This window comes from Perissodus microlepis, chromosome 20, assembly GCF_051167445.1.
Source record: "Perissodus microlepis isolate ML-2025 ecotype Zambia chromosome 20, ASM5116744v1, whole genome shotgun sequence".
Classification (NCBI taxonomy): domain Eukaryota; kingdom Metazoa; phylum Chordata; class Actinopteri; order Cichliformes; family Cichlidae; genus Perissodus; species Perissodus microlepis.
Window position 1 is genome coordinate 26,634,175 of NC_140480.1, and position 69,096 is coordinate 26,703,270.

Sequence of the window (69,096 nt, forward strand, 5' to 3'; positions counted from 1 at the left end):
AGGTGGTGATGTGCAAGAAGATGTAGTCCATTACTCATGCTGGAGGGTCAGACAACACACACTCAGGACTTCTCCGACAGGAAAAAAGAAGTTAAATGGATCAAGAGAAAATGTCATTTTCCATCAAATGCCACAAAGATCTATAAACAGAAAAGAACAGAAAAGGTGCTTAAAAATGCATCGTAACTGAAGATACAGCAGCAACAACCCAGAAGAACGTGATAATAACACATAAAATTCTCTCATACTAACAAAATCAAAGCCTGACTCCTGCTAGGACGGATGATCACATAAACGCTGAACCCCTGCTTGTGTATTCCACATTTTGTTATTACAATTTTACATTTTACTTATTCGTGTTGCACTCAGTGTTTTGAGTCTCTTAAAATTAGTTTTATGCTGTAAATACAGAACATGTATTACTCACACAAACGTACAATGCAGATCCACGCTAAGTGTCGGCAGTTACACAGCTGATTCCAGGACGGGACAGCGTGACAAAACTTGAACAAGGACCGCTATACTAGCCCTGCCCGGCTGTTTGATATCGGCTATAAGTGTCCTGCACCTCGGCCACACGCTAACGACAGAAACGTGGGGAGTAGCATAACAGAGCACAGTACCTTTGCTGTCGTCTTCTGGCAGACGGCTGGAAGTGAATGAATGTGTGATGCGGACTACACTGAAGATGAATGGATGGTGCGCTGCCTAGCAACCAAACGACCAATGGGCTATTTGGTGCAAGAAAATTTGTAGGAGAAAATACACTCACGGCACACTTTACCTACAAGTACACCTTGTAGGTACTGCCTTAATTCACTCCTCAGAGATTTTGGTGCACACTGAATCTCTTCCAGAGTTTCACCACATGCCAAAGGTGCTTTGTTGGATTGAGATCCGGTCATTTGAGCACATCGAACAACTTAACCCGATTTTAGTTGATTGAGTTTTGTGGCATAGTGTGTTTGTCCTGCTGGAAGCAGCCATCAAAGAATGGGTACACTTTGTCATCGTTAAAATCACATCTAAACCCTTTCCACCTTCATGACACCAGCATACAGCATGTATCCTGCTCCTTGTCGGTCTGTAGGACACACCCCGAAGTCTATATAACTCCACCTCTTTAGCCTGGCAGACCTCTTACCTCGTTACCACAAGGCTGAGAAGAAAGAGCCTGTAAGTTAAGGAGACTCTGCTGAACCTTTTAAGTGATTACCGTGCAATGTAAAGAGATAGTTTCTCACTTGAATGCATGGTTGTGTTACACTGGATCACCGTACTGTTAATTAAAAAAAATTGAATGCATTTGTGGCATAAATGTTCCTCATTTACTGAATCACTTCAGTAGCAGGATAGCACTTCTTAGTTGTCATTTTCTGTTTCATTCTTGTTTGAATCAATAGAAAGAATCCATCTATTTGTTAAATCTACCAAATTATAATCTTTGGAACTGCCGTCTGTGTTTAAATGGGCACACTACATTGAATGTTTTCTGTGCCAGCACAACCAACTTCAATGTTTTTTCATTCATAAAGGGGTGGACATGCTCAGCAGCTGCACTCAGGTAGGCTGTGTAATTCAAATGACACACAGGGCACAAAAAATGTGCAAAAAAAAATAAATAAATAATCCCCCACACCACTAGCACCAGCTTGAACTTTTACAAGGGAGGATTGAGCCAAGTTTCATGTTTGTGTGGTTTTTTTTATACCAAATTCTGATCCTAGCATCTAAATATTGCAGCAATTTCTTCACACCACACAACATTTTTTTTTAATCTTCTATTGTCCAATTTTGGTGAGCAGCTATAGCCTATTTTCTTCAAGGCTGGATACTTTAAGTGTTCAGAAATGCTTCTCTGCATACTTTGAGTGGAGTAAGTTGTTATCTGAGTTACTGTTACCTTTCGCAGTTTAGGATTTCTTCTCTGACGTCTGACATCAAAAAGCCTTCTTCTGTCAGAGACCTGCCGCTCACTGGATATTTTCCTCTATCATTCTCTGCAAACCCTGGACATGGTTGTGTGGGAAAATCCTAGTAACAGTTTCTAAAATAATCAAACTTTTCTTTTCTGGCACCAACAATCATTCAACAGTCACTTAAATCATTTTTCTTCCTTCTTCTGATGCTTGGTTTGAACTTCAGCGAGTCATCTCTTTTTAATAGCTATGCATTATTATTACAATATACAAATTGCACAAAAAGTTCAAAATCAGTAGTTCATTTTCCATGTCTACCTATTAAAAAAAGTAAATTCATGCAGTTGCAATAGAGTGGAATTTATGCGAGCATGATACATCAAAGGCGCAATGACGAGCTTAATAGAGAAAGAACTGTTACTTTCATATAGAGCCAACCACCACCGGGCAACCCAACACCTTAATAAAACAGTAAAGAGTGCTGAACCTGCATCGGACACAGCAGGAGCATTTGTTGGATTATAGGAAAGTATCTGACAAAGTGAAAGCAACAAGGAGCTTTTAAGTCCACACATGGTAAATGTGCTGTCAAAAGTGTTTTGTATGACAAAAGAGTGAAGAACAAGTCACATGACAGAGTGCTTTGTGTAGAGATAAATACAGGAGTGCTTTGAACTTCTGATTTGCCCCTTTATGTCCGAAACAAAGCTCGAAACCCACTGGTAGAGAATACAAAGAGCTTAATAAAATAACACCATCAATAAAACTTGTAGTTCTTTATTTGTTTAAATTGTGCGGCGTAGCATTGTATTGAAAGACTTCCACAGTTAGCTACAGGAAGAAACCACAGTGTCTGTTGATCTTTTAACGCAAGGTATTTAAATGCTCTCTGGACATGAGCTACATACACGGCACCCTCCAGGGGATTTACGGGGAAAGTGCTCACTATTTTGAACAAAAGAACTGCGCCCTTCGGGGTGAGCTGTGCAGCCTCTCCTTACATTAAAAGGAAACCCTGCTAGGTAAGACATCCTCAGGCTATCAAGTGTTTGCCAGGCTTTAAAAAACATAAAATCTTATCAGTCACTTATGAGATTCTGGCTCTCATCGGATGTGAGACATCTCCTCTAGGAAAGGGGTTTTCATGCAGCCTGTGCACAGCTGGTCCATCCACAGAGGAGCTTCATGCTGCAGAGGGGTGCGGCGGGGGTAGAAAGTGTACGAGAGGTCATAATTCAAAAGACAGCTCAGAGACGTCATGTAGAGGTCTGAGAAACGACACAGGCGTCTGGAGAAGTAGGTGGGGTTGTGACACGTTCTGAAGATGCTGCCAAACTGAGGGTTGAACAGGTTCTTCGTCATCACCCTAGCATGTAAAAAAAAGTGGGATAAAAGTTATGACATTGTACATGTATGAATATGTAGTCAAAGTTATGAAATAACAAGAAGTGGTAGAAGCAAGGAGAAGTGAAAAGTCCTCAAAAAAGTAACTCTAGCTCAAGCGCTGTCATATCAAATGTTATTATCATATCTGTTCACATTTAAGGTAGGTAGAACTAATATACTTGGATGCTTTAACTGAGATATATAGTACAGCAAAAACTGAAATTTTCCATTTGAGCCAGTGTTTGTACTGTACAGACTTGTTAAACAACATCACTGGGAACACTGGGAGGTGCTTTTAAAGATTAAGACCGGGATTACGATGATAACACTCACCTGAGTTCCTCTCTTTCCTTCTGCCATTCCAGAAAAACTTGTTTAGACACGGGATCTCTGTGTGTCTAGGACATTAAAGAACAATATGAATAAATTTAGCTCTTCAAAAACATAAATATGGAGAAGAAACAATAAATTTTGTCCCTTAGATAAGTTGAGTCTGAGTTCAACAGTAGGGACAAACAACAACTAAAGTTCCAAAGTTGCCTTAACTGCAGTTTTTTGCCTCGTTTAAGCTCTTACAAACAATCCAATAACACGTTAATGGGATTGTAAGCACGTGGACTCTCACGCTGGAATCTGAACAGTTTGTTTTTTTTTTCCTTTTAACATTGTGTTCTGTCAACATGTTATCATGTGTTATCATTTCAGGTATGTGAGTGTTTGCCATGCGTGAGTGCAAGCAGAATATAATGTCCCAACAGCTCAAGGATTAACTCTCACCTGCAGGCGCTCCATCAAGCCAGTTAAAGCCTGCATCCAGGTGAGGTTCATTCCATACCGGTCTGTGCTCACCACTTTGGTTTCCTGCTCCAGTTCAGGTACGATGGCTGCTGTGCGCCAGCCATGTCTCAACATGAGGTCCTGCAACAAAAGATAAAAGCATATTGAGAAAATATGCAGCAATTTATTCTTTTTTTTTCTGCCCCTTAGAAAAACATTTGATATTTAGCGGGATGCACAACAACTGTGAGCCAACACCAACATAATTAAAGGACTTTATAACTGAAACAACAACAGCGTTTTAAAGTGCCCTGAGCATGGCAGCGCCACCCACCCACTGTTAAAACCTGCTGTTTGTGAGAGGCTGCCTATCAAAAAGACAACTGGCCAAAAGAAAAAAGCTAAAATTGCTCATTTCAAATAGAAAAGGGAACAAGAGCTGCAGTAAAGCCCCAGATATTATAAATAAGCATTGTTGTAAACTATGAACAAGCAGAATAAATGTGTGGAGCTGGAAATGAGCACAATAACTCTCTTTTAATCACTTTGACTGTCTTCTGTTTGGAAGATCCAGCAAATGTTGCCATGTTTTACTCTCTTATTTATTAGATACATGATTACAGACATATTCGCTGTTAATATGTTTATACAGTGTGCCTTTACTTTGCACAGTAACACAAAACAGTCCTCAGTTTCTGACGAAATATTGTGGTGCTCATACTGCCATCTAGTGTTTCAGATTTTCACTGCACAGTCTGCTCTGACCCCACCCAAATGCTCTCAGGACTTTCAGAGTTGTGCAATACGTGGAGACAGATGGCATCTGGCACCGTGCGCATCTCTGCACATACTCTGTACTTGTGTATCTTTCAAATGATGTGAACCATCAAAGCTAAAAAAAAAAAAAAATCTCACTTTGCTAAATCGCACACCAAGGACGTCAAATGAAGCCACACAGGAAAATTCCTGCTGATCCCTATATCACAAAAGGTTAGTCACCATGCAGAACACTGACTCGGCAATTCATCATGATGAGATCACCGTGCTCGGATACTCACAGCCAAGTCGCTATAAAGATGATCTCCAAAGTACAGAACTTTTGATCCTCGCCACCCTGTCAGTCTGAGGAAGTCAAATAGGTTTCCCTGAAACAATAAAATCAACCACATACTCATTAGACACTCAGAACACAACAAGTAAAAACATACAGACTTTTCAACGTGTAAAAACCACAGCAGTTAAATAAATCAAATGCCACAAAGGCAAATGAACAATTTTTTCATTACAGACCTGTTTGTAAATCTGTCCTTTGTCCAAACTCTTGATTTTTTCCCACCGAAGGTCACCGTTACCATCCAAGCGCCTGAAAGGTCTGTAAGAGCAACGGTTTTGGAGATTGTTAAACAGGAGCACTGAAATGACTGCGCCTTATCTCATGAGAGGGATGCCGGCGCACATTCACCACACTGAAAAACTACAAGGAGTTACTCACTTGATACAGTCGGTGAAGAAGTGAGGTTTGTCTGCCTGCACGATGACCACATCAAAAAAGTCTCTCCAGTTTTTCCCCACCATGTGCGTCATTCCTCTATCGCTGCACACAGACAAGAAGCAGAAATGTAACAGCGCCGAGGTGTTTATCTTTGTATTAGGACAGAGTGCACTACTGCAGACGTGGACTCCATCAAGTCGCTCACACTTACACAAAGCTGAAGGGACTGTTGGTTATGAGGAAAAGTTTCTTTCCGTTGCTGGCCAATTGATGCAAAACAGCATCCGTCTCGTCCCCTCTGAGAATGAATTTATCTGTAAAGCGAAGAAAAACAAAAATTAATTGAACTGCCGGTGTTTGTGTAGCAGGGCGCAGACAAAATCGAAAGACATGAAAGGAGTTCTTACCGAGATCGTCCATAATCCATTTGTACATGTATCCTTTGAGGTGAACCATGCCGACTGCTTCCTGTGGATTAAACGCCAATGAATGTTTTTCACAATATGTTCAGAACATTTCTTTGATCCCTACTATGAGATAAGTTTGAATTACAGTCACTTGGGAAGAAAGACCCCAATTATTTGGAAATGATTAATGACCTGTCAGTTTGCTTATTTTCAGAGGAGAAATTATGATGAAGTAGTGGGCGTGCTGTATAATTGAAAACCTTCCACCCCAGAACCAAGAGGAAAAGCTGTTATTGTTCTTCGCTCTACCAGAGAGAGTCCATTGCAAACTTTTCCGGAGCTCAGCAAATTCCTGAGCGTGCAGCTGATGAAGCACGCAACACGGATATAGTCAAAAATCCAATCTCCCAATGCTCCCTTGGTATGAGCTACAGAGTGAGGCCAGACTTTGAAACGGACATTAAAACATATCATAACTCACAGAGACGTCTTTGAAGAGGTGAACTGGATCATACTCGATGTCGTTTGTGATGAAGAAGTCATTTGCTACAGCCAAGAGAGTCATCTCAGGAATGGAGAAGATATCCATGAACTGCTTTACCTTTGGTCCCTGTGCGGAAAAAAAAATGCAAGTTAATGTTTGATTCTCACAAGATCACATTTTACCTTTATTTTGTTTAAAACAAAGCAAACAAACATTTCATGTGCCTTTTAAAGTATTTTGAACAACTTAAAAATTAAATTAAGAGCAGTTTTCAATACGAGCACTACCCAATGATGCAAAATTTATCGTCCTGTGTTTGTGTCCATTTGCGCAAGAGTTTGGCAATGCAGCAGAGTCACACAGCCAGCAGCAAGAAGCCCACCAGCAATGACAATGCAGGGAGAATACTGATTGTTGAGAAGCTGGCTTACACAGGAAAGGGAAGAACAGCAGAGTCTCTCAAAAAGAGGAAGACACACACACAAAAAAGTATGCGTAAGAAGAACACAATGTCTGTACAGGACAATTTGCACTGTTTAATGCTCTGTTTCACTTCATTGCAGAGTTCTTCCCTCATTATGACGTCTGTCCTAAGCTATTGTACAATTAACATAACAAATGAGTACAGCCATGTTACTGGTTGTCCCACATTTTTGACACTGTCCCCAAGTGACAAACATCTACTCATTTCAATCAATCTATAAATCTCATAAACGCACATTTTATTCACAGGAGAACGCAGAAAACAGCCAAAAATTGCCATTTAAAGAAAGCAGAAGATTTAGTTCATTTTGAATTTGATGGCACCAAACGTCTCAAAAATGTCAAGACAGGGCTGTGTTTACTTCTGCGTAACATCCCCTCTTCTTTTAAACAGTTTGGGAACTGACAAGACCAGTTGCTGGATTTTTGCTGTCTTATTCTTGTCTGATATATGAGTCTAGCTGCTCAAAAGTCCTGCTTCTGTGGTGTTTTATTTTTCTTACGATGGTAAGTCAAATGTTTTCAGATGGTAAAAAGTCTGGACTGCAGGTAGGCCGGTTCAGCTCCCAGAGTCTTCTACTACAAAGCCATGCTGGTAAATCGATGCAGTATACATCTTGCTGAATAATGCAAGAATTCTAAATTTTGATTCATCTGACCCCAGAACAGTTTGGCCCGAAAAGGACAGCAATGATTCTGAATCATGTTCGCATATGGCTTCTTTTAACCTGCATTTGTGGATGGTACAGTGAACTGAGTTCACCGACAATGATTTCTGGAAGTGTTCGTGAGTCCATGCACTGATTTCCAATTGTAGAATCATGCCTGTTTTTAATGCAGTGCGGCCTGAGGCTCTGAACATCATGGGCATCCGATATTGATTTTTAGCCTCGTCCCTCACGCACAAAGACGTATCCATATTCTTTGAATCTTTTGTTATCATGCACTGTAGATGAAATTGTTACCGACCTGTTGAAAGTTAACCTAATTAACTGCAAAACACTCCTCTAGCTGTTCCTCCTCTAGTTTTTCAGCTTTTTGAGATGTGGTGCTGCTATTAAATTCAAAAGGAGACAATTTTTATTTCTTAAAATGGTACATTTTATCAGTTTAAACATTGGATATCATTCTATATTGAAACAAATATGGGTTTAAAAGTCCTGTGTAGGACCAACTAACTTAGTACCAAGCTGGTACCTTAAGAGAGTCCAACTGCACCAAATGAGATTAGAGACCTATTTTGGACAGGATTGTTACAGATGGAAAGAGGCACTGTTCCTGCTGCAGGAGACCACTTAAAAGGTTCAATCGGGCGAAAATGATTGGAGTCTGATTCAAAACATTCAGAGCCCAAATTGCTCCTAATGGGCAAACATTTAGTCAGTTTAAAGCTTGGTGACTCCCAGACCCAGCAGAGCTTTCTAATTTCCCTGCCTTAACGAGTACAGAACTAAAAAAACAATAAAGTGCAGACACAGAGTTCTCATAATCAGCTCTTTTGGGACTGGAACATTGCCTTCCAACCGATTCATGACAACAATGGAAGAAATGAGATTACAAAATTCACCATTTGGTTCTTATGTAATGCTAAAGCCGTACAAAACCCCAACATTTGGTAAATCTGTGTACAGCAACAGATTAAATCCCAAATTCCTTGTTTGAGGAGGTCCAAATAAAACTGTAATATTTTGCTGATCCGGCAGTACTTAGGCTTTCACGTCTGTGCCAAAACAAACCCATGTTCCACAGAGAGTAAATGTACAAAAACAAATCTGGAGGCAAAGTGCAAGAACTGTGGTAAATGTAAAACAGTTCTCCACTAAACTCTGATTTAAAGTTATTGGACTACTGAACTAATGTGATTAATAGGGAGTGTCTAGTTGGAGTGTTTTAACTTTAAAATCAATATATATTCCTTAATCTCCTGAAACCTAAGCTGTTGTTTTGAGTGCTTTTTAAATTCTCCTAGCTATTTGGGATTAGTTTGACATGATAAGGATCAAAAATAAACATCAACTTTGAACAGAAAGTCACCAAAAACAAAAAACAAACATGCCCTGATTTGGCTTCATTTTACATCATAACACAGCAAAAGTCAAAGCCAGACTGTAATGTCCCCCATATGAGGACGGGGGTCTCAGGAGGTTAAATTATTTTTTTAGGTTTCTTCTGCAAAATAAAATAAAAAAAAAAAAAAAAGAAGAAGAAATTTTTACCTTTCCATAGAAGCCACTGTCCTGCTGCAGGGGGACATGATAGGTCCCACCAAAGAGCTGAAGGACCTCCTCATCTGGCACTGGGCTCAGACCCCTGGGAACATCAAACACAAATGAATGTACTGGGGTCTAATAACACTATCCCCCAATTCACTTAAACCATCTTTCATTTCGTACCGGTACACTGTCCCCGGCTCAATGTAATGGAAGGCGTCTATCTTCATTAAAAGACCCTACAGAGGAGCAAAAATAACAGAGTTTCACTTCATGAGCTGCACAGAGAAAATGCACAATTGTGCTCCTGCAATGGTTAAAGTGTAGTTTAAAAGATTTTACCTTTTGGATGTCATAGTGAAGGCCCCGAACAGCAAAGTTAGAAAGGTAGTCATACTTGCGAATGCCCTCGGGGTACTGTCAAACAGGACAACCAGCAGATTAAATAAGCCTGTGTTTAAAAATCAGTTTCAAAGCACACATGTTTGACACAACTGATGCAAAGCACACCTTGAAGTGTTCAATTAGGAATTCTCTGGCTTTGTTGTAGATCATTGCGTTGAGCGCATTGGAATACTGCGCCAGAGTGTAGTCATAATCGAAGCCATAGATGTCCACTTCAGCCAAGTCGACCTCGTTGTTCGCGTAAATGGTGGAGGAGTTGAGGAGGTTGCACGCACCCGGCGGGATCAGGTCTGGTGCAGGAAAGACAAACGGGGAAAGACTCATTTAAATTTGAGAATCACAGATCAAATTAACCAAACAACAATGAATAAGCAAGATTTAAGAGCGCGATATGACAGCTCATTACAGCTGACTCGTGTTTTAATTTAAAGGGAATGTGTAAACGACCCTTTCTGTAATGAAACTTGATGATTGTGCGCTTCTGCAGAGGAGAAAGAAGTAACTGCTGTTTTCGGTCCAGTTTAGCTGGCAAGCTCACGAGGTTGTGCAACGTGCATTTCGAAGATGTCAACTAGCCCTTTACTTGACTGAGCTCAGGCCGTCCCAAAAGAACATTTTGTACAATTATACCTTCTACCAACTTAACCTGGAAAAACATAACGGGCAGCACAGCATTCACTGCGCCTTTGAAAATATTCCCATATTTTATCTGCACACTATCTCGAGTACGGTCACACAGCTAACACAGGCGCACAGATTAAACACACAGTTTACATTTTGTTGCAGAGACGGACTCCAGCGCTGGCTGCAGCAGGAGCACAGGACTGAGTCACACATGACCTAAAAGTGGGGCATGGCCCCTCTGTAGTGACAGAGTTCAATGAGGGCTGCTGCTGGGAGCAGACAAAATACCTTTCTTTCTATGCCGAGTCACATTTCAAAAGACTGCATCTGACAAATTGCATTTCCAATTGAGAATGCGTGACCAGCTTTAATTAAAACCCACCATGTGGAGAACAAAAAATGTGGTTTAAACAGAGTATGTTAGTAAAAAAAACTTATATATACACACACACGTATATAAAAAGGCTTCTGGTCTTAAACACTTTTGAGTGTTTTCATTTTACACTACTTCATGTTTCTACTCCAGAACACTTAAGAGGGAGATGCTGTGTTTTGTTATTACACTACAGTTATTTGGCAGCTATACTTACTTTGTAAATCAAGATAACATTTGCAGTTAAATCGTGACGCATATTTATAGAATAAACACTCGAGAAATATATAAAAGTACTTTAAATAAACCAAACTGTGCCCACATGCAGCATTACATTGCTGTTTACATCGCTATAACAAGGCTGCATAAGAGTTCCTTTACTTTTAATACTTTATTTTGCTCATGTACTCTCCCTTCAAATGCACAGCTTACAGGTCTGCCGCAGACTGACAGTTATTCTGATTATTATTATTATTATTATTATTATTATTTTCTGCACATGCAAAGCAGGGCTGGCCCACGTGAACTAAATAAACAAAAACCAAAAAGCAAATATTATGGAGCTAACGTGCATGTCAGTGCATTTGATAACAACACAGACAACTTGTACCGACCCTAAATCCCCAAGTTCGTTTTCTCTTTTTCTTTCTTTCTTTTTTTCCATACAGTATTTTTCCATGCCTCATTTGCAGGGACCTGCTTAAACGCCCACTTGTGCCTCCTGCATGCCAAAACCGCTAATATAAATAGGACATAGATCATTTACAGAATGCATCCGATGACATACAATCAAGCTAAGAATTGTGGTTAACCGGCCCTAACCCTAAATAATGGTGAGTGCACATTTGGCTGGATAGCGGAATGCTTAGCGCAAACACATGTTTCAGAAGGACACACAAACGCACAGTGTACGTGCAGCGTTCACCAACAGCCGCTTGGGTTGTTTTCAAGAACAAATCTTGCCAAAGAGAGGAACTGACGCGTGAGCACAAATGCATCTTAAACAGGTTGCTGTGCAAAACTTTATCCTGCATGCGTGTTACACATGGCATTAATGTGCCATCTGTGGCTAAATTAGAAAGAGGATGAACGAAATCCCTAAAAGAACAAAATGTCTTCGGCGTCAACAGAGAACCATAGCGGCTGCCACGGTGACGTGCGGGATAACCGCGATATGGGGGGCCCCAGTTAGGACAAAAAAAGGGAGGGGTGGTGGGCTGGGGGGGGCCCCTCTGCTTACCGTGAACCAGCCGTTTAATGTCATTGTAGCGAGTCCAAAGGTACGAGATCTGATCCATTGGAGCTGCGGTGGATGTGAAAGAGCGTCTCCTCACACCACAGACACCAGGAGCACCCAGCGGCTCCTTGGCTCGCTTCTTGTCCCCAGCCGTGCATCTGTGAAGTGGATCGCTGGGTGACGGAGCGTCGCCAGTTGGTCTGTCCGAATCTGAGCCGCAACTTTCCTCTTTTGTCCCGTCGCGGCCCTGCTTTTTTCCTCCAGAGATCCTGCATGTGGTACAAAGTCTGTTCACTCTGGGGGATCTGGCCAGAGGAGGGGTCTTGTTTCCTCTTGCCCATAATGTACGTGTTAATGTGCCCACTGTTTTAAAAGACATTTTTACGACGCGTTATAATTACCATTCCTAAAAACCTCTGCCAGCTTGCCACTGGAAGCTGAAGCTAGCAAACAGATAAACATATACCCTCGTTTTCACTGTGGCCACGCCCCGGGGCGAGAGGCCCTCCATTTAAAGGGGAGGTACTCCGATTCCTGCAGCCAATCAGAAACGCGGAACTCTCTGTATCTGTGATCAAATTCTCATGAGAAAACATGTCAGCGTGACTTCTGTGTGTTTTCTTTAAGTTGCAGTCACATCTTGTTCTTTCGTTTGTGCTTTGCATATATGAGGTAAATGGGTGTTCTGCCACATCCTCCCTGAGAGCTGGGTATTGTTTTGGACAGTGTGCATTTTAAACTAAACGAGGTTTTGTTGTCTTGGCGGAAATTTTTACAAAAAAACAACAAAAAACAACTAAGTAAAAACCCTGCAGGAAAACGTTTTTCCGCACAAACGTGCAGCTCTATGAGTATTTTGTGTATTTTAGTTTCGTGGTGTGCGGGGATATGCCTCAATTGCATGTGCAAATGCTTCATTTATGCTCTTCCAGGGGAAAAAATGTGAGAAACTTTAGTAAAACAAACACAAAAAAGTTGCAATACATAGTATTGGATAAATGCGGCATTTATATGTGTTCTTGAAGTTTCCCCCGGACAGTTAACTGCAAAAACAAAATGCATATTTGATTTTTAAACAAACTTAGCAAACTTTCTCTTCAAAACCAGAGCATTATGACTAATCTTTTCCAAAGTCTTACATTTTAAAGAAACTTGCAACTGAAGCAATAGGATAAACATGGATACGTGTGAATATTTCCTTCTGTTCTGTTCTGGAGTTTGCAGAGACTTTTAGTGGAGCACAACAAAGGGGGGAAAAAAGGGGGAGGCCCCTCTTGTGCTTGGACTATGATGAGTCACTCTTGGACAAGTATACAGAGGCCTGCTGTAGCTTCTGTAAAGAGTGCTGTAGACCAAAAGGCCCAAACGTGAGTTAAACAGTGATGCATGGTGGTTCAGAGCTAGAGAAAAAAAAAAAAGGTTGGTGAGGAGCCTTAAGGAAAATTACAGGTTTAGCAAGATAGCGAGAGAGGTTTAGTGAATGTAGATGACAGCTTCTGTCATCGACTTCAAACATAAAGACCTCAAGTCCACTGACAACTTGCCAAATGACCTTAATGTGTTGTGTTATTGGTTTGAAAAACTAAAAAGGCAGTCTTGGCACCACCCTCTGTGACACCCACCATTCTCTCAAGCCCGGCTGCCGTTAATCTGCGCAACTCAGAGGCCCTTCCTCCCCTATCACGATAAAGACTTTATTCATTCTTATGAGTGATAAGAGCCAGTTCAAAAGGTTGGAACCCCTGTAAATACCATAAAGAGACAAGCAGTCTCTGCCTCCAGCTTATGTTGACCTGAACACTACGGTGTAGAGAGTCATGTGCAATACCTCACCAGCGCAAGGCCTCTACTATCACCCCCATCCCCAAAAAACAAAGATCACAAGACTACATCCTGACATCTGGATCAGGGTGTAACTGGAGACCTGCATATCCTTGGCTGCGTTGAGAAGGTGATTGGCTGCAATCTGCCACCGCTGCTTGACCTGTGAGCGCCCAGGACCCCGAGGCAAACAGGAAGGATTGCTGTTTTCCACTCCCACCTTAACATACACTTTCTGAAGACTTCTGCATTCCATCCAGATAAAAACGCCACACTGTTCACACATAAGCTGATTAACTGTGCTTATTACTTTTTACTTTAATGCAAAATGGTAACTGAACACCACAAAAACCAGAACGCAACGCAAAAAACAGTTCATGTGTGGTTTAAAGACACTGTTGCTCCAAAACCAGAGGAATTCAAAAAAGGGCCACAAAAATGAAGAGAAGAAAAAGCCATATTGACAACAAGAGAAATCTTGGGAAGCACTTGGATTAAGCAAGTGCAGAAAGTGACAGGATTAAATTTGCGTTCTCTCATTCCTCTATTACATAACCTCTGTGTGTGAGCTTAAGTACTGACATCCTGGACCCTGTTTATCATTTAATCTCTATATTTATTTGCCTTATTTCTCTCTCAGAACACATGCGCTGCTTGCTTTCCTGTATAGATTTTCTATATAAACAGCCTCTTTATTTGTCCTAACTTCTCACACACAGTTCTGGAAACTTGTTCTGCGGGTGGGCCTTGAATACACACTCCAGCTGAAAATACTGGAAAGTCTGCTGCCAAATATGCGTCTCCATCCTTGAGGAAATCATCTGTAAGAGATTAGGAAACTTGATTGTCTGTTGTTTCTAATTAGTTCTGATGAGTTCTCGATTTAAATCTGACTTACGTAACTACAGGACTACAGGTTATCCGAGTCCAAGATACATATAGTTAACTAAAAGTAAACTAAAATAAGAGGTGAACTTTAGAACTTGAGGAAAAGAAACAATATTGTATACTTACAAAACTAATCAAAATATAATGGAAGTATAAATGGAAAATGTGTTCAGGTTTTGTCTTTTTCAGTTTGGTCAAATTTGTCAATATGACAAATATATTTGTGCTGTAATTTCTCTTCAGAACCTCTTAAATCTTACCCTATATATTATGATTAACAAAAGGCTAAAACTAAAAGTGAGGTTTAGAAAACCATTTCTAAACATCCATGCATTCCTCTGTTTCCCCCCCCACTTATCTACTTTACAGTCTAAGGGGCGCTGGAGCCTATCGTAGATCTCACAGGGTGAGAGGAAGGGTAGGCACAGAGTGAACAAATCGCCAGTCTGTTGCAGGGCTAACACAGAAAGGCAATCATTTACACCTACTGAAGAATCACCAATTAATCTAACATGCATGCCCTCATGCCTTTGGGAGAAATCCTGAGTACCTGAAGGGATGGGTTCTCTCCAGGTGCAGGTACACGGAGAACACGCAAACTCCACACATGAAGGTACCTCATATATGCAAAGCTTGCCGATGGATTGAAACTCACGGCTTTCTCTCTGTGAGGAAACCGTGCAAACCACTAGATAATCAAACCTATAGAAAAATAGCTACAATAGCTGTGGGTGAGAGATATTAAGTTAAATGTGTACAATTTAATTCTTTGCTTTAGTTTTAATATGATTTATGTACTATTGTGTTTTTTAATTACTCTTTTCTTGAAGATGGCTTTTACTCTAATATCTTGCTATTTTTATTAGTTTGTGTTTTCATGAAGTTGGTGTGTTTGTAGTGTGAAGTGGAGTTTCTCAACAAACTGCAGAAAAAATCTGCACAAAAGAATCATGTCCAGACCAATCCCACCACCCCCTCCTTTCCGACATTAGTCAAACTAGCCAGAAGAGCTTTATGACTCTATGACCAAACTTTATTGCGCAGCATGCTGCATTATTCAGCTGTCTAGTGTTAGATTTTCAAATGAGAACTTACTGGGAATACCACCTACAAAACCACAAAAATTAACCACAAACCAGTATCCTGCTGTATTTACAATGTAATAAACTGACAGGATATACGTGCATGCAGGCATGTGAAAAGGAACGCTTTTACAAGACTATGGAAAGTCCTGTGAAAAGCTATGTGGGGCATGCTCCTGTTTCCATAGGAATTGAAAGACTTGAATTGAAAGAAAGAATTGAAAACAGCTGCAAGGCACTGTTAATGAGATACACACAATTAATCACCAACAAGTGTGACCATCTCTATAAAAGCAGAAGTTATGGCAGTTTGCAGGACTGAGCATTACACAGATCATCAGACTGTGCACTTCCAAGAGAAACTGCAAAAAAAACCCCAAGAGCGACAGCTTTGACTCTACAGGGTGTTAGCAATGACTTACTGCATGACAGCTTAATTAGGGAAAGCCTGAACATGTACGACTTGTTTGGAAGGACTGCCAAAAGAAAGCATCTTCTCTCTAATTAGAACAAAGCAGTATGGGTTAGGTTTGTAAAGTTACATCTGAAAAAACAACAAGACTTCTGGAGAAATCTACTGTAGATGGACACCAAAATGGAGACATCTGCCCACAATGCCCAGCATCACATATCAGCACCATGACATGGTAGTGTCAATTCATAATTCAACTACAAACTATTGAATTATGGGGTGTACTTCGTTTTTCACAGGACTGCACAGACTCCTTTTCCCCATAAGTGTAGTATAAGAAAAATACCAAAGTCACTCACTCAAAACCACGAGCACTATACGGTGTTGGCTTGTTTTTATTCTTCATGACAAAAGTGGATAGAAGGTCAATGAAAGGTCAACTTTGCATACACATAAAAAGTTGAGGACCTCAAATGTGTTATGTGGAGTGTGTGCTTGTCAACAATTTACACAGAATGCAGACCACATAAATACAGTTAAAATATTATACAAGAGTGGCAATTAAATTATACACACATCTGCACAGAGTGACTTAAATCAATTTACAACCTTCAGTGTGAAAATGACATTATGTTAAAGTATTTTCACTTTTTAGCTAGAGTGTGTGGACTTAACTTCAATAAATAAATGGAGGCGCTAACCCGGCAGTCTACAATCTTTGATACATTAGGTCCAAATGTATTCAGAATATTAAAAGAAAGTTCAGTAGTTGTCACAGTTGTCTAAAATATCAATCAGCTAATTTTGATTCATTTAAGTTATTACTTAATTCTTAATGAGGTAACATGATTAATAAATACAAGGCATGCCAGCTAAAAAGTGAAAATATTTTACCAAAATGAGATATCACTTTTTTCAGTGCTAACACTGCTCAGTGAGTTTATTTAAAATAATTAAAACATTAAAAAAAAAATACAACTACAGTGTTGAACTTTAGCCTCTATTTAGAAAATGTGATACTTTCTGAAACAGCAGACAAGACCAAAATCAAGGCACAAAAAACCAAAACAAAACACCAGCTAACCAAAAATAAAACCCCATCAGCAGGATGCGGCTTCTTCTAGTAAATTAGAGGGAAGTTGAGTTTTAGTAAGTGTCAACATTTTCTAGTATTAATTTCTCCGTTTTCAAACAGCTTTTCCCAAATGCAATTGAAAGGACCACGATTGGTCGTGTTAAGTCAGTTTAATACATTGTAAGTTGCCTTCAGTGAAAAAAGGTGAGGTTACAGTGCCAATGTCAACCTGTGCATTGCTGTCTTCAAGTCAAAGTCCATACATCATACTGCTCTTTAAGCAGTCCCTTTAGAGGTATCAGGTAACACATGTACATTTACATGCTATTCTTCATTGCAATCCTTTAGCAAAGCAGTGTCATGTCTGAGTTCCCACACACTTTAAATGAAGCAGCTTTTTCAGATTTATTTATTCTTGATTCTAAGCCATAATGTGCAAATAGATGCAAACTTCAATGTAATGCTTTTTAAATGATCGGGTATCAGTATTTATTTCTACTTTCTATAAGCAGCAACCCCAGCAATACCTGGTATTAGCATTTCAAACTGAAAACAACACATGCTGTAGAGAAGCAGCCTGCTTGCTGTGGATGATACTAGGTTATTACTATTCATTTATTTTGGTGGCACAAAAAGCATGATGACATTATGCTATGAAATACAAAACACGAATATTGTTGATTAGCTGTTCAAAGGAGCAAAGAGAAAGCAGATATCGAATGGAAAATGTTGTCACAGTAATGAAGAGAAATGACAATGGAGGATTTTACTAAAAGGTTTAGGGGAAACCAGGGCACTTTGTTCTAATGATGTAAGACAGTGACTTCCAAAATCTTCTTATATTAAGAGATGCAAATAGCTGTTGTAAAATAGCTGCAGCCAGCCATTGGTAACGGAAAATGAGGCTAGGTTTCAAAGCCCAAAGCCTAAAACAGTAGATTGTATACAGGCACTGTCCTGACTTGGTCTGCATAGTTTGCGAAGATGCACATTACAGATTTCCCAAATCATGCATCTCACCACTCAGTGTCTGAACTGAGGTGATGAATGTATGGCTGATATTTTCCATATGAAATGTCATGTTTACTGACCTCTCTTTAAAGGGTGTGCCTGAAATCTAAGAACCAGAAATGGCGTAATAGAAAGAGCATGTAACTGCACCACCAGTAAAAGGAAGAATCTCAAGACAACAATAAGCTCTACTTTTAAGGTAAGACTATTGGTAAGGCTGCAGTGTTCTATAAAAAACTACCTGGGAGAGCTACCATAGATCATGTAATGGTTTACCAACACTAAAAGACGCCAGATGGGCCTGACCATCAAGCCAGACTAAAGGCAAGAATGTAAGACATAGAGCCTTCAGAGAACAGATCATAGCCTTGAATCAAAGTCTGAGGACAGTAAATATTGTACAAGGAGAGTCTCTGAAATAAATACTGCCAATGGTTCAGCACAACACAAAGCCTTGAACAGGACCAGATGGAAGTTGGAACCACTTTGGACAACACAGGTAATGACTTCACAAAGAAATGAGCAGCACATTTGTCTCTTCATCCTTCTTCGGGCTGCATGCAGGCTTCTCCACTCCAAGCAGAGAAGACCAAAAGGGTGGGATGAGAGTTTTTTTGTTTTTGTTTTTTTTAATACTTTTTTTTCCAGTCCATGGTTCTGGTAGGTAGAGTGGGGAATGTAGCATCATATCTGGGATGGACAGGATGTCTCAGGTCAGGGAAGGAGGAGGGAGCCAAGGAGTCAACATGAAGACAGGTCCTTATGAAGAAGAAGGGTTTTGGAGTAATGGGAGGAGTGTTTCAGCGCTACAAAGACAAGGTGAGACAGAGACAAAAAGGAAACAAATATTTAGTTTGACTTAAGAACTTTAAAAAGTTTAGTGGAAAATGGTAAGGGTAAATTATAAGGATAAACAGATCAATACAACATAGAGCACAAAAGGTTAGCAATTTAGGGGTGATCAGTTAAAATAAGCAAAAATCTTAACCAAACTAAACACTAACCCTAAACTAAAGCTGTGCAAAAACAAGATTGTTCAAGATAAAAGCAAGCAATGAGAAGGTATTTGATCAAAGTTGTTTGTTTGTTTGGTCTGTTATGCAAACAGCATAACAATTCACATGTTAGGAAATACGAAGATGGAGTCTTGGCACTGGAAGTACGCTTTCAATTTTGGAAAAGCCTTTTTAAATTTGACAATGGCCACGTTGAAGCATGTGTTCTTTCAGTGCCCTCTAGTGCATTGATATCAATGATAGTTTATTAGTCTCTTATTTAAAACTTGTTATATAGAAACACTATATGGACAAAAGAACTGGGCCCTGCACACACTGGACCTACAGGAGCTGCTCAGTAATGGAAACCATTGGCATGATGATCCCAGTACACAGTTATTTTGCTGAGGTTAATGCCAGAGGAGGTTTGGAGCTCGTCAGTTACTGAGTCAATGGAGCATTGGTGACTTTTGTATGCTGTGTTGCTCAGCACTCAGTGACACCACATTTACGTGGTCAGCCACTTTGTGACTGAGTTGCTTTGGTTCCCAAAAACTTCCACTTTGCAAAAATACCACTTACAGCTAATTGTGGAATATTTAGGAGAAAAGAAATTCCATGAACTCACTTGTTCCAACAGTAGCAACTCATTATAGTAACACAGTTTCTCAAATGTTTGAAAAGGCAGACTGCATGGTTGGGCTGGAATTTACACTCCTGTGGCAATGGGACTGAAAACACCTGAATTCAGTGTGGTCCAATACTTTTGTCAATATAGTGTGTAAACCAGTTCGATAGCTTAGATCTGCTGGCTAATTTACGTTTATTTTTTTATTGTCTCCTTGATGATTTAGAGTGTGAGCTCCGAGCCCTAGAAGATGTAGCTTTATTACCAGAGCTCTTACTGGCATTAGTGTGTAATTCCTCTGTGTTTCTACTTGTAGATGTAAATGATCTTTGTCTAGACTCTCTACAGATTCCAGTCATCCTGGTTCTACTTGCTGAATTGTTAACAGAGTGTGATGTGACTGCCTGGGCCCTTGACGGACTTGAATTGAACTGTGCAGAGTCTGACAGATACGTGTTATGGCATGCTGCTGCTGCTTGTACAGAATTAGACCTGCGACCTGACTGCTTTCTCCTCACAGAAACATCTGATTTAGGGTTTAGGTCATGATTTTGTTGGCTTTCACCCCATGCTTCACTGGTGTTAGCATACACACACACCGTTTTAGAAGAGGTTAGTTTATCTATAGAAGAAGAAAACAAAGAAGACTTCAGTCTGGCAGAAGAGGCAGGTACAACGCGAGTTGTGATGAAAGTGTCCTGACGTAAAGGGACAGAAGCTCTCTGGACTGATGCTCCCTTTTTTGATTCACTCACATACATTTTAGAGCTTAAATCACTGTTCACAGAACTGGTGGAGCCTTTATAGGTCAGGGAAAAACCACGATTCAACTCTGTGTTACAAACATCACTGACACTATGACTTCTAATAAAGGTGGCATCTCTTTGGAGACCCTTGCTTCCGCATGAGCTGCTGCTGGTTTGGCTGGAGTTGTCAGGATAAAGAGAAAGAGGGGTTCTTACAGGGCTTGTGTGGAGGCTTCTAGTTAGAGATCGCAGGTGGTGAGTAGCAGGAACGGGGCTGGACCGTGGACTGCTCCTCAATGGAGGCCGGGCGGGACTGCTTCTGGGGCTCCGAGGGGCACGGCCTGACTTGGTAGCAAGCTCTTTGGCCCGAGAGCGACGGGGGCTGCTGTTTAAGCTGTGTGGAGACATAGGGGCCTCCAGGTCCTCCAAACGTTGAGTAAGAGCCAGCTTCTGCTGGATGGCCATACGCAGAAGAGAATTCAGTGTCTTCTTCTCATCCTCAGCAGCAGCTAGCTGCCTCTGCATCTCATCCAGCTGGGTCACATACTGATCACACCTGAGAGATGCAACATGCAGCAAGAAATAAAGCCAGAGGCATAGAAATACATGCTTAACACGACTTATAGTGTGTTATATGCAAACATCAAACACCAGCAGGGATTGCAACTGACGATTATTGTTATTATTGGTTAATTTTACAGGCTAACAAATCATTAAAAATATCACAAGCTATCACAAGTTACAAAAGCAAAAATCTTTTCCCACGGATTATTTTTTGTAGTTAAAATAAATAAATTAACATTGATATCAAACTGAGATTAAATAATGTTGGAAAAGCTTCAATTCATTCATTCACTGGCAACCGGGAACGATGCTAACTGGAAAATGTGAAAATTTAAGTAAATGTAAGTAAAAAGTAAAAGTATGTTTAAAATGAGTAATACACCCTTATTTTCATATACTGTAGAGATGCACTCATACTAGCTATCCACATGATGGCTCCACTGAACCTGATTCTAAGCAAATATCTTTTTATAAAGCTGTAATCTCTATCCTATTGGAACAGACAGTAGCAGCCCTTCATTACTGGCTCTTCTTCAATCCTTCTTAGGGATAACAACTGTCTGGAAAGGGCCTAGACGGTCTAATACATGGCCAAGAACCTTCTCAGGGCACTTTGGCAACACATAACACAATCACCAAAACCAGAAAAATAATCATTAGTGCACTCATACAAATCCCAAATAAAAACACCGCAAAGAAGAGGTTAGTGAGTCAAGTGTTATGATCTGTATGTTTAACTCTTAACATCTTCCCCTTGATAGCATGGTGGTGTTTATAGTCAAACCCATGTCCTATAAACGTTAAAAGTCTTTCTTAAAGGTGACCTTGCTTGATCACCCCCCATCAGCACAGGGCAAAGCATGTGGTTTGTAATCTTCACGTGAACTAGTGGATTGCCCATAGGCGTAATAAGCATGGTAAGCTCATTACACGAGTGAAAGCAAAAGCTGTACCTCAGCAAGAGCACAACTAATAAGCCTTAAAACCACTAGTACAGAGCCAAATACAATCCAGTTTTAAGACATTTTAAAGCAGTTTTTTTAAATGTTTTTTTCTTCTAACTTTATTAAATATATGATTGTGTTATATTTGTCCTCCCTGAGTCAGTAATATGTTTTGCTTCAAATCACATGAAATGAAAGCTTACCGGCTGGCGAACATGACTCGAAGAGAAGAGAAGGTGGCAGCGTCCTCCTTCAGGGCTTTGAGCTCATTTCGGAGCTTCATCATGGTCTCTGACACCATACTCTTCTCCGTCTCATACTTTGTTTTTAAATTGGATAAGGCCAACTCTGCAGTCTGCAATAACAAAAATATCATTTACTATCAAAATGGGGTTTTAAAAGCATATTATGATCTGTTGCTGGTATGAAAACACATTATTTAAAATTATGCACTTCTTTCAAAACTAGGAATTCTCTGGAGACACTTGATGCAAGATTTGAGTAGCTTCAGTGACAGCTCAACTGTTCCTGTCCTATGTCTGTGAAGGTTCTCAGTCATCCAGGTCATCGTAGTCAAAGGAGCTTGCAAAGAAAAGCGTCTGGACTTCTTTAAGTTTACGTGAAGACGTTTCACCTCTCATCCGAGAAGCTTCTTCAGTTCTAAGGTCAAATGGTGGAGAGTCCCAGATATAAACCTAGTGGGAGTATCCCCCCACAGAGGGACAAAAGGACCCCCTGATGATCCTCTAATCGCCTGAGCCAAGGTGTGAAACTGGGTGTGGGTCCCAATCAGCCAGAGTTTCGGGTGTGTTCATTGTGAAACCTGGCCCCACCTTATCATGCGAATTCCTGAGGTCAGATGGCCCAGGATGTGAGTGGGCGTTAAGGCGTCTGGGAAGGGATCTCAAAACTGGATTATAGATGGCAGAGAGTTGGTGTCGTAAACCCCCGCCTCTGTTCAAAGATGGTCGCTCACAGTGGACATAGATGGCTTCTTTCACTCCTCTTTCAAACCATCTGTCCTCTCTGTCCAAAATGTGAACATTGGCATCCTCGAAAGAGTGTCCTTTATCCTTAAGATGCAGATGGACTGCTGAGTCTTGTCCTGTGGAGGTGGCTCTTCTGTGTTGTGCCATGCGCTTGTGAAGTGGCTGTTTGGTCTCTCCAATGTAGAGATCTGGGCATTCCTCGCTGCACTGTACAGCATACACCACATTGTTAAGTCTGTGTTTTGGCGTTTTGTCTTTCGGGTGAACCAGTTTTTGTCTGAGCGTGTTGCTGGGTCTGAAATGCACCGGGATGTCATGCTTGGAGAAAACTCTCCTAAGTTTTTCTGATACACCGGCTACATAGGGGATGACAATGTTGTTGCGTCTGTCGTCCTTATCCTCCCTCGTTGGTGTCTGGTCTTCTTTTCTGTGCCTCTTTGCTGACTTTAAGAACGCCCATTTAGGATAGCCGCACGTTTTGAGTGCTTCCTTTACATGTGTGTGTTCCTTCTTTTTTCCTTCAGGCTTAGAGGGAACATGTTCTGCCCGGTGGTGTAGGGTCCTAATTACTCCAAGTTTGTGTTCCAAAGGGTGATGGAAGTCAAAGAGGAGGTACTGGTCCGTGTGTGTGGGCTTCCGGTAAACTTCGATGTTGAGTTTGCCGTTCTCTTCAATGTGCACAGCGCAGTCCAGGAAAGGCAAACAGTTGTCCTTTGTGTCTTCCCTGGTGAACTTGATGTTTTTATCCACAGCGTTAATGTGCGCAGTGAAGGATTCCACTTCTTGTGTCTTGATTTTGACCCAGGTGTCGTCCACATATCTGTACCAGTGGCTGGGTACTCTTCCTTTGAAAGAGCCAAGAGCCTTCCTTTCCACTTCCTCCATGTAAAGGTTGGCTACAATAGGTGACACGGGGGAGCCCATGGCACAGCCATGTTTTTGTCTGTAAAAGCCTTCGTTGTATTTGAAATATGTAGTGGTGAGGCAGAGGTCTAACAGTGTGCAAATCTGATCGGGTGTGAAGTTGGTCCTGTCCTCCAAGGAGCTGTCTTCTTGTAGTCGTTTTCTGACAGTCTCCACGGCCTCCGTGGTGGGTATGCAAGTGAAGAGAGAGACTACATCAAAGGACACCATGGTTTCATCTGGATCCAGGGTAAGTTTCTGGACCTTGTCGGTGAAGTCGGTGGAGTTCTTGATGTGGTGTGGGGTGTTCCCCACAAGAGGAGCAAGGATGGTAGCAAGGTGTTTAGCAATGTTATAAGTGGCTGAGTTTATGCTACTGACTATGGGTCTGAGTGGGACAGCTTCCTTGTGGATTTTAGGAAGTCCGTAGATGCAGGGTATGGCATCCCCTGGGTAAAGGCGGTGATATGTAAGGCGGTCAATAATTTTGTCCTTTTCAAAGTCTTGAAGGCAAGCTATAACTTTCTTTTTGTAGCTGCTTGTGGGGTCTCGCTTTAAGGCTTCGTAGGTATTGTTGTCACTGAGGAGAGTAGTGATCTTTGTATGGTAATCTGTAGTGTTTAGGACCACGGTGCATCTTCCCTTATCAGCTGGTAAAACAGTGATGTTGTGGTCTTTGCTCAGGGAAGCGACGGCCTTCTTTTCCTGTATTGTGAGGTTGGATGGAGGGACTTTGGCACTGGAGAGCGTGGCTGAGACTTTCATCCTGATTTGCTCTGCTTCTGTCTGTGATAATTTATTAATCCGTATGGCAGATTCTGTGGCTGTGATGAGGTCCACTATGGGCAACTGTTGTGGAGAAATGGCAAAATTGAGTCCTTTGGCTAATACTCTCTTTTCAGGTTCAGTGAGAATCCTGTCTGAAAAGTTCTTAACCCATTTCTCCTGACTGACTTCAGGTGTGTTTTCTTCTCTGGGTTGTGTAGGTTCAGGATGAGGAGTGTGTGTTTTTGAAAGCAAGGTGTGAAATTTCCTGCGTTGTCTTTCTTTTCCTTTAGAGTGTTGGGCCCGCTGAGCCTTGTCCACAAACTTGTAAACCTCTTCTAAGATTGGAGAGGGTAGAAGGATTTCCAGTTCCTGCAGGGTCTGGCTGATCTTGATCTGGAGGGCATCTATGGTGAAATGGACCTGTCTTATCCTTTCACTTAAAAGGTGATTTTGTGCTCTCTGTAGAATCAAGTCTGCTCTGTATCCCCTGACAGTGGATCCAAGGCGCAGGCTCTTAGGAACAACTCTGCTTTGTCTACATCTTAGGTTGAAACGGAGATGGTTCCTATAATCCGCTAGTTTCCTTGATTCCCTTTCATACTCCCGCACCAGTTGAAGGGTGTTCCTCCCAAAATGTACGGCAATATGTCTGTGAAGGTTCTCAGTCATCCAGGTCATCGTAGTCAAAGGAGCTTGCAAAGAAAAGCGTCTGGACTGTTCCTGTCCTATGTGACTACAAAATTTCCTGTTAAGCAGCAATCTCGGTCAGAGTTTTAAAGATCAATGAAAAGAAAAATCAATATTATGAAGAAAGCACAAGATCAATAATATGACTCTATAGTTTAAACACGCTGTATCTTAAGCAAATAGTTTGTTCTAAATCACGTTTGCCCCACTAATGGGATTGCTTTTTACTTATCTGTTCTCCAAATACAAATATCAGTGTAACAATCTCATGTGTAAATGGTTTGATTACATCAGAGGCACCAGTGGACAGCTAATGTCAACAGACTTGAGAAGGAAAACTATTGTCAGTGACCACTGGCCCATCAAACAGATTACCTTAAGTGTGCGCATGTGTATACAGAACTGACAGTTCAGGTAATGACAGAAACAGGTCATGCAATGCTGAACATAGCACATCAGAGGAGAGGTTGAACTCTCTTTCCCTCTTCCCTTTGTGCTATGTCACATCAGAGGAGAGGCTGATGTACTCAAGGTGCACAATCATGTGGGTCCAGGGGACTGTCTAGACAAGACATTGATGAGACAGGTCACTCATACTGCTTATGTGAGATTATGCATGGATAATACTCCTGCAAAGTGAGTTATATAACAAGCACGTTTGGCGTCTCCAGTTGGACTGGTCAGTGCTTTCAGCAACATGCTCTCTCACTTGACCTAATTCTCAGTGAGCAGACAATTTCCTGAAGTACTTTTATATGGGGAAATGCACAACATCAATATAGTTACAGGATTATTTTATTATTGTTGGCTGTATCTGTGAATAGCAATTGTTTTCCCAACTTTTTTACTTACTCAACCTAACGGGAAGTGCTATGTCAAACTTTTTTTAATGTTATGTTTGCTTTAAATTTACTTGGAGTTGGCACCAAAGTAACAGACAAAAGTAAAAGCAATAGTTAGTGCGGCTGTGTGTTATTATAAAGGATAAAAATACTGCGCATGAACTTTGCAAAAAGCAGCTTGCACATCAAAGCTCAGCAATCAACTCAACACTGAAATTTTTCCACAGCAAACTTTTACTTTAAGTGTCATGTTTACTGTCACCAGCAACTTTGAAGTTGCTGGTGACAGTAAACACAAAACCAGCAGCTTTGTCATAATAAGAAAACGGTGTGTTAGAATGAATTTATTTTGCATAATCAATGATAGCAGCAATGCTTGTCTGGCTGCTTACTGATACTTAAGTGATGGTGTGTCTGGTACTGTTATTGGGATTTACTGCCAGTCTCCAGTACCAATCCCTGCTTATTATAATAAGGCTAAGCAGAATGCACTCAGTGGACTGTGGCCAGTTTTAGTTAATCTAAGGATTTGTTGAAAAGCAGATAAAATTTCACTCAAGATTTTCATTCGTTGACTAGAGGTCTATTAAGGGCTCCAACATACTTCTATGGTGATCCTACACATAACGTATTATTGCATTCCAGTTGAAGTCAGAAATCTGAATTCCTGAGTTCCCAGTCACAATTTTTCAAAGTCTGAGCATCCCCACCAAGCTTGACTGAACAATCCAAGATGACAGCAATAAATGTAAAGTTAAAAGGTAAAATTGTATAACTTGCAATTTGTTCTGTCACTGCTGTGTATTTACAACTTGCTAATGAAGCCATATGCATAGCTCTGACACAGCACAGCGCAAAGGAAAAAAAAAGTTAGTGATGCATGAATGACTCGATCTTGCTAAGAAGCAAAACAAATTCGGCAAAGCAATGAGAAACACCGAGTATTACTGGAACACACTTGACTAAGGAGTTACGTCATCCCCAGCTTTGACGTCGGACTTCGGAGATAAACAGAACACAGCATTAGGACAGCTGTGCAGACCAAGCCCTACATGTCGTAACTCTTTACTGTCACCAGGGGGCAGTGTCAGAAACAACTAAGTGAATTTATAAAATATAAAGAGTTGAAGCAAAACAAAGTGTTAAAAAAAACAAACAAAAAGTGTCCACTGCAGCCACTGTCTCTGATTTTCTTGTGCTGAATTTGTTGATCACTATTTTTTTGTCCTCTCACACTTCTCTTGCTTGTGGCGAAAGCAACTCTCAGACAAATAACTAACTGTACCATAAATTAACCCTAACAAGAGATGACAACTCTTATCTTATATCTAACACAGACTAATGGTTAAATATTAGCAAAGGCAAGGTTAATTTTCAGACAATATGTGTAAACCAAGGTAGCTATTCTCAAAATTATGTTCATATAACAAAACAAAAACAATGAAGCCTGCCTTCTATGAGTGAAAGTGGGAAGGTATAGGAAAGCTTGATTTTAATGTCAAGCAGCAAAACTACAAACACTGACCTTAGACACCAAAGAATTAAAGATCAAATGACATTTGTTGGCCTCAATTCTAAACAAGGCTCATTCCAAGAGACCTTTAAGCCCTTTTTCCTTTAGTACTTACTTGGATCGGCTCAACTTGGCTTGATTCGTTTTCATTACAATCGAGTACCACCTAATATGTGTGGAGTCATTATAGCAACATAGCCACACGTCCTGTGATGCCACTGACTAACAAATTGGTGGCATGCAGTCTGTTGACGTCACATTTTAGTAATGCCTCGGATCGCTTGGAACCCCAGCCAAGTAGATAGTAAAAAAAGTCCCTGGAAACACTTACTATGACCTAATGGAAAACCCTAAAAACTGCATCAAGCTGCGACAATCAACCCGAATAGGTACTAATTGATAGGGGCCATTACTTATTCATAAATGGGACATGCGACTTGTTTCGGACAGTGAATGAGCTACGGTGTATATCAAGGTGCATTACAGGTGAGGTTAGTATAACTGTCAGTGGTGACAATCCTGCTAAATGAGTTTTTCCTCTGTTAAAGAAATAAATTATTTAAATTATTTTTTAACATGTATCAACAACCTGACATACACAGGGAGGATGAGATGAAGGCAAAAAAAAGGAAAGAAAATGCTTATACAAATGGCATTTGTGTAGATTTAAAGACAAATAGTATTTCAATATTTGGCATGGTGTTTGTAAAAACACGTTTGTCAGAGTAACAGTGGTAAGTGTGGAAATTATGTCAATGCTGTACATGAGAATAAACATGACTGGTGACATAACACCATCTACACATATATGAATGGGGCAGTAATTGTAAAGACCGTAGCAAAGGGCTGGTGCCAAACAGCCGATACACACTGAACTTCAGCTCCTTCTGAACTAACACTATACTTCCCTTCACTGAAGATAAAGACAACCATTACAACACAGATACTTGCTTACTGTGACCTACCTGTTTGTTAGCCTTGAGAACAGTCCTGAGGGTAGCAATCTGTTCTCTCTTGGTACTCAGAAGAGACTTGAGTTTTAACACTTCCTCCAAGAGGTTTTCATTGTCCCGCTCTGCCTCTCCACTGCTGCTAAGCCCTGAGTAGGGCACTGCACCCCTCTGACGACAAAGGTCCACTGCCACCTGAGAGAACAGAGACAGATATTTATAAAGGTTAGCACAGTTAGTCTGGCAAATAACATTTCTTATATAACGGGAACAACATTTTGATTTAAAAAAAAAAAAAAAAAATTCTTTATCACGAAATGATCACATTTCTTAACAATAACACTGAAGTGGCAGGAATAAATCTTCAAACATGTAAAAGAGGATTTATTTTTTGTTTGAGAATATGCACTTCTCTATTTAATAAACTTGTTACCACCCTGTCTTTTCTTTCGGTGTAATGGAGGTTACAGTTCTACTCTGACCCCTGATAAGCCGCTACATTCACGCCCACGCACACACGTGTCACTGTAGCCCATGCCAGGCACTGGATTTGTGCAGACATGGGAGCAACTGAACTCTGTTAACAGGCTGAGCAGATTATTAGGTTCAGTGAAACATTTGTAAAGGAGTTAAGGATTTTACCCAGAATAAAAGTTTGTTTTTCAGCATTAGGGTTACAGCAAAAAAGTTTGAGAATTTGCACTGGTTACAAGTTTTAGTTCACAAAGAACTAAGTAGTGTTGGAGTACTACATTAATAAATGTCACAAGAACTACACTTTTGTCTTACCCGAAGATGTTTTATCTGGCAACGGATGACTGCTACTAAGTTGCGAACATTGGAAGGGTCCCTGAAATCTAGGGTGGGGGATCCAGGGCAAGTAGGAGAGTCTCCACTGGTTACAGCACTGTCAACTTCTCCCATAAACTGCAACGCTGCAGCTTTCGAAATGAACATGTCATTGGCTCGAGTCTTCTTTTGGACGCTGTGCTGGGAATAGAGGTGTGATCTTCTGGCGCTGCCTCCTGACCTGGCACCATCACGATAATAGTCCAGGGTGACCCGTTTGGGAGTTAGGTTGTTGCATACACAGATGTGGTGATACAGGTTGGACAGCTCCTCAGAGAAGGCCAGCAGCTCTTCCTGAGCAACACTTAAGTGCCCTTCAGAATCACTTGCCACTTTCCGTGTTGCTCCAATCTCCTTCTCCAGCTCACTGATGCGCTCTTGATCTTGCTTGCTGGACTTGATACACTGACGGATTTTGTCAGCCAGCTCCTGGGCCTCAGCCCTCCAACGCTCCTTCTCTTGCTTGTATCTCTGCTCCAGGGTGTTATAACGTGTTCCTGCCTGAGACAGTTCATCTCGCAGCTTTAGAAGCTCTTCGCTAGCCGCGCGCATACGCGCTTCCAGCACCTCCTTGCTCTTGGTGTCTACCTCATAGTCAAATACAGCATTGCCACCATCTTTTTCTGTCTCATTATCTCCTTTGTCATCCACCTCTTGGCTTTGTTGTCGACTACTCTGCACAGCTTCCAGCTGCTGGGTGAGAGAGCCAACCTTGTCTTCTTGCTGACTGAGTGCCTGTCTGGACATTACCAGCTGCATCTGCAGTTCCTCCACCTTGCTAGTCAGGCTGGACTTCTCTCGCTCTGCCTGGATGTACACACAAACATAACATGAGAAGTCTGTAATTATCAACATCAGTTCACAGAACAAGAACAATACTGAATGTTGATTAATTTCAAAACAAAAAGGGAGGTTATAAATGTCTGTGACACACATTTCTCCCCCAACCACCTTTACTCATTATAAATTTTTAATGTCAAATAGCGACATCTGTTCAGTAGGAACTTTCAAACCCAGCCTCTTGATTTAAGTGCACCATGAATAATACATTTACATTACATAGAGAGCAATGACAGCTCAAGACATTCTTCATTTTCTGAAGTACCCTTTGGTTTATGAAGCTTTATCAGGTGGGAGCTGGAGAAAGTGCTTGATGGAATACACAATATATATTAATGCTCCTCCTCCATCACAAAACGGATGTGGTCTAGAGCAGGAAGTGGCAGACAGCCCTGCTAACAGCTTAGCACACAGACTAAATTGTATATCCTCCTTACTTAGCACAAAAAAGGTGGTTGCACTTAAAGATAACCAAGCCAGATAACAGCTTTCTATTTTACATATCTACAGTAAATAAACTGTCTAAACCTTTTAAAGGCTTTTAAATTCATATATAAAAGGTCATAAGAAAGCAACATAGGGTAAATGCTTAAGTAATTATCAACTTATTGTGTGTTATTTTTCTTAACTCTGTTAAGACTATTAATGGGCACCCAAGCATCTGAGAAACAATGATACCCTAAACCCTATTTCTACTTTTAGTGATATTTGAAACTGACTGTGATGGCTATAGAATTACCACACTAAACTAATGATACTTCTATACCCAAACGTTTGCAAATTCTCGTTACCTCTGTACACAATCCATAAAACGACTTCATTCTCTTAATAACATGTAGGATTGGAGTTGCTTTTTTAGTTCCTTTTAATCATTTGTCCTCGGTGGGATACCACAAAGAAGCATTTGAAAAAAAGGTAAGTGTTTTTCTGTTGCTCACCTGTAGGAGCTGCTGCTTTAGTTTCTGACTGTCTGAAAAGTGTAGCTCACTCAGCAGGTCTGCGACCAGTCCAGAAGCAGGAGCACGAAGTACATCACTGTGGCGTGGGGTGGAGTAGCGATGGATGAGGCCGTTACTTTTGGAGCCACCCAAGTGAGGAGGGTTAGCAGAACTGGAAGAAGATCCAGGACCGTTATTAAAACCGCTGTCCTGATTCTCATCCCCATCCTCCCCTTCACCCTCTCCACCCTGGCCCTCTTCCTGGCTGTCATCCAGCTGCTCCAAGTGGAGCTCCAGGTTCCCCACAGAATCAAAGGGGTTAAGGGTCAAGGCAGAGAGCTCCCGCCGCAAACTGTTTTTCTGCTCCCTTTCCTCCTTCAGTGCTTCAAGGGCCTCATCCAGCTGCCTCTCTGCAATCTCCCTCAGTCTTCCAGCTTCCTCCAGCTGTCCTCGCAGTTCCTCCTGCTCCTCGTTCTTTTGGGTCAGCTCCAGCTTAATTGATTCAAACTCAACCTGAAATAAGATTAGAAGCAGGACAAGAAGACTTTCTTTGTTACTTTATTCAGCCCATTTAGTATGAATGGAAATTGTATCCCTAACATGCAAATACACTTATCACTGCATTGAGCAAAGTTACACTCACAACCAGACAGCTTCAGTAGGCAAATGAAAACTACGCTGTTTGACTTCATAGTCACCCAAACCAATAATTTTATTATTGTTATAGCATAAATGAACAGTCAAAATAAGGTGGATAAAAATGTATCCATTTAGGAATTCTAATAACAATGTTTGCTGGGCTCTTGCTAGAAACACAGTAGCTTTTAGAAGCCTAACTTAAGCTTTACATAAAGGACACATAAAATAATGCATGCTTCTTATAAATAGCTATAATATAACATTGAAATTGTCCTTCTATGATTGACAGGCTAAAGATCAGTTAGGGTATGTGTGTTAACATCAAAGGGCCAAATCTGTACAGTCATGGACAATTTTTAGTCTGGCCTGGATATCATTTTAGGTTATTGAGAAATTCTGGTCTGCCAGGCTGTAGCTGTGGTCTCTGCAGGTTAAAAGCTTGCTAACACAGAATGCAACAAAATGAAAGAAAAAAGGAAAGTTTATACTGAGGGCAGACAATTTCAACCAAAGCAAGAAACTGGACAGCTTATGCTTTTACCAAGTGTAAAGAAAGGCCAGTGTATCTTTCTCAAGAGACATTTTATGTTTTCAAAAACATAATTTGCAGCATTGCACTAATGTTTGAATTAAAATGAATTATTAAAATCCAAGCTAACACTAGTTCTCAAGTTCAGGCTGTTAAAAAAGGTACTTATTTGGCTATATGGTAGCTTACTACAATAGTAAGAGTAATAATTGGCTAGCTTTTATGTGGACCACATTATGTGTGAAAAGGCCAAATGAGACATATATTTTGGACTCAAAGCATGTCCATCTGTCCCTTCATGTGATTCTCATTTTCCAATATTTTCAAAATATTCTCACATAAAATTATTAAAACAAAAATATCTAAATTCTCAGAGCACATAATGTCCTCTAGAATGTGAAAAAATAAATAAAAAACACAACATCCCGAAATATCTTGAAAAACATGAAATAGTTACACTGAAACATGGTTGCCATGGTGCAACACACAGCTATAATTACACACTTTCAATCACACTGCATTACAAATGTTAAACTGGCTTTGGTATTCGGCTTTCAGTGGAAGCAGGTTTTATGGGAATATACTGTCTAATGAAAAACACAAGTAGTCATGAGATGAATAGCATGTCCTCTGCTGTGGGAGCTGCTTCATTTGGTGAAAAGAACAACACTATTCACCCGGCAACTAGACTGTCCAGTCTGTTCACCAGCAGCTTTTTTGTTACTGTCCTTTGAAGTTTTGACAACAAACATGTTGTGTGGTATAGTGTATTTTTTACCTTCCTCCTCATGTGTGAAGGTGGAGGAACAAAAACCTTACTGAATTATTTCTCTTCATTTCTCCATACAGTTGGAGATTAGGGTTATTGATAGAGGAGAGAGATGGGCAGAGCAAGCGAGCTCTGGCTTTGGGCATTATCAGGTTTAGCCAAAACCCTCCCAGTTACCCCACCACACTAGTCTACTTCAGGTAATTCAGAAACTCTGTAACAAAGGTAACCTGCTTTTCTGTGTCACCGTGCTCTCTGGCCCTAGAAATTCTGAACACTACTGTTTCACACATCCATGTCTCCTCGTCAGCCCCTTCCTGCCCCTTGCCAATTTTTGAATTTTTTTTTCAAATTTATGCAACAGATGGGACTCAGGGCATATAGAGTGGAGATGGGGGTTGTTTATTGATTTATTTCGTATTCTTTCAATAATAAAATCAATAAATATAATGTTATACAAAAATGATTGTGTGAAGGAAGGTGACAACTGACCTGGTTTTCCTTGAGCACAGACACCTGCTTTTGCAGAGATATGTTCTCTTCCTCTAGCTCCCCATTGTCTTGCAACTGGCGCAGCTCACGCACTTTATATTCCTTTATTTCATCCCTCAGGTGGCCTTTCTCTGCCTCAAGACACTCACACTCCTGTGGAAGAAAATCCACAGTAAAATCAGTACAAAGCACAGCTTAACATGCTTAACTGTCAATTACATATCATATACAGTTAATTCTAGGCTAGAGAACTAATATTTTCTCTATAGGGATTTAATTTTTATTTGTATTTATCACGAGAAGAGGGAGTACTGAATGAGTACACCATACCTTCTTCAGCTGGGTGGAGAGCCCCCCAAGTCTATCAATCTCTGCGTGGGCATTGCCCAGAGCAAGGCGTGCTTGCTTCAGCTCTGTCTGAACTTCCTCTATGCGCGTTGCCATGGCAGCCTCTTTACTGGCAGTCTCCTGTAGCAGGCTCTCCTCCCGGCACTCTCCATCAGCAGCTGCACGTTTCTGGCTGCTCACAGAATCTGCAAATGCCTTTACACAAACAAAAACTGATAAGGACAGCTCTAAAACACTATTTGACACACTATTGTGTTACACATTGGGGGAAAACAATAACATTTGACCCATATCATTATAAAGATAAGAAATGTAAACAATGTAAACAAAGGAGAGGAAATTGCACTTCCCTGTCAGTTTTCAGTGGACATTAATCACCTGAGACCTGACTGCAATGAGGAAATAGCTGATATGGTTCTGTAACCTTGGACCTTAACAGCAATTTCCACATCATTTTTGCAGTTCTGTTTGTCTTGCCAATATTATACTATGACCCTAATAGATTACAGTTATCTAGCAATAACATGCATTTTTTCACAGCGTGCCACAACCACAGACCTTGACACACACTATGCACCAATAAGTGCTAATGAAAGAAAGATCACATAAGGGTTTTAATGAAACAAACAAGCTACTAAACATGCCTAAATGATCACTAATAATATGGTTACATAATGACCAGCACAGGAGTTCAACCCTGCCAAAACCTACATGGGTAACTAGCAAAAATAAAAAAGGAGGTTTACACTGATTTTAAAAATAGCTGAAATCAGAAACAGTACAGCACTTAAATTTATATGGCATTATAAAGCATCCCAGCTGACCACTTTTACTGTTATTCTTACAGATGAATTGATTAATATCAGTAACTACCCGTAAGAAGGAATTTTTTTTTAATTTCTCCCCTTTTAATTTGAACAGGCAGATGGAATAACTGCAAAATCAGAAATCTGCCCACATGACCAGACTTAGTTTTATAGGATTAATTTCTTACATAAATCAGTATTTAAAAGCCTGTTCCAGTAATACCAAATACCTTTGTGGGTCTATAAGTATTTGTGACAAAATTTACATTAGGAAACACTTGTTAAAACTTGTTAAAACATTCTTAATATGCTAATTATTCTTCAGTTTTCTGTATGGAAACAACACTGCATTAATCAGTTATTTTAGCAGAAATTCAGTGGCAATATGAAAACGGAGTCTAATACAGTTTTTATACCTTTAAAATTGAGATTCAAACGATCTAGTAAATATGGTCAAGTCAGTGTTACTGTACAATGGTTATTTACTTAAACACCCCCCCCCCCCCCCAAAAAAAAAAAAAAAAAAAAAAAAAAAACCCACAATGGTGGAAAGTGCATTGTTTATAATATGAAAAGCCTATGCATTATTTCAATGTATCTATGAAAGGCATGGTTTAAACATAATCTGAGCTTTGCTGTATTGGCCTGATCTTTTTATCTTGAATATCCTGCTCTGACCATATTAAATCCTTAATGCTTTAACATAACGAATCAAAATCAGCTAAATTTAGACATCCAAATTAACATATGTTAATAGCAACATGCTGACTAACTGGATGCAAAAACATCATAATCAGTTAACACTCTTCTCCTGCCAACATCAAATGACATGTGAAGCAAACCTGACTCAACATGTGATCACAAGACAAGACATTCAAAGTATAATATTAGGTCACAACTGTAACAGAGCTGTTATTGTTTTATCAGAAAGTGAGAGCTACAAAAAGACAATGACGGGATGAACAGGCAAATTCATGACATAGTCCACTGGCACGTGTAAAAAAACCCTCAACAATGGTATCTTTATAGGACTGCTAGACCGCAAGGCAGCTCCTCAACTATGAAAGATAAAATGAATAAACTTAGAGAGATTGTGCTTATATATAATAGCAGCAATTACGGTGTTGATGGCATTTAAATTATGCCTACCAATAATGTAAACACGTTAAACCTGATAATTATAAAATACAATTTTTGTATGGTGTCCATTGTGTCATGATTTTAATACCCTGCAAAAAATACAAGAGTTCTGTTTATTATACCATTACTGTGAAAGCTTACAACAGGAAATGCATTTCATTGCGCACATTTTATTATATAAACAAAAGATCACACAGCAAGTATGTGATATAAGAAAACTGTACCTGGAAACCAGGGGAATGATGACCTCACAAGCCTACAAGGTAAATATGGTAAATGGACTGGTGTTTTTTTAGCACTTTTCCCAATCACACAAGCACTTTTTTCTATGCTTTTCCTATGTAAGTGCTTTCTATCTAACGTTCACACAGATTCATACTCTGATGAATGCATCAGAGAGCGAGTTGGAGTTAGTATCTTGCCCAAGGATATTTGGCATGCAGACTAGAGAAGATGAGGATCGAACCACCAACCTTCCAATTACTACGTGACTTGCTCTACATCCTGACCTACAGCCACCCCAAATATATAAATAAACAATCTAAAAAAATAACATATGCCTTAGGTGCTCCTACCTCTTTGAGCTGTTGTAGCTCCAGTTTGAGAGATTCATGCTCTTCTTCCAGCTGTGTGTGTTTCATTTTGAGGGCAGCACTTTCCTCCAGCACCACCAGACCGTAGCGGGCTGCCTGTAGCTTTTCCTCTGTGGCCTCTTGAAGCTCGAGAGTCAGCCGCATCACTTCAGCCTTCAAATCCCTGCTCCCCATCTCCGCTTCCGCTTCCTCTTCTCCCTCGGCCACTGCACCTGCTGGGTCTGCACCCGCCTCCAGCATCCTTACTTAGTCTCCTGCTTGTCTGCAAATGTTTTACTGAGACAATTGCCTCCTTCACTCCTCTGCTTTCATTACGCCACACCACTATGGCAAAAGACAAAGAACGTGGTTACATAAAATACTAGGAGATAGAGGTTTTTGCATAAATTGTAGTGTGACACTAATGGAGTAAACTGTAAGGTTTAACTTTGGGGTTAGTTTAATGGGATAAAAGTTTTACTAAAGCTTTAAAGACCAGGAGAAAAATCTAAGAGATTAAATTAAGATCTAGTGCTGAAAGGGCTGCATTATCAGCTAGAGTGCTTTCTGATTTTTATTTTATTTTTTTTGCATGATTGTCACACGTGATGTTTCAGATCATCAGTTTCTAATACTAAGAAAGATAACACAATAAAAATAAAATGCAGTTTGTTAATGCTGATTTCATTTAGTAAGGGAAAAGCTCCTGGCCCAATGTGTAACGTAACAGCCCCTTTTGGTAAATCATATGTATTATTATTAAAATAATAATACATAAAATAATCACTTGAACAGAACATGTCTGACAAAGTGAATTAGGAAAAGAGATCTGGTGAACCTTCCCCCAGGAGTGGACATCCTACCAAAATTACTCCAAGAGTGCATCAAGAACAACATCTGAAGAACAGCAGGTCTCGCTTGCCCCCCTTTGGGGGTGTGTGTGTGTGTGTGTGTGTGTGTGTGTGTGTGTGTGTGTGTGTGTGCAGTTTTCAACAATAAGAAAGAGGCTGGGCAAAACTGGCATCCACAGGAGGGTTCCAGGATAAAAAAAAACCATCACTGACTAAAAAGAACACAAAGGTTCATTTTCAATTTGATCGAACCTGAATTCTGCTTACTACCACAAAATTCTGAAGGAGACTATCTGACCATTAGTTCATAATAGTCCACTTAAGTATGGGAAGGTTTTTGAGTGGCCAAAGTCCAGTCTTAAATCTGATTAAGATGTTTTGGCATAACCTTAAACAGGCCACTCATGCTTGAAAATTACTCATTGTGGCTGAATTAAACAATTTCTGCAAAGAAGAATGACCCAAAATCCCTCCACAATGATGTGAAAGACTCATTGCCAGTTACTGCAAATGCCTGATTGCAGTTCTTGCTGCTAAGTGTGGCACAACCAGTTATTAGGTTTAGGGGACAATTACTTTTTCACACAGGGACAGATAGGTTTGGATAGCTTTTCATAGCTATTGGTCCTTAATAAGCTAAATCATCATTTAAGAACTCCACTTTACATTTGCTCAGATTTTTTTTTTTTTTGTGGGGGGGGGGGGGTCTAATACTAAAATGTGTTTGATCTGAAACATATAAGTCTGACAAATATGCAAAAACATAAATCAAGAAACCGTTTTTCACCGTCTAAGAAATGATTTAGGCCTAAAACAAACAAATTGATTACTGAGGTTTCCTCACATCCCCATAATTAACAAAAACAGGCTTAAACTTAAATGCAAGAGGATGCTGATGCTATGAGAGTAGCATCGACCAGTGTTCATCTTTCACACTACGCAAATTACTGCTAAACACTTGAAACAGCTGCTACACGACCAAGGCGCGGAAACAACATGTGTTTACTTCGACCGGCCTGGGTGGGGCAGATTCCCACGATTTCCTCGTGTCCTCTTGTCTGACCGAAGATGGAAACACCAGCCGCTGGTCGTCCCGTGCCAAAGGATGTAGCTGCGAGTTAGTCATGAAACAAGCATCTGCTTCCTCTACGCCAAGAAACCGGTTCTCCGTGAACATGCACTAAGAGCTTGCAATTGAGAATATTCGCTATGTTTAAAAGTAATAGGCTATTAATCAGATAAAACACTTATTGACAGTAGTCAAAGACCACAGTGGAGTAACGTGGAAATATGACACAACTAGAGACAGCTAGCAGCACCAGGTTTAATCTAACGCTGATGCAGATAGCGAAACGGACTTCAGCTAGCTAGATAGCTTCTTAGCTTTGCAATTTCACCTTCCTACATAGCCTTAACCGAACGGACGCCAACTTTCTAACCGATTAACTAACTAACGGGGCTTGAACACTGTCGTAACAAGAGCCGGATCCTATCAGGCAAGCTAATTAGCCGGACAGCCATCATTAGCCTACCTACATACTCACCCTATAGCTTTATCCCAAAGATGGCACTCGGTGGCTGCTCGCAAACGTTAGCCTTGCACGTCCTAATGGAGCTGTCTCTCTTAAAAGCAACGGTTGCTAATCACGAAACAACAGCCAAGGGTACCAACAGCGGCGTCAGCAGCAGTTTCCCTTCCTCCCACCAGTTCCTCCACCCGTTTCTCCTCCCGAGGTCGGGTGTCAAACGCGCGCCGAAACCGCCAAGGCACGAGGACCCCCTCTAGCTTAGCAACGAGGCAATACAACCTCACTAAGAACCTTATTTTTTTATTATATGGCTAGTTTTGGCCAGTTGTTTCTAACAGGGCGTGTGAGTTAAACATTAAACCCTGAAATTAAAAAAATGTATATAAATAAATGAATAAATAAATAAAAGAAAAATCAGTGAGTGAATACACTTCCGGTCGTACCGTTCTTGCCTTCCGCTTTTCTTCCGGATGTGCACATTATTGTAGCTGTTTGGAGCGGTGTGTCCGCTCCAGTCATTTGCAGTGCTACACAATGAAGGTCATTACTTGGAACATAAACGGCATTAGGGCCTTCAGAGGCGGCATAAAAAAGGCTCTTGATTCCCTGGACGCAGATGTTATTTGTATTCAGGAGACAAAAGTGACGCGTAAGTGATTAGCAATAGCTGGTTTGAAAACGCGGGAGCTGTCATCGTGCAAGGCGCCACAGTTAGAATGAAACTGTATGAAAATAAAAACATTAACCCCTAATTTCTCCTTCACAGGAGACTTGCTAGATGAAAGGATTGCTATTGTTGACGGATACAACTCCTATTTCAGCTACAGCCGAGGGCGCAGTGGCTACTCAGGTTCAATACAAAGTTCTATAACAGTTCATTTTGCATCCGTGAGCCTTGAAAGTGTTAGTTTTTTTCGTGTATTATCATCCAGTTATATTAAGTGCCCACATTCAAGAAAGTGCAGTCTTCTAAAATATAATGCCACATTTATACTTTACTGAAAAGTTAAACATTTCCTCGTAAAACTGCATTACACCCAATTCACCTCACATTGCCGCTGTGCACAGGTGTTGCCACCTACTGTAAGGACAGGGCCACTCCATTTGCTGCTGAGGAGGGCCTCACAGGTCTGCTGGTCAACCACAAAGATGCTGTTGGATGCTATGGCGACCACACTGAGTTTTCAAGTGAGGAGTTGCAGCTGTTGGACAATGAAGGCCGTGCTGTAATCACACAACACAAAATAAAGTGAGAGGAAATATCATATGTTAAGGCTCCTGTTTTAAGTGTGCTGCATGGCATATTTATCTGTTTACATGTGGCACTTGAAAACAAATAATCAGCAATTTTTATGTTTCTCTCCTCAAAATTCTCAATTCTTCTCAGTTAGTGGGGGAATCCCACTGTGTGCTTGCCTTTTATTGACTGAGTTTTATTTTATCCCAACAGATGTCAGGATAAAGAGAAAACCCTTACTGTTATTAACGTATACTGTCCGAGGGCTGACCCAGAAAAGCCAGAGCGAAAGCGGTTCAAACTACAGTTCTACAACTTACTTCAGAGTCGAGCTGAAGCTGTGCTGAAAGATGGAAGGTGAGAAATTCATAATGTTTCACTGGCTGAGCAAAACATTGTCGTTACAAGAGATGCAGGTGTATCCTGGTTTCGCCACAGATGTTTTTCTAAGGCACTGTGCTAATTTTGAACAACGCAGCTCTTCCAGTAAATCATTACGTCTTTGAGTTTTGGCAGTGGGCCACATGTTTTGCTGTCTGTAAAATAAGGCCAAACACTATCTGGTGTTTACAATTTTATTGTATTGTAAGTTAGTACAAATAAAACAGTATATTAGAAAATAGCTGCTTCTGTGTTCATAGCTTTAATTTAATAACATTTATATATATTCTGATAAAATCTCAATTCTTGGACAGCAATGATGATGATGAGAAATATTTTATTTATCACACATTTGAGAAATTATTTAAAATTGTTCTTTAAATTCTACAAATGTATATAGATAATGAGTTAATCTTTTTTATGTTCTGTTTTCCAGCCATATGATTGTTTTAGGAGACATAAATACATCTCATAGACCAATAGATCACTGTGACCCTAGTGAAATTGTAAGTAAAATACTAATATAACATATATGTGTATGTATATATATGTGTGTGTGTGTGTGTATATATGTATATGTATGTGTGTATATATGTATGTGTGTGTGTATATATATACACATATATATAATATATATACATATAATATGTATATTTTCGGCGGGGCAGCCGTGGCTCCGGAAGGTCGCTGGATCGATCCCCGGGCTCTCTGTCCTGGTCGTTGTGTCCTTGGGCAAGACACTTTACCCTCCCGCCTACTGGTGTTGGCCAGAGGGGCCGATGGCGCGATATGGCAGCCTCGCTTCTGTCAGTCTGCCCCAGGGCAGCTGTGGCTACAACTGTAGCTGCCTCACACCAGTGTGTGAATGTGAGAGTGAATGAATAGTGGAATTGTAAAGCGCTTTGGGTGCCTTGAAAAGCGCTGTATAAATGCAATCCATTATTATATATATGTGTCTATATATGTATATATATGTGTGTATATAATATGTCTATATAATATGTATATATACATATAATATGTGTATATGTATATATGAGCGACACCGCACACTCTACATGTATGTATATAGTAGTATATAGGCTTTTTAAATATCTAGAATCCTGTGAAAAACTAAGAACAGCCTTACTGCTTCCATAGGATTTAAGAGGGGGAATAGCAGCCAGCTTCTTGAACAATGATTAATCAGAAGGTTCGTCCTGCTCTATCAAAGCACATGTTGTGGAAATTTTTTCGTCTGGGGCCTTCAGGTGTTTACACAATGGCTCAGCTTTCCCAGGAATGGCCATTCCAGTAAATTCAATCGCTTGTAAAGCTCAAAGAATTTGGAAAAAACCCCATGAGCGACACTCTACAGGCTTTAGTTGGGTTGTTAAAATTCATGACAGTAGAATTAGAAGAAGATTGAACAAGTGTGTCTTTTTTGGAAGAGTTTACAGGAGAAATCCTATTCTCTCTCTAAAAAAATGACTTAACAGCACAACATGGGTTTATGTAATAGTTCTGAACAAAGTATAAGGCTTCTGAAACGGTGTCCTTCAGCACCATAGAAAACCAAATACAGCGTATCAGCAAAAACACCTCACGCCAGCTGTCATCAGTGTGGTGGTGGAGGGGTGATGATTTGGGCTTTTTAGCAGCCATAGAATCTGTGCACCTGTCATTGAGTTGCCATGAACTCCTCTCTATATAGTGTATGCCAGAGTCAAATGCAAGGCCACACATCTGACAGCGAAAGCTTGGCAGAAATTGGGGCATGTAACAGGGCTGTGATCCCAAGCATAGCAACAAATTTACAACATAATGGCTGAAAAAAGAAAGAAAATTGAGCCATTTCAGTGGCCCAAAGCCCAGATCTCAACCTCATTTAATTGCTGTGGTGTGATTTTTAACACAGCTCTGCATGAATGAATGCTCACAAACCTCAATGAATTAAAGCAATACTGTAAATATGAGTGGGCCAAAATTCCTCTACAACAATGTGAGAGACTAATAAAGCCATACATGAAAGGATTATTTCAAGTTACTGCTGCCAAAGGTGGTTCTGTTGCTATTATTTCATGGGGTTTACATTTTCATTACTGTATTAAATTACACAAAAACAGGAAGTGGGGAAACCCCTCCCCCAAACCTTATATGCTACATGAAAAATGACTTCTACCTACAGCTTCCTATTTAATGAACAGACACAGGAGTGGGATCTGTCTCAGCAAGAAAGCAATGATCAACAAGTGACCTTAATGTAGAGGATTGAAATAATATTACATAAAATGACAGATGTTCCTATATTATGATCTATAATAATGAAACTTTCATTATTTAGGATGATTTTGGCGAAAACCCTGGGAGGAAATGGCTGAATGGTTTTTTGTACAGTGACAAACAGGAAGAAGGGAGCGATGAGGAGGAACATGACAAAGAATGCGAGGAAACAGATCCACTCCATGGTGGGAAATTTGTGGATACCTTTCGCTTTTTCCACCCAACTCGCATCAACGCCTTTACATGCTGGTCTACTCTCACTGGAGCTCGGCAGACCAACTATGGAACACGCATTGACTACATATTTGCTGACTGCCAGCTTGCCAAGGAGCAGTTTGTGGGAGCCGACATCATGCCAGAGGTGGAGGGTTCAGACCACTGCCCTGTCTGGGGGAAGCTGAGCTGTTCACTCATTTCTAGCCCAAAGCCTCCTCCCTTCTGTACTCGCTACCTGCCAGAGTTTGCAGGTAAACAGCAAAAACTCTCACGCTTCCTCGTTAAGGTGGACCAAAAATCAGCCCAGTCTGAGCAGAAAAATGCTTTGCCTGGTTCTCAAGAAGAGGAGGAAAGGAGAGAAAATTTAAATCCTTCTGGAGCTGCAAACATCTCTGTTAAAAAACGTTCATTGACATCTGACTTGGTTGCCCCAAAGGGAAAAAAGACTAAGACGGTAAATGCTTCTTCAAAGCCTAAGGGCAACCTCCTTGCCTTTTTTAAATCCAAAACCAAAAACGTTAACCAGTGTGAAAAACCACTAAATCTGGATAAAGCTGCCAAACCATCCATAACCGAAGAAGTGTTCTCTGTCGCAGACACCAAATCTGTAGGTCCTGAGCTTATCTCTGACGGTTCATCACAGCAGTGCTCCACAGCTGGTACTGGCCAACATATGAACACAAAACATTCAATCCCTCAGCCCACTGTAACGCAGTCAGATGCAAAGAAAGGGACATCGTCAGTGTTTTGGAAGTCGGTGCTTCATGGACCACCTGCCCCACCATGCTGTAAGGTCCACGAAGAACCATGTGTTCTTCGTACTGTAAAAAAGGAGGGGCCAAACATGGGCAAACAGTTTTTTGTGTGTGCACGTCCTCAGGGACATGCGTCCAACCCTGAGGCTCGATGCAATTTCTTTGCATGGGTTGACAAAGCAAAGTGACATGTTTACATTAAGGTCCATCAGTTTCAGCATAAACAATTGTTTTAACATTGCTTCATAGTTGTATGTTGTAGTTGTTGTATTTTTCTTTTTCATATCAAAATAATAAAACACAGTAGTTTTATATTACTTTGAATTTGGTTCCATTTGTTCTAAACGCTGAAATAAGTGAGCAGATTAGATTTGTTGATTAAAGGTTCTGCTCATTCACATTCACTTGGTCAGCGAAACATTTGGGGTAATTAGATGTTTTCCTCCTTTTAGGCTGGGTCTTTCAGGAGTCACCACAGTAGCCTTTTGCCTCCATCTCACCCTATTCCTAGCAAGCTCTTCTAACATCACAGTCCTATGTCTCTCTTGCTATCTCTGAACACTCCTTCCCCCATTGTTCCTCCTCTATCTTTGGCCATTGGCACCCAGCTGGTCAACGGCACTGTTATGGTAATGTTGTGGAAGTCTTATTGATGATCCACATCTTGGGTATGGCAAAAATCTTACGCTGGATGCCCTTCCTGACGCAGCCCTTCCCACTTATCCAGGCTTGGGACTGGCACGATGGGTGTGCTGACTCTGGCTTATGGCTTCTCATGGCTGGGTTTGTTGCTTTTCAAACAAAAATGTTAAGTATTTTTAAGCTTCAGCTTCAACAATTTCAGGATTATTAACTTTCCTTCCTTATATATTATTACAAAAATAGTTCTACTACTGCTTTTTGTTTTGTTTGGTTTTTTTTTTAGTTGGTTGCACCAAACAAACTATTAGAGCACATTACCTTTGGGCTAAAGGACCTTTTACCTTTTTTGTATTAATTATGAAAGACGAAAGTCGTAGTCCGACAGCTTGAGACAGGCCTGTGTATTAACACCATTTTAGTTTCTGTGTCACATAATATGTATGCGTTTTAAGATGTTAGTTATAATTTTTTGTGCACTTAGGTTGGTGGTTAGCACTGTTACCTCACAGCAAGAAGGTCCTGGATTCAAATTTCTTCTGTGTGAAGTTTGCATGTTCTCCAGATCTCTTTACCTTCCCCTGACTCTGACTCTCCTAACATTAAAAAATATGTTTATACCCACTAGATGGCAACAGTAGTGAGTAGATGCATTGCTGAAATGAAATGTAACTTTCCACAGAAGCACGTGTTATTCACACTACCAGCTGCATGACCGTATTACAACAACTGTTATGCAGGCCAGGAAGTGGAGTATTTAAATTGGTATCAGATGTATTTTTACCAATCAGTTTTAGGGTTCACAGTAGAAATATTACTTCAATGTGGCAAACCATTCCATAGGTTTAAAAAAAAAAAAAAAAAAGAAGTAGAACAGAAAGTATCAATGTCCAAATGCTACATAAAGTAACAGCACATACCCTGATCAGTGTGGGAGTGCCTTGGCTTCTGAGAAGAGGAAATTTCTTTACGCGCGCATTTGCAATGTCGCTCCTTCCCCCATTTTTTTCCCTCTGCTCTTAGAGCCAAAGAGGAGCTCATGACCCTGTGAAAAGCTGCTTTTGGACTTGAACCAAGGAAGTTTGAACTTTTATCCTGTTACTTTTTTCTGGACACAATACATTCATCTTCCTTCTAACTGTAATTAGGTGAGTACAAAGACTGGAGACATGTGAGCTGCTCGACTTCCCATTCTAAGACGGCAAAAGATGTCTAGCAAATTGCTGTTATAGCTACTGGTGACTATTAGTATTCATTACAGAAACAAGAAAACAAATAACATTTGCACATTTCTGCTTTAACCCTTCAGATGAGGTTGTATCTCTATTGTCATCTGCGCACGTGTTGGTCGTCACAGCACAGAGGAAATTTAAATGACTAGATGAAATGAGAGATCATCTCGGCTGCAGATGCTTGCTTGACTTTTTGTTCCAAGAAACATAAAGTTAAATGCTCAGGGCATGATTTTACCAGCACAGAATGTCACCTCACTGAGCATTTTCTACATCAAATATAATAGTTGCCTAGGATAGTTGCTCCGTTCACTACAAAGATAACACTCACTGTATTTGTACGCAAATTCATTGCTTTCGTTTACTGTTCTGATCTTCTAACCCGCTCTTTACTCTAAAAAGTAGTGACCTTGTCTGTTTTATCCAGCTTTCTTAATATGCAAAAAACAAGTCATTCAGAGATGTTAAAACAAAGCGGTGTGCATCGTCAGAAGATATGAACTTATATAACAGATATGTTCCAACATGTGTGTGTGTCATGGTGAGATAAAGAAATGTGGGTGTTTCTTCGTGTAAAGCTTATATGCCAGTTACATTGAATCTTATCAACCAACCGAAACAGTTCTTAGGAGATGACATTTTAGTTCTGGTAACACCTAGACCACATTCAAAATATGTTTACATTACTTCATTTAGGTGACATAGAGTGCTTAACTAATGTATTAGACCGCCTGTCATAAAATTTTTTTTTAGAAATCTCTCAAAAATCTCCTTAAAACTAAGAAGTTATAGTGCTATTTATCAAGAATATAACAAACTGAATTCACATTTTTATACCCAAATTTGAGCTGGCACATTGGACTTCTCTGAAAAGTCTGAAATTAATCAAGCATTCAACCAAGCAAGCAATATTAAACCACATCATTTTATCTCTTCGGGAATGTGAATAAATAACTGCAGTTTGGCATTTTTACTAAAAAAAAAATCAACAAAAAAATGGCATACTACTTTTCAGCTGTTTTGTAAAACAGTGAAATTTGAAAATTCACTAATAACAGCAATAATGGAATTTTAGCATTAAATATATGATTTAGAGCTTAGAGCTTGTGCATACAGGTGGATTAACACATTACAGAAACACGTTTTCCTTTACGTTTTAGTTTAGGTTAGCTTTCTTATGAACCTTCCATTTGGTGGTGATCCAGTAAATTTGCTGATCACTGCATACATGTATAAATGACAGGGATGTCTTCTGTTATTGATCAAAGTGAAAATATTCACCTTTCTGAGGTGTTTGAAGTGTGTGAGAACCTTCTGTAAATGTGTCATGTTTTAATGACGTGCTCTTTTCCGGTAACGCTTGAATTCAGGTCTCAGGGTTTGTTTTCAATCAAGCGCACACACAACAAATCCACTCTTAAGCACCGCCACATGTGATCAGTCTTAAATAAGCACTTATCTCCTAAGCTAATTACAATCTGCATGACTTCCAGAGGGGAGGAAAACTGTTAGTGAATATCTGTTAAAGCTATAATAAAACCCATCAGAGATGACACCCACCTTTCTTCTTGCATACTCTGCAATAACACGGCTGAGCTTTTGTTTAAAGACCAGAAGCCCTTCTGAATAATGAGTATGTGGGATTAGTGGAAGGGTTGAAGTACTGACTTTCTGTGAAATCCACATGTGATTTATTGCCTTGCTATACCCACTATTGTTCACACCTTTCCACTGCAACCACCTGGTGAGAGGATCCCTACAAAGCCTCTCCAACGTCAGCAGTACCTGTGTTGCTGGTTTAACAAAGGGTTAAGTATGGGTGTTCCCATTTCCTGCAGCTCTCCCTCCCAGCCTCACTAATCTCTCTCACTCTCTCCTCTCCTTACTATCAAGAAGATTTGGTGAGACTCCTAGGAACAAAGCTACATAGAACCACTAGAAGTCTGAAAATTGAATGAATCTACACAAGGATTTATTCTGTTAATATTCAGAAAAGAAACCTAGCTTTCTTTGGGAATCGCAAGGGTGAGTTGGAGCAAAAATGCGTGTCCTTTAAGTGAGTTCCTTGTACATGTTGAACAGAAGGGAAGGGCTAACTGTCAATAGTGAGCTGGTCTTGCATCAGACAAAAGCCATGTGGTAGCGCTGCTGGATACTAAGATACAGTAATATATATGTGTGATCATGTTTAACCTGATATGTTTTGATTTTTCTCATTGTAAAGGTTGTCCATAGATGGGTTCATGTATCAGTTAAACATATTTAGTAATTACTAAAAGATGAACTCCCTGCAGAGGAGAAGCTTGGGTGTAAAATAAAAACAAGGACAAAAAACTCAGAAGTATTTTTTCTTGTTATAAGCTTTTTCCCCACTCTGTGGAAAAGCTGCTCTGAGGGCCAGTGAAAACTGAAACGTGGAACAAGCAGCTGGTGCGCTGGGTTTCACACACTCTTTTGCAACAAGGCTTGTTGCAATAAAAAAAAAAAGTCTTTAAAATTTGAGTTAAAAATGTAGTTTTGTGGTAAGTCATGAACTAATTTAGACAAATTTTTGTTAAGTGAAGATACCAGAAATTGAACAGCTGGTTTCCCCCACCATTTGAAAGCCTGTCCCTGACATTTAGTCGTTGGTTTGTTGGTTGTGTGTGTTGGCTATGGGCCATGGGAAAGTTAGTGGGTATGTGGCTAAAGAAAGTTGCTCAAACCAAAGCTGACTTGAGGCCAATGTGAGGGAAAAGGCTACTCTGTATTTAGACTAAAAAGCGCCATTTACACAGCAGTCCTTTGTTTAGCTCAGTTGCCCACTGCTATCAAGCTCAGAGGTGTATGGTTTATTACACATCTACAGGCTTTTTCAGTGCTGAGCGTAGGACATGTGAAATTCCAGTTTTGTGTGAAACTCTTAAGGAATGGCAAAATGTAGCGCAAGACTGACCTTAGGGGTCAGATGTGAAAACCCTGAGGGCAGTTTGGCTGAAAGAGAGGAGAAGTATCTCATGACCCTGTGGCAGGAGCACAGACCTACGCTAATTCCCAGTGCAGTGTCTCCATGCCAGCTTTGTGTGGCTCATGGCAGATTAGAGCAACATAAGTCCTACAACAACATTTGTTATTTAAAGCCTTTAATTACACACAAGGATAAAATTGAATGGCGCCCTACGTGAAAGCGCCAGTTTCCCGGGAATTTTATTTTGTGAATCAACTTAGCTGTCATTTATACTTTATCTATATATATTATGTAGGATGGAGAACTCCAAATTAAGAGTTTACAATGATTTTTGTTTAGTTTTTCTTGTCCTTTGCAAGAACAACAATCTAGTCGTTTCTCTTTAAAAGTACATTCCCGAGCAACTCCTTCATTCTCAGTTATTTTTGGGAGTTTTTTGTTTTTTTTAAGGAACCATATCTTCCCTCCAGAAAACGACCATACAATTAAACAACACCAACAAAGTCTGCTTTAGGAAGCCAGAATTAAATCTAACAACTTCAACATATATCATAGAAAATGTATAAGATGCAATGTACAAAAGCACACGACGAGGTCAACCTGCACATTTTTGTTTTTTCATAAATAATGGAAAGTTGAGAAGACTGGTGCATGGACCATGTTGGAATGTTATGTATGCAGAGTAAAAACAACTAGAGTTGTCATCATACCCTCTGCTAGCATGAATATTTCCAAATTTAGGCAAATACTTTTTATGTGAATATGTCTATTTAAAAGTCTGAAAACTGCTCTTTTTTTATTTCAGCAATTACATCAACCAACCCAACCAAAATGGAGCTTCAGAAGATGAACGGACACAGCAAAGACGATGGGTAAGACTTAGGGACTGATTGGGTGTATCTTATCACAGTAATCGGGTCAAAATTCAACTCAGGGACGTTCTAAATTTCGTCTACCAAATGTGAGTGTTTTAGAGCTTTTTAAGCTCATTCTACTTCCTAGTTTTAGCTCACTTTTAATCTTTGGTTGCAGGTTTGATCCAATCGATGCCTTGGCCGAGCAGGAGGAGTTTCTCCCACATAAACCTGGTGCAAAGAAAGAAACCCACTTTACAGATGTGAGTGCTTCTTTGTTTTAGTAAACTGAAATACAGTAAATACTATGTTATTTCTGTCTATGAACTCAAATGGCATCCTCTGTTGTCCTCTTGCTGCAGTTCGAGGGAAAGACTTCGTTTGGCATGTCCATCTTTAACCTCAGTAATGCCATAATGGGCAGTGGGATCCTGGGACTGGCTTATGCAATGTCCAACACAGGGATCTTGCTTTTTATGTGAGTCTCCAAGCCAAACAGAAAACCCCAGTTTTCGCTGAACTTTGTGCCCTTTGTCACTATGCATGCCTGTGTGTGTGTGTGTGTGTGTGTGTGTGTGTGTGTGTGTGTATATGTTTCCACTCATATAGGAGAATGTATTTGCTCACACTGATGTGCTGAAATTGTGTCTTTTTTTTTTTTTGCAAACTGAATTACAGCAGATTGATTTCAGCTTCTTGTGATTTATATTTAGTAACTGGGTAAAGTAGAATGTGTGCTCTCCTAGAGGCTACAGCAGGGCTGTTTATCATGTGAGCATTTGGGCATATAAACTATAGACTGACACAGCTAAGGTTTCTGCAAACTGAAGTCGTTTTGTTTAGTCTACTTTTCAAAGGACTGAGAGTTAATAGTTTTTCTTAGAAGCTAACAGTCTTTACTTTTCTCTTATTTTAAAGATCATTTTTGTTCCTTTTCTGTGGAGAATGGTTTCTTTGTTTTCTATTTAAACTGTGTTTATCTTTCACGGTAAGGTCACAGTTTGCAATAGTAGATACAGATGGGATATATTTAATAGAGGGTCCTTATAAGGCCAGAAGTTGAGCCTCACCAGTGTGTATCATCTTGTTCTTTGTGTTTATTTGTGTTTGGGCAGGTTTGTGTGATGGCAAGGGGATAACTGATGTTTCTGTCCGTGACCTATCGGTGTACATCAACAGCTACATACAACTTCTAATGTGCAAACTGTGACCTGTCAGATTGTACATTAGAGCTCATGCACATGCGGCTTCTCTAAATCAGACTTGAGTGGTTAAATATAGACCCCACTGATCAGATCCAAGACACGCCTGGTTGGATCAGACCTGTGCTATGTGGCAGGGGGAAGGGAGGTAACGGCTGACTGGAGAGCCAGTCTCTCAAAGCCAAACTCTCTTGTGTGAGTGGGAAAAAACAACAACTAAAAAACAAAATGACAACAATCACAAGAACTTCAGAGTAACAGAATAGTTTTGTGAATATGTTTTTTAAAAGAATGTAAATGTCTTATGTGTTTCAGAATCCTGTTGGTCTGCATTGCTCTTCTGTCCGCATATTCAATTCATCTTCTGCTAAAAAGTGCTGGAGTTGTGGGTAAGGCAGAGAATTACCAAGCATGTAGCCACAGAGCAATTTGTATGTTCATAGCTTGAACGGATACACAGAGTTTATGTGTTTTCAGGCATCCGGGCTTATGAGCAGCTTGGAAATCGGGCTTTTGGCCACCCAGGGAAGATGCTGGCTGCTGTCATCATAACAGTACATAACATTGGAGGTAATGTCGTAAATTTTCCTTCCATTTCATTTACCTCTGACGCCGGTCATAAAACTATATATAAATATGAACGCAAAATACGTTTGTTTTGGTTTCTTTTCAGCTATGTCAAGCTATCTCTTCATCGTAAAGTCTGAGCTCCCACTGGTTATTCAAGCTTTCTTCGGTAAACAGGAGAACACGGGGTGAGTGTGAAAGCAATTTTCTAACTTAGAGTCACATAAATCAGTTTCATTTTTGTTTAGGAACACACTAATTTTTTTTTTTTACATCTGTTCTTTTGACTGTCTCTTAGAGAGTGGTTCTTGAATGGAAACTACTTGATCATCATAGTTAGTGTTCTCATCATCTTTCCTCTAGCACTCATGAAACACCTTGGTATGTTTTTCATTCTGTTGCACATTTTCTTTTTCTTTTTTTTGCAATTATTAGTATTACTACTCATCCTCCCCTACTTGCATCATGTTTACACTATCCTTTGTTCTGCCTTGTTTTCATATCCTGCATTGATTAAATTAAAGTGACATTATTGCCTCCTTTTCTCTCTCTACTGTCTAAGACCATGAATAACGTTAACATTGTGCTGTTATTGCGATCCAGGTTACCTTGGCTATACCAGCGGTTTCTCGCTCTCCTGTATGGTGTTTTTTCTCATTTCGGTGAGACATTAAAGATGCATACAATATAACCCACCGCGCTTCTGTTAAATATTTATCTTTGATTAAGCTATGAGCATGTCTCCCCAGGTGATATACAAGAAATTCAACATCCCATGTCCACTGGCAGATGATCATCATAACAAAACTGCTGCTGACCATTACAGTGTTGATTCTACAGCAGATGGCTTCTGTGATTCCAAGCTATTTACCATGAACCCACAGGTTAGTGAACAAACATTTTCACGGTGCCTGTGCCTAGTTTCCTGCTGTGTCATGTGTATTTTTATTTAATGATTTCCACAGCATGCTATATTTTTTGCACCAGAGTGTATTAAGTCAACGAAACTAAGGTGTGTTATGTCAACAGCAGCGTTAAGAATATAGCAACCATAATTGTGTTACTGACCTTTGCTGTGTTTTGGCTGTAGACGGCATACACCATCCCAATTTTGGCTTTTGCCTTTGTCTGCCACCCAGAAGTGCTACCAATCTACACTGAGCTCCGAAAGCAAGTTTTAATTTTTTATTTTTTTACTGCTTCACACTGTAAGTTTTCAAGACAAATTATTGTAATTTATCTGTTTTGCTTTACTCTAGTGCCACCAAGAAACGCATGCAGAATGTTGCTAACATCTCCATCCTGGCCATGTTTGTCATGTATCTGCTGACAGCTCTTTTTGGTTACCTCACTTTTTATGGTAAGATGTGACCTTTCATGGCTATACAAGTGAATGGTCACTTTGTTATTCTGCTTTGAAGTGTTGTGAGATTTAACTTACAGTATTGTGAAAGAAGGAAACCACGCAAGATACTGTATGTAAAAGGTTGTCTGCTTCTCTGTGTCTAGGCGCTGTGGAGTCAGAGCTGTTACACACCTATATTCGCGTGGACCCACTGGATGTCTTGATCCTCTGTGTACGTTTGGCTGTGCTTGTAGCTGTAACTCTGACTGTTCCTGTGGTTCTCTTCCCGGTAAGACATCAGTGATATTAGTTTAAGATAATAATTGCATAAAAGAGAAGAAGAAGAACGTTTATACAAGATGTTGTTTAAGGAGCAAAAGGCTTAACTTTCCATATTCTTTCCATATGCTTTCATATGATGCTATAGGGACATTAAAGTGGGTGTGACTGTGGGTCCACATATAAAAATGTGTAATGGCATGATTGACAAATTTTTAGCCAATGAGTGTACAACTTCACAGATAGATAGATAATCCTCCATTTTGAAACCCTGTCTGAATAAGATTCACTTTTTTTTAATTCAATATGACCATAATGAGTGACTGAGCACAAAAAGTGAACCGGGAAGTTTTTACACAGGTCAAGATAGAAGTTTTCCCATAGACTACTATAGGACTAAGTCTTTTGCAGCCACATATATTGCCATCTGGTGGCATTCAGATCAGGAATTGGCTTAAAGCGCTTCTGCAAAATATGCTTCTTTTTTTATCCTAGAAGCTACATCCGTATTTTATACTATCTATATATGTGGCTAGGTAGTTGCTAGGTAACATGATAAGTTTTACCTGTATGTCAGGTTTGGCTGTTCAGCTCTTGATCATGTCAGATTAGGTGGTGACCAAAAAAACACAGACATATGCACATGCACACACAGAGAGATAGAGTTTTTGTGTATTATACAAAGATAAATGCAGTAATATAGATTTTAAAAATTGAATAAAACTAACAGAAGGGCAGCAATTAGTCTGGTAATTGACTATTTTCTACATTAGTTAATTGTTAAAGAAATATACAGACCATTGGCTAAGTAAAAACAAACAACAAACATAATCACCCTTGACATCTGAACGAACCTAAAGATATTACACTGTAGCTATTTATTAAATCAGTTTTCAAGTCTGTCTATGTAACAGTTATAACTGGCATCATGTGAGTGAGGCAGAGGTGATTCATGATTCCTTGTGTGAGTAAATGATACTGACCTGAATATACTGGGCCCAGTATTGAGCCCAGTGGCACTCCAAGGCAACAGTTATTTTGAAGTATTTCATTTTTAAACTTATCTGTTAGATAGGCCTGAGAAAACTTTAATATTTTTGGACAATTTTTACCCAGGTTCACACAGGTTAGAATTATGCTGCAAGTTCATAGTAAACACAAGGACACATAGCATTAAGCAGTCTATAGTCCTAACTTCTGTATTGCTTCCTAACAGTGTTCCTATCTCAGCCATAAAATCCTAACATCACAAATCAATAACTGCTAATGTGGACTCTGCATCACATAACTGGCTCTGCCAAATGAAAATAATTAATGTACTGAAAAAGTTTGACTCTTTCAGTGCTGTGCCACAGTGAAACGATGAAACTCAAAGCAACTCTTTCACTTTCAGGAGTGTATTGACTATAAGGACTTTTTTTTAACTTAACCTTCTTTAACTAATTTAAGAAGTATTAATAGTTGACTGTTTGACAGACAATTCTTTAATGGAATAAAACATTTTAGTAGGAATTTTAAGAATGAGCAGTCTAAGCCCTTTAGAGTTAAATTATAGAGACTGACATAGTAGCGAGCTAAATGAAGGGAGGGTGACATCTTTGAAGCCTTTGCTTAAGGATTGTGACCAGGATCAGCTACTGTACAGCTACAGCTTGCTAGTTACCACGTTGTATTATTATTTTTAGCTGCGTAAAAACCATACTGCAAAAATGGTAAGTTGTGGTTTAAACAGGGAACTACTGTGACCAACAAGCCTGCTTTTGTTGTGAGCTCTACAGGTAATGCCAAGTTTTTTCACAAAAACATGCTAGCTGGTTCTAGTTTAAAGGTTAAGCTAGCTTAATACTAAATATACAAATATGAAAGTAGTATCCAGCTGAGCATATTTCACCCACTCTTTAACTATTTGTTAAAGAGGTAGAAAAATGCTTCTGAATGTCCCTCATTAACCTGAAACTTTAAACTATGTTAAGGTCTCGATTTTCAACATAATAAACTATTTTTTTTTAGCAAATGTGAGAAAACACCCATTAAAAGATTGGATAAAGTTGACTTTACCCAACAGCTTCTTAACAGCTGTTCATTTAATACTACTTAAAGCAATGAACCTAAATCAGGTTTAAAAGATTATCAGTCTTAATATTCTTCATTTTCTTACTGTCTGCAGATCCGCAAGGCCGTGCTTCAGATCTTCTTCGCTGACAAGCCTTTCCACTGGGTTAGACACACTGGCATTGCCTTTTGTCTCCTCTTCGTGGTCAATCTTCTTGTTATCCTGGTGCCCTCCATCCGTGACATCTTTGGCATTATTGGTATGTTTACACAGCAAAAATGCAACGGCTCAGTTCCGAAATTGGGGCTATTCTTGACTCTATATGGGATTTTTTTTACAAGCTTCGGTTAAAATCATAAATCTCTAAGTTCATGATAGTACAAATAGAAAAAATATGTATATATGGATCATTTGGAAGAATTGCGAGAAGAAAGCCTCTTCTTTCTAAAGAACATAACAACATGACATGCATCGGAACAAATGACTCCTGGAACAATGTCCTTTGGACGGATGAGATTAAAATGGAGCTATCTGGCCATAATGCACAGTGCCGTATTTGAAAAAAACAAAAAACAAAAACACAGCATATTAGCACAAATACCTCATACCAACTATCAAGCATGGTGGTGGAGGGGTGATGATTTGGGCTTGCAGCCATAGGACATGTGCACCTTCCAGTCACTGAGCCAACCATGAACTTCTCTGTATGCCAGAGAATTCTGGAATCAAATATGAGGCCATCTGTCTGAAATAAGGCTTGGCCCAAATTGGCTCATGCAACACGACAGTGATTCCAAACACACCAGGAAATCTACAGCCGAAATAACTAAAATGGCCAGGTCAAAATGCAGACCTCAACCCATCTAAAATATGGATGCATAAATAAATGCCTACTAACCTCAGTGAAATTAAACAACATAGTGTACATAGAGTATAATTAGTTTTTTTTACAGGACTTCATAGTCTACATTCAAACGGACTTTTTCACATAACTGTAACAGATGTCATTTTCCTTTTATTCTTGGCTGTTTGATGAACAAAAATGTGTTTTATGGTTGAGTATAAAAAAGTTTAGTAAAATATTTTTATTATACTGACTAGATCATCTGTAAATCATGCTATGAATTATTTCTAATAAATAAACTCACTTATTTATTCTGTGCTATCATCTACAGGAGCCACATCCGCCCCCAGCCTCATTTTCATCCTACCCGCAATTTTCTATATCCGAATTGTTCCTGAAGACCAGGAACCCCTGCGGTCAAGATCTAAGATTCAGGTATATCCTTCCTCTATCAAAGATGGTATTAACTGTTCTTGGTCATGTTAATCTCCATATATTAGCTTTTATCTGTTCTTAATACACATGTTGTTTTCTTATCCTTTATTACTGCAGGCCATATGCTTCGCTGCATTGGGATTTGTCTTCATGGTCATGAGTTTGTCATTTATTATCATTGACTGGGTGACTGGAGAGAGTCAAAGTGTAGGTGGGCACTAGCTGCTATAACTGAACAGAGGTACTGCACACAGAACGTCAACCAAAGCCCTCTTTTTCATTAAATTAGCCCCATCTTCTCATCCAAAGCCAAACTAGAAAGTTTGACTACACAAGATGACGGATAACGTGAAGAGCCTTCGCCTACATCAAAAAAACAGGAAAGTGTTTTTACATGTGATGGAGCAGACGATATGTCCTGTGCCGGAGGAGAGAACACAAATGTATGAAAATACAAAGCAAAGTGTTCTGCCTCGATCAGTCCTGTCACAGCTCAAACTAAGGATTTTGTTTGGGGTCATATATAGATTTGCAGCAAATGCTTTGAATGAGGAAAAAAAGTGGAAATTCCGTTTTTGGATGTGGACAGTTCCTTGGAATTGCTCAGTCAATGTCTACATTTCACAAATCTACTTCCCTACCATGTCAGATTTTACAGAACTTACATGTATTAGTTTTGTAAGGCAATATTTTCTTTGCCTGAGACATTTGTCAGCTATGGTTTACTTTTACTTTTATGACTGACAAATCTGCCATTTCCCCAAACTTTACCTTTTCAGCTAATTATGACCTTCGAGGGTTAGTCTGCAGTTCCACGCAAACAACTGCTTATGATCAAAAATGTTTTCAGTGAATTTAACATGGATTCTAATCAATGCGTTTAATGTGATATTTCATCCATTTAAAAAAAATTACTGTCACAATTATGGTCATCGTGAAGTTTCCCAGTGACCTGGCAAAATACGGTGCAATTTATGGGATTTCTTTTTTTTTGTTTTTTGCTGCTGTTCATGAAGGTCAAACAGACAGTCATGTGTGAGAGGTTTGTGAAAACCGAAACAAAGTTTTTATGTGAGCCTGAACATCCATAATTGCAAACCAAAGAATCTATTTATTATGTCACATTGTGAAAGAGTGTTTCTTTTTCTTTCTTTTTTTTAACATGCTTGGCAAAGACCAGTTAAAGTTGTACATGAATTCATCCAGTGTTATAAATGCTGTGTATGTTTAATCAGTACCAGAAACTTTTCATTGTGTTCAATAATGGCTTCAGAGTGGACCTGTTATGCTTTTACTGTTTTTATCTCAGTCATATACATAACTCTTACAAGGGGTGTGCTCATCTTAAACAAGTTTCAAGTACTGAGGTTAGCGAGTCCAAGTAATCCTGAGAGCAGAAAGCTCGGACTTCAGACTGCTCTAAGTGCTCATTTCCTTATTTGTGACAGTTTTTAGCTGCTGCTGCATAAGATCTTTATTTGCTGTTTGAACCACCTGCTGTTCAAAACCTCTGTTTGCAAAGGACAGTTGGTCAGAAAGAAGTCTGTTGAAAGGACTTTGGGTGCTCTGGACCATCTGAGGGCTTGCAGTAAAGTCCACTAAGCATTATTTCAAATGAAGCATGCAAAGCTGTTCTAATAGACTGATATACTCAAATTACGAAGCACAGTGGGTCCTCTTTAAGCAAGAATTAGTGAAGTCCTTTTTTTGTTTTTAAAATGTGACTAAGAGACCTGTTAACATTGTAATTCATCCTGTACATTTTTAAATTAATTTGAATGTTGTTAACTGTCAATAAAATGTGTTTTATTTGTACATAATCGTCTCTTTTTTAAAAAAAATTTGTATAAGAGGTCGCATAAACTCAGCGTATCTAAAAGAACGTTACTTGAGGAGGAGAGATATAACATTGCACTTCCTCCTTCTGAAAATGGAAGTAACACGTTTGTGCTCTGGGTCTGAGCGAGAGAAGAAAAAATGTGGTCGTTCATTTCCGGCTTTGAGTTGATGTGTGCAAAGAAGAGAGAAGAGAAACTTCCTTGACTGTAGAGCTAACTATAGAGAGTATTCTGTTGCAAGGGCGCTTGTTCAAATGCCGTGCATACAGTAGTTTAGGATAACCGGTTTTATCGCAGGACCATGAGTCGTGGATCTAAAACTAAAACAGAGAGCACTCAAAGCTTTCTGCTGAGCCCACAGGAGAATGAGAAGCTGGAGGAGCTGCTGGGCAGAAGGTGTGCTGTAAGTTCTTAGCTGACCCGGGAGGGGATTACCAACTGAAAGAATGTCGCTCTGCTTTATCTGTCTTGACTTGTATCCTTTTCGTTAAAAGCGTTTACCTTAAAAGAAGGCGGCGTACACTGGAGTACACACCATTCTAATTGATGCACAGTTTAACAATGGGTTGAGGACTGTTATACTTTTAACACAGCATTGTTGTACCATCATTTTCTCAACTCTTTTGGCAGATTATTTTCTTAATACTTTTAGTCGCTTTATTTTTGGTCCATTTGAAGGCCTGTCTTATTTTACTCTTTATGTTTTGAAATCTATTGAGAGTTTATGTGAATTCAAGCGTTTTTTGCTGACATTAGGTCATCAAAAAGTAGGTAGCTGTAACAGGAAATGGTGGCTGAACCAATTCTTCCTCTGCTGTCAGAATTAGTCACTATGCTCAGCTTTGGTCTTACAGTGGAAGTTGCCTTGTTCAGTTCTTGCTTTTGGCCTCTGAGGTAAACAATAGCGTTTACAGTTGTGACCCCGCCATAATAACGAAACACTAGATGTGCACAAGCTACACATTTTAATTACATAGAAGGCTGCATTGAAAAACTAGGAGCATCACAAACTTTAAGCCTCATCTGAACAAATGAAAGCAGATGAGGAAGTTTATTCTCACTGCAAAGCTGCAAATTTACATATGAACTGCAATAAAGAGCTCTCAAGTTTCCTATCAGCTCTGAGCTCTTTTCATTGTCTGTCTTGTCTATGTGTTCAGTCCATGGCCACCGCAGTCGCACAGCTGTTCATGGCTCTACCTAACAGTTCATCCACGTGGAGCTTGCAGCACACTGGGGTGGCCTGTTTCGTCAAAGACAACCCTCAGCGCTCCTATTTCATACGGATGTTTGATTTAAAGGTAACCCCCTACATAATGGGTCCCGTATTAGATAGCTTAGATTAAGTTTCTAATCTCACAAGACTGACATATTAATTCACTCTTTTTACAGGTCGGGAGTATGGTTTGGGAGCAGGAGCTCTACAACCAAATTGTATACTCAGCCCCAAAGCCATTCTTTCATACCTTTCCTGCTGATGTAAGAACATCCCTTGTTTTACCTCATCTTAAAGCTGTAATTATGATGTGATGTGGTGCAATTACTTCTGGTGTAATCATCACTATGGGTCAAAAATCATCAATCCTGATTCTGTGTGCGTTTGTTATACACTGTAGGACTGCCAGGTCGGACTGAACTTCTGTGATAAAGATGAAGCAGGCAGTTTCCAAACTGCTGTTCAGGAAAAAATCAACCAAAGAAACACCCGTCAAGGTCAGTGAGGCCACAGCCTTTCACTGCTTTGATGTCTCTTTTTAGAATTGGAAAGCAAAGAATACATTTGAAATATTATGATTACCACTTACTCACAATTTATTTGTGTATAGATGGTTTGAGGTTAATATATATATTTGAGAAAGCACTGTGGGGGAAAAACAAACAAACATTGAAATCACACTAAATGAGGAAGTTTTTTTATTATTTTTTTTTATCAAGTACCCTATTCTAGTACTCTTAGAAAAAAATCGCTTCCAGGCTGATACGTGATTATATATGAAACAAGTCGTTCATTTGTTTCAACGGCTGTGTGTGGTGTTTATGCAAAATGGTTTCTCTCACCTCTCTCACAGATAAGAAACAGCGCCCCCCGCACACTAGTGGTAAGATGGCAAAAACTTCAAAACAGTATGCTGTGTAAACGTGGCAAACTGTAGTGCTACATATAATTTTCTATTTTCTTTCACTGCAGACAGAAGTTCCCTGCCTCCACTCCCACCTGAAAAAGGTGTGCAACTGCTGTCTTTGCTGTGTACCTTTTACTATTGATACATAAAATGAAACATACTAGGAACATATTAACCAGTGAGCTAATCTGGACGTCTTCCAAAAACAGGACCTAGTGGCCCTCCTTCTTTTCACATGGCCACAGTGGACATTCAAAACCCAGATATCCAGTCTTCACGCTATCGCTCGGTGCCTACACCTGCTGCTGCCTCTGCTGCGACAGGCAAAGGAAAGAAAGACAAGAAGAAGAAGCAGAAAAAAGGCCCCAAGCTCTCCAAAGCAGACATAGGAGCACCTAGTGGATTTAAGTGAGTGTATGACTCGCTGAAAATGAAGTTTTATCAGAGGTTTTAGAGCAATGTTCATATTTTGTTGTTTAAATTTAACTTCAATAAACTGTTTCCTTCTTCTTTCCTTCCGTCAGGCATGTAAGTCATGTGGGGTGGGACCCTAACAACCTGGACCCTGACCTGATGCGGCTGCTGTCTCAAGCTGGCATTAGTGAAGCTGAAATGAGGGATGAAAGAACCTCTCAGCTCATCTATAATGTAATTGAACAGTCAGGAGGGATGGAGGCAGTCAAAAGGGAGGTGAACAGATCAGGTTAGACTCTCACTGCCTCGTTTTTGACTCAGTTAACTATCTCACTGTTCCAAACAGGCTGATCTCGTTGTTAAACCATGGATGAGTTGTAATATATGTTTATACCTTCTTCCACTCAATTGTAGCTACAGGACCTCCACCTCCTCCACCTGGCAGACAGGGGCCCCTCCCTCCGCTACCAGGCTCTAGCCCCTCTGCTCCAACCCCTCCACCCCAGCGAGGCCGTTCTGGCCCCCTGCCTCCCATTCCAGGTCATTCACAGCAAGCAGGCCCGCCTCCCCAGCCACGTCCTTCTCGTGGATCTTTACCACCCCCTCCTCCATCAAGCCGAAGCGGCCCTCCGCCACCCCCGCCATCACATGCTCCACCTCCTCCATCTTCAAGGTCTCCTCATGCCCCACCTCCCATGTCTTCCCACGGCGCTCCTCCTCCTCCACCACCAAGCCAGCGCTCCGCAGGTTGTCCACCTCCTCCTGTCCCGTCTACACCCAGCAGAGGGGTTGGTGGTGGAGGAGGAGGAGGAGGGGGAGGGGGCCCACCTCCTCCTCCTCCACCACCACCACCACCACCGCCACCTCCCCAAACTTCTGTTTCTTCAGATTTCCCTCCTCCTCCTCCCATATCTGGCGGTGCACCACGACCTACTTCCGCTTCCGTTGGTGGAGGAGACAGCAGAGGAGCTTTGCTGGATCAGATCCGACTCGGGAAAAAACTGAGAAATGTAAAGAAACTCGGCTTTCTCAAGAACATCTGTTACATAAGTCAAACGTCTTGATTTTCATGCTGCAACATGCCGAGATATTTGTAGAGCGTACTGACGTTTACATTTTGTCCTCCTGTGGTGTCGTGTATTACAGGTAACAGATGACCCTAATCCAGCTCCACCTGCATCAGCAGAGTCAGGTGAAGGCATTGTCGGTGCTCTCATGATGGTCATGCAGAAGAGAAGCAAAGTCATCCATTCCTCTGGTAAATATTACACTACCAGTAACATCTTTGTATATACACTCTGGTCTCTTTATTAGGTACACCTGTTCAGCTGCTTATTAATGCAAATATCTAATCATCCAATCTCATAGCACTAAATCAGTACATTTATACATGTAGATGTAGGCAAGACCACCTACTGAAGCTTACTTACTGAGCATCAGGATAATGAAGAAAGGTGATTTAAGTAAGCGGATATGACATGTTTTGGTGTTGGTGCCGAATGGGCTGGTCAGAGTGTTGCATAAACCACTGATATACTGATGTTTTCCTGCACAATCATCTCTGGTTCACGTACAATCGTCTGAGAAAGAAAATATCAGGAAGTTATTTGGATGAACTGCTGGATAGCAGGAGCAAACCTCTGGGCAAACATGTCTCGTTAAAGTTAGAGGAGAATGGCCAGACTGCTTTGAGCTGTTAGGAAGGCAGCAGTAACAGAAATACTCACTAGCTGCAATCAAGGTAGGAGCATCTCTGAACACATCCAAACTCCAATCTTGAAGAAGATGAGCTGCAGCAGCAGAAGACCACACTAGGCGTCACTTCCCAGGCTCTGATCTCATTCCAATAGCTCACCTTTGTAATGTGGTGGAACAGGAGATTTGCATCATGGATGTGAAGCTGACAAATCTGCAGGAACTGTATGATGCTATCATGCAAATATGGATCAAAATCTCTGTGAAATCTTTCCAGTAACTTGCTGAAAAACTAAAGCAGTTCTGAAGGAAAAAGGGGGTCCAAACCAGTACGAGCTAGGTGTACCTAATAAAGTGGTGCGTGAGTGTATGCATGCATGAGTTAAACCATCACTTTATATTTGTTCTGTCTTTCAGATGAAAGTGAAGATGACGGTGGGGATGACGATGATGATGACGATGAATGGGATGACTGATCTAGCTGTTCTTGTTTTTTGTGAATTTTCCACTTGCTTGAGTTCTGATGTTTGTTTTAACCCCATGAACTGTTACACTGTTACATGCGATGATCTGTTACAGATTTGTTAACTGCAAACTGGAGTATAGCTTGGATATGTGATAAAGTACTGTTTGTAGGGGATTCGTAAAAAAATGAAATAAAATGAAACAAATATTTCAATATGAAAGATCGAAAGGAACAAATTGATGAGAATTCTGAAATGCTTATATTTTTTTCTAACACTTCCAGTGTAGGATTCATCAGCATCACAACACATAGCACTGTGATTCTCACTATGGAGGTGAAAAGCGGCTCCGAGTGGAAAATATGCTTAAAGAGCCATTTAAAAAAAACACAAACCCAAAAACCAACCTGTGACTACAGCTTATGACAGAACACCAACAATACTAAATCTGAGCCAGTTTCGTTCCCATTTTTATAACATACTATACATAAAAAAGTAGGTTCCTGTATCATATTCTCAAACGTCTGTGCAAAAATCCCCAGTTCCCTCAAATACCACCACCTACAAAGTGCATGACTGGAAGAACACTGTACGCTATACATAGCCTCAATACTCACATACTGTAGGTCACTAATGCACAGGACAGTAAGGGAGTCATTGTATGACAAAATCCAATGGAATTAGCTTAACATAAAACAATACACCTTACAAACATCGTAACACACCAGAAAACAGAACAGTTAAATGTACAACTTGCAACAAACAACAACAGTACGCATGCAAAATATGCATTCATGTCATCGTTATGCAAGAGCAATCCAATGACTGCATCACGACCTTATATATTATATTCACAATCAATATATTACATTTCTGTTTCAAGATACTTAAAAGAGAACATACTTGTGTTTTTGCGTGTTGGAGCCCATTAGCTATATCTTACATATACTTTACATCACAGTCAGCCTTTGTCCAAATCAACACCAAAGTGTGTGTGAAATATGTGATCAACCCCAATGTGCAGTCTGTTATTCATTCATTTTTTTAACCACATTGGTAATACAGCTGTGTTTTGGAGAATAGAAATGTATGCTACAACTTAGAATGTGGTCATCAGTAGTGTAAAATATATTTCATATGTATTTACTGGGCTGGCGTTTGCAAAACCACCAATACATGTTAAGGACAGAAAGACAGCATCGCCTGCCTAATGAATAGAAGTGACACCCAAAGATGTGTCAAATGAAAGTCCACCATAAAGTCTATACAGGCCAGTGCCGGACAGTGTTGGTCCCGTCTACTAGCCGAGCCCTTGGTCCTGGCTTTCTGTGTGCCTGCGGCTGGTGCGCTTACGCTGCTGCTGCTGTTTGGGACTGATTTGGTCCCAGTAGGACTGACAGTACTGGTTGATCAGTCTAATCTCAGGCGGGAATGGTGTAGAGGCGAGGGAGGACTGCGAGTATGGCTGTGTTTGACGGGTTTTTGGCTCTTCGTCCTCGTCTTGAGCGGTGAGAGCTAAAACGATGTCTCGATCAAGGATGCGCAGCGCAATGCGGGTCACCGTGTGTTTAAAGTTGTTTTCAGTGGCGAGGCAGTGGTAGAGCCCAGCGTCTGTTTGGTTGAGAGACTTCAGAAGGATGCCGTGGTTGGTCTTAACAACCCCTCCGGCACGGTTGAGCTGAAGGAAAAAGGGTGAAACAGCAGATAAGTCAAAGAAAGGGAACAAGTTTAAATAATAATTTTAAATAATAGGGCAAATAATTGTCCTGTGGAAACACAGAAACAGCCTCTTATATAAAAGGTAGCAAAATACACGTGTTCATATTTTAATATGTAAAATTATTTTGCTTTATATACACAGGGTCCGCTGTTGCTTACAACATTGTGTGGCTATTTCTAAGCTGGAAGAAGGGACTTTTTTTCTTTGTTTCCAGTGATCACAAACCTCGATACTTACTGGAAAAAAATAAACTCTCAGCAATAAAAGCAATAAAGATAGTTACCAAAAAGGGAAGTGATTCCTTTTGCATCTTAAAAAAAAAGGAAAAAGAAAAAAGATTGCTCTTCCTCACCACTTTCCTCTTTCCTTCTCTCTGGAAGAGCCACTTTACTGTGGCCTGGGGAGAACGAGGCTGACACTCCAAGAAGGTGCTGCTGCCCTCTACTCCAAACTGCACTGTCTCTCTCAGACGTTTCTCAACTGGACATTTAGATGGTAAAAAAAAATAAAGTTAAAAAAATGCTAAATTTTGAAGTTTACATCATTTTAAAACATAAAATTGTCACACCTTTGGCGTTAAAGCCTCTGCACTGCCTCAGCGGGTCGCCGTGTTTAACGTCCTGTCTTCTGCTTCTCCTGAGACAGAATTCAGTTGAAATTTGACGTTATATTGTCACATCCTTACTTTATAGTATAGAGGTTTATGAGACGTCCCTAACCTTTTGGTTGATGGCGTGAAAGCAGAGCAACTCTCTCCATCCCAGGCACAGTAGGGGTCCCGAGCCAGACAGCAGTCAGAGCAGGCCCTGCCGTACACCCCACAGCGGTGAAGCGACACTTGGGTCAGCCCTGCGTCTGATGACACGTACAGCTGTTGCTGTGGCAACACAAGCAAAAAAACAAAAAACTTAGCAAGTGTCTGTGGGGCATTTGTTTCAATACATGCAAAGAAATGTATATGACCAGGTTAGATTTGTCTTACTCTTTTAGATGATATTTTCATAGTCTTGACTGGTGCTCTGGTCTAAAAATGTATTAAAAAAAGAAAAATGTAAAAATAAATGACCCCTTTTCTTAGAACACACTGCACTGTGTACTTTTTAGGACCACACATTTAGACATACCCGAAAAACCTCCACTTCCTCTAGTGTCAACTCCTCCATGCTCGTTGGGTCCTTAGGCAAAACTATTACCTTTTGCACAGTGCCTCGATCTAGAAGTATGAATGAATTATGATCAAAAACAACATTTGCATGAAAAAAAAAAGAAAGAAATCAACTTCAACCGAGCATGTGCAATCATCCCTGAAGTTGTCTCACCTGTCCCCAGGAAGAGCACTTCATAGCGCCCATCAACAGCATCCACCTGATCCACCACCAGGGCAGTGTATCTATAGTCCACACCAGTTCTCACCACCAGGGGGCGGCGATGGATAGGATAAACTGAATGAAACATGAGGGGATGGGCTCTGATGAAATTCACAGCCTCATCTGAAAAGTTCTTTGAGGATCGGATACCAGGAGTGAAGGTTCCTCCCGGACACTGGGTGGAAAAAAAAAAGGAGGGGAGATTTCGTGTGCATCATCTGGTGACTTCCTTTTGATTTAAATTTCAGCATCTGGGTTTTATTCCATTGTGTCATTTTGGACATTACGTGACAGAAACCTACCGTTCCAGGCCTTGGGTAGGGAATCTTGCCAGTGTACTCTGTCCATTGATAATTATGGCCATGTTTGTGGGCAAACGGTCCGTTGAATACGTTGCGGATATCAGCCATTGAGTAAACACAGACTGCTGATCCCTTGAACACAGAGCTTGAGCACAAACAGACAATTAAGGTAATAAGTAGAGGTAGGAGACAGCTTGCACCCTACCCATGAAATTAAGTTATGTCCACACAAATGTGTGAAAATAAAAACTGAGTTAATGAGATTGAATGAGAAGTGAATTCATTGGCCGAGTCTCCAAATATGACTCACCCTGCTGTAGTGAAGAGAGCGTACACCATAGGGTTTCGTTCATCCTGCGTTGGCTGTATAAACACATCCCCTATTAAAAGAATGACATGCAAATCAGTAACGCTATAGGCAAGTTATAATGCAACCAGTTTAAACACAGTGCTTATTTTATTATGACTTTACGTAGTTCGTCAAATCGTGTCTCCACCCCGTCTTCTCCTATCACCGAACAGATAAGACGAGCCTTCAGGAACGTCGTCCAGCGGTTCACCAGGGACTTCTGTCCTCCTTCGTCATTCTAGACAGGAAAGAAATTAGGTCAATGCATTTTATATTAAAAAGGTGAGCTGCTTATAGTTTCACAACTTGCGCAGTGTGCTTTGGCTCACCAGACACACTCTTCCCACCCTGGCTAAAACAGTGGGACTCGCCCCACCGCTGGAGTCTAGACTCTTCTCTCGGAAAAAGAAGTACAGTTTGTCGTCATTCTTTTCTGCACTGTCAGGGATCTGCTGGATTCGAATAAACACAGGCTCTGGAGGATAAAAACAGATAAGCAGAGAGAGGATTGAGGCAAGTGGTTGTCAAAAAAATGAACGGAGCAATAACCTGTAATCAGTAATATTTACCTACTCAGACCCACACTTACTCACCGTTGAGCCATCTGGAGTCATACTGCTCTGTCCTGATTGCCGTTCTTCCTCCCATGGTCCTAAACACAGCAGCATCTGTACTCATGAAGTCGATATGTACCCCTGCATATAGATTACCATCTGCACAGGTGGGACCGTAAAAAAACAGGGTGGTAAAACAGTAGCTTAAGGAGTTTGAGAAGGAATTTAGTGGTTTTTTTCTGGCTATAAATCAGTCATGTCTTACTGATCAAAACTGCAACATTCTCCTGTTTGGGATCATAGGAACATTTTCCCTTCCCCGAATCCACATACCCAGGGACCAGCCTAAACAGGTAGTCCTGCAGAGGCAGATTAGATAGTCAGTATGCATGAAAATAGACCGCTAAGACATCACAAGGGAGCATGGGAAATCATAAACAAATCAGCGCCCCGGGTTGTAGCTGTGAAATATTTAGCGAGGACAAAGCTGGAGGGGTTTTGCTGTAAATGCCTCTAAGGGAACGGTAATCGTCTTGTTCACCTCTGCCCTCCAGCCTCTGTTGATGAATGTGCAGATGGGTTGGTACGCTCCTGTTCCACAAGTGTAGAGGTGGGTGCGGTTCCACGGCTCTATCAACCGCACAAAGTTGGCACATTCACCCTGACAAAGGAGAGTAAGACAAATGGAATCCAAACACTGTATCTTGAAAGCAGGAGCCTCCAACTTTTTTGAAAGAACAGGATGTAAATACTTGACGCTACCTGTTTTCCCTTTCCTGTCATCTGACATTCTCCCTTTCTCTTAGCAGATGCTGGCCAGTGGATCTGTTGTTCCAAAAGCACAAATACCCCCAAACAGTGAATTATTAAGGATCAATGCACTCTGAGACTAAATACCACATACCAAATGGCAGAGTGGATTTAGGAAGAAAGGAATTTATACACACTATGAGTGGCTCCTTGTTAACATTGTGCATGTCCAGAGCCACCAGGTACTCCCGGCTGCCCAAGTACAGACGTCCCTGGTCCTGATCCATCAGAAGTACACGGTAATCGCTGGTATTGAAGGTGAAGCTGAAGGGTCGTGCCGCTCTTGTGTCCATCAGTTCTGTTTGGAAAGTGTTGCCAGTTTGTTAAAAAAATATTACAACTTCGCCACTCGGAAAAACCAGCGTCATGTGGAGAAAATCCAGTCATATTATTCCTTTTATGCTTTTACCATGTTTCATTACAGACTTGGATGAACTTATGGTCCCTTAAACAGCATACTTCTCACTTGTGTGCAGGAAAATGTGTGTCACAGATTAAATATAACTCAACTTAGAGCATTTTAGGAAACATTTTCGCTTTTAAGATCTTAATATTTTATGCGTCCTGGCTGTCTGATTGAGTTTAAGGCACCGCGTGCCCTGTGGAGTTAGACGAAAAAGCGAGTCCCTTAGGAAACACGGTCAGTGGAACTCACGGCTAATTCTTAAGATCAGATTTGTGTTCAGCAGAGCGTAACCTGTTAAGACATGCAGTGAAAAATGTTTCCCCCTTTTTTGTTCTCCTGAAAACCCTGATTAGGCTATTTTCATCTGCTGCAAGACAAATGGACTCTACTGTGGAGGACTTTACTTCTGAAAGTTTCCATTCTTTCATCTAACAACTAGTTTAAACACATACAAAGTAAGACTCGCTCATACATCTGTGGCATGTGCAAAATTCTGACCACCATATGTGCACACTGTGACATGGCACACTCATGGTAAAGACAGCAGGATTATATATTGACAAATGTTCACAGAGACCCTTAGAAGTGGGCTTACAGGGAATCAAGAGGAAGCACAATCTCTATTTACATCAAAGCACCTTCAATTTTCCTTTTGAGGCCCGTGTTAACAGGATGCAGTCAAGGTGCAACAAAAATAAGCTATGCAATCGGATCTCCGGGCAACATGGGATGGAGTCTCAGAGGTGGGACGAGGTCCGGTTCTGTTCCCAAGAGGTAAACACAGGATAACAAGCTTCTGGACAAGCGCCACATCACTGGGTCATAGTGGATTCACTGAACAGGCTAAATGTAGAAACACCACACCCCTATACATGTCTCCATTCTCCAA

General features: G+C 40.3%; 6 protein-coding genes across 11 annotated transcripts in view; 3 read left to right on the plus strand and 3 right to left on the minus strand.

The window, feature by feature from the left end:
* Positions 1 to 2,680: 2,680 nt before the first annotated feature.
* On the minus strand, positions 2,681 to 12,283 carry nt5dc2 (5'-nucleotidase domain containing 2). The gene is made up of 14 exons (XM_084918347.1): positions 11,801 to 12,283; positions 9,669 to 9,853; positions 9,501 to 9,575; positions 9,342 to 9,397; positions 9,165 to 9,258; positions 6,463 to 6,591; positions 5,982 to 6,042; positions 5,786 to 5,888; positions 5,575 to 5,676; positions 5,373 to 5,454; positions 5,141 to 5,227; positions 4,083 to 4,223; positions 3,639 to 3,703; positions 2,681 to 3,285 (listed from the first exon to the last, which is right to left on the minus strand). Exons 1-14 carry the CDS (start codon positions 12,174 to 12,176, stop codon positions 3,024 to 3,026), a joined length of 1,818 nt encoding a protein of 605 aa, XP_084774473.1. The 5' UTR covers positions 12,177 to 12,283; the 3' UTR covers positions 2,681 to 3,023.
* A 4,094-nt stretch (positions 12,284 to 16,377) lies between these two features.
* On the minus strand, positions 16,378 to 39,169 carry LOC146364686 (protein bicaudal D homolog 2). The gene is made up of 10 exons (XM_084918061.1): positions 38,933 to 39,169; positions 36,541 to 36,882; positions 34,002 to 34,214; positions 33,672 to 33,824; positions 31,243 to 31,755; positions 29,405 to 30,271; positions 28,631 to 28,810; positions 22,167 to 22,318; positions 20,672 to 21,011; positions 16,378 to 18,892 (listed from the first exon to the last, which is right to left on the minus strand). The coding sequence occupies exons 2-10, from the start codon at positions 36,796 to 36,798 to the stop codon at positions 18,887 to 18,889; spliced, it is 2,682 nt and encodes an 893-aa protein (XP_084774187.1). The 5' UTR covers positions 36,799 to 36,882; positions 38,933 to 39,169; the 3' UTR covers positions 16,378 to 18,886.
* A 203-nt stretch (positions 39,170 to 39,372) lies between these two features.
* On the plus strand, positions 39,373 to 44,085 carry apex2 (APEX nuclease (apurinic/apyrimidinic endonuclease) 2). The gene is made up of 6 exons (XM_084918066.1): positions 39,373 to 39,566; positions 39,684 to 39,767; positions 39,986 to 40,166; positions 40,368 to 40,511; positions 40,972 to 41,041; positions 42,859 to 44,085. Exons 1-6 carry the CDS (start codon positions 39,452 to 39,454, stop codon positions 43,954 to 43,956), a joined length of 1,692 nt encoding a protein of 563 aa, XP_084774192.1. The 5' UTR covers positions 39,373 to 39,451; the 3' UTR covers positions 43,957 to 44,085.
* A 1,190-nt stretch (positions 44,086 to 45,275) lies between these two features.
* LOC146364688 (sodium-coupled neutral amino acid transporter 3-like) lies at positions 45,276 to 57,946 on the plus strand. Of its 2 annotated transcripts, none has more exons than XM_084918071.1 (16): positions 45,276 to 45,555; positions 49,392 to 49,458; positions 49,619 to 49,703; positions 49,803 to 49,918; positions 50,958 to 51,031; positions 51,120 to 51,212; positions 51,316 to 51,397; positions 51,508 to 51,590; positions 51,813 to 51,871; positions 51,959 to 52,093; positions 52,300 to 52,379; positions 52,469 to 52,569; positions 52,719 to 52,843; positions 55,001 to 55,145; positions 56,062 to 56,165; positions 56,283 to 57,946. In XM_084918071.1, the coding sequence occupies exons 2-16, from the start codon at positions 49,418 to 49,420 to the stop codon at positions 56,385 to 56,387; spliced, it is 1,428 nt and encodes a 475-aa protein (XP_084774197.1). In that variant the 5' UTR covers positions 45,276 to 45,555; positions 49,392 to 49,417; the 3' UTR covers positions 56,388 to 57,946. The 2 variants fall into 2 exon arrangements, with proteins under 2 accessions (XP_084774197.1, XP_084774196.1); XM_084918070.1 differs by lacking the exon at positions 45,276 to 45,555 and adding an exon at positions 45,580 to 47,664.
* A 153-nt stretch (positions 57,947 to 58,099) lies between these two features.
* LOC146364689 (actin nucleation-promoting factor WAS-like) lies at positions 58,100 to 62,921 on the plus strand. Of its 2 annotated transcripts, none has more exons than XM_084918067.1 (11): positions 58,100 to 58,406; positions 59,164 to 59,304; positions 59,396 to 59,482; positions 59,620 to 59,716; positions 60,073 to 60,102; positions 60,192 to 60,227; positions 60,336 to 60,534; positions 60,651 to 60,829; positions 60,955 to 61,550; positions 61,687 to 61,798; positions 62,653 to 62,921. In XM_084918067.1, exons 1-11 carry the CDS (start codon positions 58,305 to 58,307, stop codon positions 62,709 to 62,711), a joined length of 1,638 nt encoding a protein of 545 aa, XP_084774193.1. In that variant the 5' UTR covers positions 58,100 to 58,304; the 3' UTR covers positions 62,712 to 62,921. The 2 variants fall into 2 exon arrangements, with proteins under 2 accessions (XP_084774193.1, XP_084774194.1); XM_084918068.1 differs by having other exon boundaries at positions 58,100 to 58,399.
* A 20-nt stretch (positions 62,922 to 62,941) lies between these two features.
* LOC146364690 (semaphorin-3F-like) overlaps positions 62,942 to 69,096 on the minus strand; it is a 10,492-nt gene continuing 4,337 nt past the window's right edge. For all 4 annotated transcript variants that reach the window (XM_084918065.1, XM_084918064.1, XM_084918063.1 and 1 more), the window contains 16 exons: positions 67,939 to 68,099; positions 67,754 to 67,816; positions 67,533 to 67,652; positions 67,257 to 67,350; positions 67,031 to 67,150; positions 66,767 to 66,912; positions 66,561 to 66,675; positions 66,399 to 66,468; positions 66,089 to 66,233; positions 65,739 to 65,961; positions 65,544 to 65,632; positions 65,402 to 65,443; positions 65,139 to 65,296; positions 64,988 to 65,055; positions 64,772 to 64,899; positions 62,942 to 64,377 (listed from right to left, as the gene is read on the minus strand). In XM_084918065.1, coding sequence (XP_084774191.1) covers positions 64,000 to 64,377; positions 64,772 to 64,899; positions 64,988 to 65,055; positions 65,139 to 65,296; positions 65,402 to 65,443; positions 65,544 to 65,632; positions 65,739 to 65,961; positions 66,089 to 66,233; positions 66,399 to 66,468; positions 66,561 to 66,675; positions 66,767 to 66,912; positions 67,031 to 67,150; positions 67,257 to 67,350; positions 67,533 to 67,652; positions 67,754 to 67,816; positions 67,939 to 68,099 — 2,120 coding nt within the window. In that variant the 3' untranslated portion in view covers positions 62,942 to 63,999. The remainder of the gene's footprint in view (positions 64,378 to 64,771; positions 64,900 to 64,987; positions 65,056 to 65,138; positions 65,297 to 65,401; positions 65,444 to 65,543; positions 65,633 to 65,738; positions 65,962 to 66,088; positions 66,234 to 66,398; positions 66,469 to 66,560; positions 66,676 to 66,766; positions 66,913 to 67,030; positions 67,151 to 67,256; positions 67,351 to 67,532; positions 67,653 to 67,753; positions 67,817 to 67,938; positions 68,100 to 69,096) is intronic.

Bases quoted from the DNA above. Each gene is read 5' to 3' on its own strand.
- nt5dc2 (XM_084918347.1), bottom strand. From the start codon at position 12,176: ATGTCTTTTAAAACAGTGGGCACATTAACACGTACATTATGGGCAAGA. The intron at 5,228-5,372 runs GTCTGTAATGAA...TTATTGTTTCAG, and splicing joins AAGGACAGATTTACAAACAG to GGAAACCTATTTGACTTCCT. The intron at 3,286-3,638 runs GTGAGTGTTATC...TTTACATGCTAG, and splicing joins AAGGAAAGAGAGGAACTCAG to GGTGATGACGAAGAACCTGT.
- LOC146364686 (XM_084918061.1), bottom strand. From the start codon at position 36,798: ATGCTGGAGGCGGGTGCAGACCCAGCAGGTGCAGTGGCCGAGGGAGAA. The intron at 34,215-36,540 runs GTAGGAGCACCT...GTTTGTGTAAAG, and splicing joins AGCTACAACAGCTCAAAGAG to GCATTTGCAGATTCTGTGAG. The intron at 22,319-28,630 runs GTAGGTCACAGT...TTGTTATTGCAG, and splicing joins TTCTCAAGGCTAACAAACAG to ACTGCAGAGTTGGCCTTATC.
- apex2 (XM_084918066.1), top strand. From the start codon at position 39,452: ATGAAGGTCATTACTTGGAACATAAACGGCATTAGGGCCTTCAGAGGC. The intron at 39,567-39,683 runs GTAAGTGATTAG...TCTCCTTCACAG, and splicing joins TCAGGAGACAAAAGTGACGC to GAGACTTGCTAGATGAAAGG. The intron at 39,768-39,985 runs GTTCAATACAAA...CGCTGTGCACAG, and splicing joins AGGGCGCAGTGGCTACTCAG to GTGTTGCCACCTACTGTAAG.
- LOC146364688 (XM_084918071.1), top strand. From the start codon at position 49,418: ATGGAGCTTCAGAAGATGAACGGACACAGCAAAGACGATGG. The intron at 51,032-51,119 runs GTAAGGCAGAGA...ATGTGTTTTCAG, and splicing joins AAAAAGTGCTGGAGTTGTGG to GCATCCGGGCTTATGAGCAG. The intron at 51,213-51,315 runs GTAATGTCGTAA...GTTTCTTTTCAG, and splicing joins AACAGTACATAACATTGGAG to CTATGTCAAGCTATCTCTTC.
- LOC146364689 (XM_084918067.1), top strand. From the start codon at position 58,305: ATGAGTCGTGGATCTAAAACTAAAACAGAGAGCACTCAAAGCTTTCTG. The intron at 59,483-59,619 runs GTAAGAACATCC...TATACACTGTAG, and splicing joins TTCATACCTTTCCTGCTGAT to GACTGCCAGGTCGGACTGAA. The intron at 59,717-60,072 runs GTCAGTGAGGCC...CCTCTCTCACAG, and splicing joins CCAAAGAAACACCCGTCAAG to ATAAGAAACAGCGCCCCCCG.